General features: G+C 41.1%; 1 protein-coding gene across 1 annotated transcript; it reads left to right on the forward strand.

The window, feature by feature from the left end:
* Positions 1-21,761: 21,761 nt before the first annotated feature.
* LOC131951404 (uncharacterized) lies at positions 21,762-47,306 on the forward strand (the record flags this gene model as incomplete). The annotated part of the gene is made up of 4 exons (XM_059313807.1): positions 21,762-22,068; positions 24,616-24,838; positions 45,224-45,351; positions 47,169-47,306. Coding segments are annotated over exons 1-4 (694 nt in total), but the record flags the coding sequence as incomplete, so codon positions are not given.
* Between the last annotated feature and the right edge of the window lie 10,320 nt (positions 47,307-57,626).

The following is a 57,626-nucleotide window of genomic DNA, read 5'->3' on the forward strand; positions in this document are numbered from 1 at the left end:
CGCCATCTTGCTAGGTTCGATTGTTTTCAAACTCCCCGTATGTCAACACTACGCCATTAGTCCGCACAACATAAGGAATTTAAATCTTATTTGATCAGGTCGTTCTGTCAACATTGTTTTGTTGCTTCTCAAGTAGACGTGTATCAGTTACGTTTTTTTAAAAACCACCCGGAAGTGGGCGTCACCAGAGACCGGAAGTTTTCGTTTTACGCCCAGACAGGAAGCTAAAATATGGATTTGGGAAGATTGCAATCCAATGAAGAAGCTACATAACAAATAACAGTGATAAAAACAAAACACAAATGTTTAAAATCTGGTCTTTCCATCACGCGATATTTAAATAACAACAACAGGGGTCATTCGGCTAGGTGGCGCTTTGAAGTGGGTGTGGGGGTGTGAGAGGGTATGTGTGAACAGGTTCTCGGCATAGTTCAACATGAACCAATAAAAATGTGAATTTCGTACACATTAAAAATGTGAAATAGCTTTTCATAGGATGAAAATAGGTTGAAAGTTGCTATATGTTGTATGAATGATATTATGTATAAGGGGCTCAATCTTGTATGAATGATTAATTTGTGGGAATATGTTACATGTATACTTAATGAATTGGGTTTACAGCGCTGAGTATTATATGTGCTACGTTTTGAATATGCTAAAGTTTGTACGGGGTAAATATCGTATGTGCTTAATGTTGTATGTGCTAAACGTATTTGTTAAATGTATGAATGGTACATTAGCTTGAAAGTGTTAAAAGTTACGTGACAAAGGTTGTACGTGCTAAATATAAAGTTGTATGGGCTAAATATTGTATGGGCTAAATATAGTATGGGATAAAGGTTGTATTATCTAAAAGTTGTATGATGACGATGCGAGAAAACATCAACTGACGCACACAGTTCGCTGCCTAAAGCTAGAGAAGACTGCGTAGAAAAAATCTGATGTAATTTTGGAGTAATTGACTTGTTAATTTGGGAGGGCAGAAGTCAGATTATGGGAGGACTTGAAAGAGTGGAGGGCAGAAATTGGTGGCACAGGTTGGGTTGGGGTAGGGGGCAGATAACTCCTTTTACTTTATCCGTGCTTTGATTTCCAAAATATAATTAGAAGAAAAGTTAGCGGGTTGGGCCGTTGTAGATCTTGAGGCTTCCTCTTCCCTTTCATCAGTTGAGTATAAAAAAAGCGTTGAAAAATGTTTCACTTTGTATGCACAAAAAGTGTGAGCTTTTTTTTTTACCGTATTGATTGAGAAAATAAAGTCTAACCTTTTGGTTGGTCTTAAAAAGTACAGTACCTCAAGCCAAGGACGTTCAAATGTAGGTCGGCTAAAGTTACCTTGACCCCTCAGTCGTAGGTCAGCTAAAGTTACTTGACCCCCTCTGTTGTAGGTCAGCTAAAGTTACTTGACCCCCACTGTTGTAGGTCAGCTAAAGTTACTTGACCCCCACTGTTGTAGGTCGGCTAAAGTTACTTGACCCCCACTGGTGTAGGTCGGCTAAAGTTACTTGACCCCCACTGTTGTAGGTCGGCTAAAGTTACTTGACCCCCACTGTTGTAGGTCGGCTAAAGTTACTTGACCCCCTCTGTTGTAGGTCGGCTAAAGTTACTTGACCCCCTCTGTTGTAGGTCAGTTATAGCTACCTTGACCCTCATTCATAGGTCAGTTATAGCTACCTTGATCCCTCATTCATAGGTCAGTTATAGCTACCTTGATCCCTCATTCATAGTTCAGTTATATTTACCTTGACCCTCAGGTGTAGGTCAGCTCTAGTAGCCTTGACCCCTCACAAGAAAGCCAGGTTTAATTTCCACGACCCCTTACCCGTAGGTTAGGTAAAGCTTTTCTTGACCCCTCACCCCCATAATCTCAAAACTAAATTTTTTCATCTTTCAATAACCATTTCTAGTATTTTTAATTACAGCTAAATTTGGCGATGTCTGCCTTCATACATACACGAGCGGTACTCACAGTCTATGAAGACAAAACAAAGTATTTTATCAATCCGACCATCTCACTTAATTACTTACATCAGCTTTACCTTAACATACACGTAACATACATTCCAGAAATGTCTGTCTAATCGTAACAACTCCGCGAAGATTGCCCAGAAATGTAAACATAAGATCAGCCCTGCTCCACGGTGTTAAAAAGACATTTCTCTTCCCTTCCGACAATCTGGAATCCCCCCCCCCCCCCCGGAATTATTTTCTTGGCGATTTCTTCCAATCGTCACCTCTGGCAGACGATAAATAAGTCTTGTCACACAGACCGTTCCCGCGTAAACGGGTGAGCTTTGGTGGCCCAGGCAGCGTTTGTCAGCACGGCCATTTGGTGGCCCAGGCAACGTTTGTTAGCACGGACATTTGGTGGCCCAGGCAACGTTTGTTAGCACGGCCATTGGCCCAGGATGATCCACGGCCATTTGGTGGCCCAGGGTGATCCATGGCCATTTGGTGGCCCAGGGTGATCCACGGCCATTTGGTGGCCCAGGCAACGTTTGGCAGCACGGCCATTTGGTGGCCCAGGGTGATCCACGGCCATTTGGTGGCACAGGGTGATCCACGGCCATTTGGTGGCACAGGGTGATCCACGGCCATTTGGTGGCCCAGGGTGATCCACGGCCATTTGGTGGCACAGGGTGATCCACGGCCATTTGGTGGCCCATGGTGATCCACGGCCATTTGGTGGCCCAAGCAACGTTTGGCAGATCACCAAGTGATCCTCGGCCATTTGAAAAATCGATGGAAAAAAATTAGTGAACAGTGAATTGACAGATTAGATTGAGCCGACAGTTGAGCTAAGGGCAATATGTAGGCTGGGGTGGGGGTGTGGGGTGGGGAAGGTGTTGGGGTGTGGGGAGGTGGTCAGTTGGTAATGAGGTTTGGAGCGTTTAGTTGGTGGACTAATTAAGGGACTGTAGTTGCGGTCAGTAAGTGGTCAATATAATTGGTGGAGGTGATGTGACAGAAGATGGCTATAGTAATTGAAAACGGGCGGGGGGGGGGGGGGGGGGGGGCTAACAGTCTAGGATTGGGGAGGGAGGCTGCTTAGCTATGGAGGCTGCTTAGCTCTGTGTATAAAATAATTCAAACTTTCGTAGGGCCAACAAAACCTTTAAATATTTTGGTTCTTGAGTTGTTTGTGAAAAAATATATATTAAATATTATATTAAAAAGTTAATTTTAACAATTAAAATGACAAGACAACTCATTTTATCGTCGCCTCACTGCACACACGAGCTTCGTCCAACTACACACTTAAGAGCCGTTACACACCTTAGCGGCGTGTAGCTACACACCTTAGCGGCGTGTCACTACACACCTAACTGGCGGGGTGTCATATGACTGCCCAACCAGCACACCTTGACGTAAGTTAACACACGGATCTACCTTGTGTACGGCGTAAGCTCTGGTAATCGAACCCGTAGATCGGCGTCACGGTTGATTAACTCAGGTGTGCCAATGAAAGGCAATTACCTGTGTGTAAATGTAAACTTACCTGGACAAACACCGCTGAGGAGTTGTTTTAAGTAAACCGTTTAGTACAATTTTTTCTTTGAGCAGTTTTAAGTAAACCGTTTAGTACACGGATATTTTCTTTGAGCAGTTTTAACGTCCCGGAGCTGCGTGGATTTGATCCTGTGATTACACGTCTGATACAAAGGTATTTCAATTAATTTCATCTCTTAATTTTTTTTGGACGTTTAACCTTGTGTTAAGTGAAACGTGGACTCGATTTGTTTACCGCTGTTATAAAGTGAACGGCTGTACATGTTTAACATCAGCAGAATGTTAACCAAAAATCACATCAACAGTTCATGGCAAATATCTTGATTGTAACACCTGTCGGATCAAATCGATTATAGGCTACACATGACCATAACAACATCATCACAACATCACCACATCATTAACACATCAACAACACATCATGAGCACTTCAGCCATCGGGCTGATTAAACATGCGTTTAACGTTAATCCGTCTGAAAAGTGTTGCCCATAGAGTGTAGTAATGTCGTCAACATAGGTACAAGTTTGGAGAGTATGGGAAAAATGTTGCCTTAGGCATATCATCATGGGAGATAACTCTCTATGTTAGGGGCAAACACAAGATAAGCTGTGATAAAAAAAATCGAGGGCTGTCATACAAGTCTATAATATATATATATATATATATATATATATATATATATATATATATATATATATATATATATATATATATATATATATTACATATACATACATACATACATACACACTTAAAATACATTCATCTGTGTCCTACGTTGGTCTAGTTTGTAAGTTTAAGACGGAATTTAATTACTTACTACTCACAACAAGCAGAATCAAAATGATTTTTTTTAAATGAGAGAAACAATTAATTTTTTTCAGATAAGCAGCGGGTGGGCTCTTGCACTTGAAACTTGATATAATGTTGATGTGTTATGTATGTCTGATATAATGTTGATGTGTTATGTCTGATATAATGTTGATGTGTTATGTATGTCTGATATAATGTTGATGTGTTATGTATGTCTGATATAATGTTGATGTGTTATGTCTGATATAATGTTGATGTGTTATGTATGTCTGATATAATGTTGATGTGTTATGTATGTCTGATATAATGTTGATGTGTTATGTATGTCTGATATAATGTTGATGTGTTATGTATGTCTGATATAATGTTGATGTGTTATGTATGTCTGATATAATGTTGATGTGTTATGTCTGATATAATGTTGATGTGTTATGTCTTATTTAATGTTGATGTGTTATATCTGATATAATGTTGATGTGTTATGTCTTATTTAATGTTGATGTGTTATGTCTGATATAATGTTGATGTGTTATGTCTGATATAATGTTGATGTGTTATGTATGTCTGATATAATGTTGATGTGTTATGTCTGATATAATGTTGATGTGTTATGTCTGATATAATGTTGATGTGTTATGTCTGATATAATGTTGATGTGTTATGTCTGATATAATGTTGATGTGTTATGTCTGATATAATGTTGATGTGTTATGTCTGATATAATGTTGATGTGTTATGTCTGATATAATGTTGATGTGTTATGTCTGATATAATGTTGATGTGTTATGTCTGATATAATGTTGATGTGTTATGTCTGATATAATGTTGATGTGTTATGTCTGATATAATGTTGATGTGTTATGTCTTATTTAATGTTAATGTGTTATGTCTGATATAATGTTGATGTGTTATGTCTGATATAATGTTGATGTGTTGTGTCTTATTTAATGTTGATGTGTTGTGTCTGATATAATGTTGATGTGTTATGTCTGATATAATGTTGATGTGTTATGTTTGATATAATGTTGATGTGTTATGTCTGATATAATGTTGATGTGTTATGTCTGATATAATGTTGATGTGTTATGTCTGATATAATGTTGATGTGTTATGTCTGATATAATGTTGATGTGTTATGTCTGATATAATGTTGATGTGTTATGTCTTATATAATGTTGATGTGTTGTGTCTTATTTAATGTTGATGTGTTGTGTCTGATATAATGTTGATGTGTTATGTTTGATATAATGTTGATGTGTTATGTCTGATATAATGTTGATGTGTTATGTCTGATATAATGTTGATGTGTTATGTCTTATATAATGTTGATGTGTTATGTCTGATATAATGTTGATGTGTTATGTCTGATATAATGTTGATGTGTTATGTTTGATATAATGTTGATGTGTTATGTCTGATATAATGTTGATGTGTTATGTCTGATATAATGTTGATGTGTTATGTCTGATATAATGATGATGTGTTATGTCTTATATAATGTTGATGTGTTATGTCTGATATAATGTTGATGTGTTATGTCTGATATAATGTTGATGTGTTATGTCTGATATAATGTTGATGTGTTGTGTCTTATTTAATGTTGATGTGTTGTGTCTGATATAATGTTGATGTGTTATGTTTGATATAATGTTGATGTGTTATGTCTGATATAATGTTGATGTGTTATGTCTGATATAATGTTGATGTGTTATGTCTGATATAATGTTGATGTGTTATATCTGATATAATGTTGATGTGTTATGTCTGATATAATGTTGATGTGTTATGTCTGATATAATGTTGATGTGTTATGTCTTTAATGAATAACTGTCGCTATGTCTTAATTAAGATGCGTAAACAGACTTTCAATTTAGCATCCACTTAAAAAGTATTTAATGGATCTATGTAAAACAAGAACTCCAACGCGAACATTTTCATATAAAAAAATCAAGTTGAATTCACCCTCTCAATTTTTATTTGAAAATGTATAAAACAAAAGGTTAACGAAAAAATACGAAAATCTTAAGTTTACCGCCATACTCTAATCTAGACATACAATACTAAATTGTTTCATTGCCACAAATACCGCCAGCCCACACTAACCTTGCCACAAATACCATCAGCCCACACTAACCTTGACACAAATACCACCAGCCCACACTAACCTTGCCACAAATACCATCAGCCCACACTAACCTTGACACAAATACCACCAGCCCACACTAACCTTGCCACAAATACCACCAGCCCACACTAACCTTGACACAAATACCACCAGCCCACACTAACCTTGACACAAATACCACCAGCCCACACTAACCTTGACACAAATACCACCAGCCCACACTAACCTTGACACAAATACCACCAGCCCACACTAACCTTGACACAAATACCACCAAACCTACCATTCAGCCCCCCCCCCCCCTTCTTTGGTCGCTAGATAAAACAAGTCTTCCAGCCACTAAAGTTAAAGAACCCGGCCTTTTGGTTTTCATCTGGTCTTTGACTACTCACACTGGCGCGTGTTAAATCAGCTCACTCGCTACTCTCTAGCCTGTGTGTGTGTGGGGGGGGGGGGAAGGGCGATTGCCCATGAGACGGGCCTACATTAGTCCTGAAATTCTGAAGGATAGGATTAAAGTTAAATGCATGTTCCGTTGACGGGTATTTTGGCGAGAAGTTTAAAACATTTTCACCGGTGTTGCTGTAAGGTCTTTACTTGAAACTAAAAGGTCTTTACTTGAAACTAAAAGGTCTTTACTTGATACTAAAAGGTCTTTACTTGATACCATAAGTTCTTTATGTTACCATTACGTCGTTACCTAGACTATGATGTCTTGACTAGTTACTGAACGTCGATGCGTTACCATGCGGTAGGATTAAATTGTTACTCTAAAGTGTTGGCGGACTTCCACGGGGTCGTTTAAGTGAGTGCAATAGACTATGAAATGAATACGTTGGGGTATTATAATCGTTTACTAAGTTGAATCAGGCGGGTCCGCCAGCGCCCCGGCAGGGTGCGATATGGCGTCCCGGGCTATACTGTGAGCACTATGCGTTTATGTTTGTGTTTAATTTTGCATTATTTTCTGAGTTATATAAGTGTGCGTTTACGTTTGCGTTTGTATTTGCGTTTGTATTTGCGTTTGTATTTGCGTTTGTATTTGCGTTTGTATTTGCGTTTGTATTTGTATTTGTGGTTGTGTTTGCGCTTATGTTTGTATATAATATATATATATATATATATATATATATATATATATATATATATATATATATATATATATATATATATATATATATATATATATATATATATACGGTCCTTGAGTATTTTTAGATCGACTGATCTTGTCCGCATTGACCCAATCATGGCTGTGTGAGATTGACGTAAATGCTGGTACATGTTAAACAAATGACCAGCAAATGTCAGACAAATGACACCTCTGTCACAACAACGGTTCTACTTATGTCTGGTTATTGGTTACACTCTCAGACATCTCCAGCACCTGTCTCACCTGTCTGACCTGAAATTACGTCTAACTGTCTCACCTGTCTGACCTGAAATTACGTCTAACTGTCTCACCTGTCTGACCTGAAATTACGTCTACCTGTCTCACCTGTCTGAGACAGAGAGGGCTTCATGTGTTCCAACTCCTCTGACATGCACCCCCCCCCTCCCACACACTTTCTCACCACCCCCTCCCCTTCTTAATCTGTCATGGGCTTAAAGATAAATTTTCATTGGCTATTCCAAGAAATTCTTGCGCAATCACAGACATCTTCGTTTGTCTCTACAAGTTTAAAACTTTAAAAACAGGTCATGTTTTTATTTTCTTTCAAGACGTACGTTTGTTAAGAAACCACTTTCTGTTCTATTTTTAGCCCAGCTATTACCTGTTCCCATAATTGGTTAATCTAAACAATAATACGGCAACCACGTGACTCTATTCAATTGTTCCTTCCCTCTTTGTCACATCACAACACATTAGCTTCTTCATTGCGCAGCAAATTGCGTAATGATAATTGAACAACCTTTCTAGAGAAGTCGTCTGCGTGTAATAATTCTCGCTTCACCTTTCGAGACGCGACAGCACTGGCAATAATCACGAATGGACCCGTTTGTTTCTAGTCAATGTTTTTAACTTTTTTTTTGACTGCTCGGACTGACGTAAAGCAGAACTGACAAAAGTAACAAACAAGGGAACATAACTCCCGCAGACCAGGACTAATGTACTGTGACCTTTTATTTGTGTAATGGCGGTGCCAGTTCACACTGTCTGATTGGTTAGATGGACTCAAAGAAGAATCTATATATATATATATATATATATATATATATATATATATATATATATATATATATATATATATATATATATATATATATGTATGTATGCTTATATGTGATTGATGAAGTCTATGTTGGTAATCATGCATTAACATATGACCGTACAAGAGATTATTGTGACCGTTAAATGAGATTTTAAAAACGAGCACGGTCGGTTCAACGCCCCTGGTGTTTATATGTCTGTGTGTGTATGGTCGGGTTTGGGGGGGGGGGGGGTGTTCAGGAGACATGGAACCCCCAGCTAGATAAAAAACTAATGCACTGCTCACATGATCTTGCCCAGTCTGATTAATTACGTCGACTAGGACGGTAATCACATGGTCTTTGTCAGTCATTGATTAGGATGTCCTACACAGTGACATATTTTCGATCACTGCTAGTCCGCGTATAATTGTCAGACCAACAGCCCCCCCCCCCTCGCCTCCCCCCCCCCCCCCCGCCAAATAATGTCTCTGTCCGTACAATTGCACTCACTTATGCCCCCCCCCCCGCCCCCATTGACATTGCCCATACTTCTACTTCTCAATTGTATGTATGTCCGACCTACACCCACACAAACATGACCCACAGTCTCCTGCCTACCCGACCCACACAAACCCGACCCACACAAACCTGACCCACACAAACCCGACCCACACAAACCTGACCCACACAAACCTGACCCACAGTCTCTTGCCTACCCGACCCACACAAACCTGACCCACAGTCTCCTGCCTACCCGACCCACACAAACCTGACCCAGTCTCCTGCCTACCCGACCCACACAAACCTGACCCACACAAACCTGACCCACAGTCTCCTGCCTACCCGACCCACACAAACCTGACCCACAGTCTCCTGTCTACCCGACCCACACAAACCTGACCCACACAAACCCGACCCACACAAACCTGACCCACAGTCTCCTGCCTACCCGATCCACACAAACCTGACCCACACAAACCTGACCCACACAAACCTGACCCACAGTCTCCTGCCTACCCGACCCACACAAACCTGACCCACAGTCTCCTGCCTACCCGACCCACACAAACCTGACCCACACAAACCTGACCCACACAAACCTGACCCACAGTCTCCTGCCTACCCGACCCACACAAACCTGACCCAGTCTCCTGCCTACCCGACCCACACAAACCTGACCCACACAAACCCGACCCACACAAACCTGACCCACACAAACCCGACCCACACAAACCTGACCCACAGTCTCCTGCCTACCCGACCCACACAAACCTGACCCACACAAACCTGACCCACACAAACCTGACCCACACAAACCTGACCCACACAAACCCGACCCACACAAACCTCACCCACAGTCTCCTGCCTACCCGACCCACACAAACCCGACCCACACAAACCTGACCCACAGTCTCCTGCCTACCCGACCCACACAAACCTGACCCACACAAACCTGACCCGCACAAACCTGACCCACACAAACCCGACCCACACAAACCTGACCCACAGTCTCCTGCCTACCCGACCCACACAAACCTCACCCACAGTCTCCTGCCTACCCGACCCACACAAACCTGACCCACACAAACCTGACCCACAGTCTCCTGCCTACCCGACCCACACAAACCTGACCCACAGTCTCCTGCCTACCCGACCCACACAAACCTGACCCACAGTCTCCTGCCTACCCGACCCACACAAACCTGACCCACACAAACCCGACCCACACAAACCTGACCCACAGTCTCCTGCCTACCCGACCCACACAAACCTGACCCACAGTCTCCTGCCTACCCGACCCACACAAACCTGACCCACACAAACCCGACCCACACAAACCTGACCCACAGTCTCCTGCCTACCCGACCCACACAAACCTGACCCAGTCTCCTGCCTACCCGACCCACACAAACCTGACCCACACAAACCCGACCCACACAAACCTGACCCACAGTCTCCTGCCTACCCGACCCACACAAACCTGACCCACACAAACCCGACCCACACAAACCTGACCCACAGTCTCCTTCCTACCCGACCCACACAAACCTGACCCAGTCTCCTGCCTACCCGACCCACACAAACCTGACCCACACAAACCCGACCCACACAAACCTGACCCACAGTCTCCTGCCTACCCGACCCACACAAACCTGACCCACACAAACCTGACCCACACAAACCTGACCCACACTAACCCGACCCACACAAACCTGACCCACAGTCTCCTGCCTACCCGACCCACACAAACCTGACCCACACAAACCCGACCCACACAAACCTGACCCACAGTCTCCTGCCTACCCGACCCACACAAACCTGACCCACACAAACCTGACCCACACAAACCTGACCCACACTAACCCGACCCACACAAACCTGACCCACAGTCTCCTGCCTACCCGACCCACACAAACCTGACCCACAGTCTCCTGCCTACCCGACCCACACAAACCTGACCCACACAAACCTGACCCACACAAACCTGACCCACACTAACCCGACCCACACAAACCTGACCCACACTAACCCGACCCACACAAACCTGACCCACACAAACCTGACCCACACAAACCTGACCCACACAAACCTGACCCACACAAACCTGACCCACAGTCTCCTGCCTACCCGACCCACACAAACCTGACCCACAGTCTCCTGCCTACCCGACCCACACAAACCTGACCCACAGTCTCCTGCCTACCCGACCCACACAAACCTAACCCACACAAACCCGACCCACACAAACCTGACCCACAGTCTCCTGCCTACCCGACCCACACAAACCTGACCCACAGTCTCCTGCCTACCCGACCCACACAAACCTGACCCACACAAACCCGACCCACACAAACCTGACCCACAGTCTCCTGCCTACCCGACCCACACAAACCTGACCCACACAAACCTGACCCACACAAACCTGACCCACACTAACCCGACCCACACAAACCTGACCCACAGTCTCCTGCCTACCCGACCCACACAAACCTGACCCACACAAACCTGACCCACACAAACCTGACCCACACTAACCCGACCCACACAAACCTGACCCACACTAACCCGACCCACACAAACCTGACCCACACAAACCTGACCCACACAAACCTGACCCACACAAACCCGACCCACACAAACCTGACCCACACAAACCTGACCCACAGTCTCCTGCCTACCCAACCCACACAAAACTGGCCTACACCCCAACCCACCCCCATGCCGGCCCGACCCATAGAGACCCGACCCACAGTCTCCTGCCTACCCGACCCACACAAACCTGACCCACAGTCTCCTGCCTACCCGACCCACACAAACCTGACCCACACAAACCTGACCCACAGTCTCCTTCCTACCCGACCCACACAAACCTGACCCAGTCTCCTGCCTACCCGACCCACACAAACCTGACCCACACAAACCCGACCCACACAAACCTGACCCACACAAACCTGACCCACAGTCTCCTGCCTACCCGACCCACACAAAACTGGCTTACACCCCAACCCACTCCCATGCCGGCCCGACCCCTAGAGACCCGACCCACAGGAAACCCAGCTGATGAATGTGCTCCAGTAATAAAACCATTCATTTGTTTAGGGACCAGACCACGAACCCGCGCCGTGAACAGAATACATTTCTCGTTGTCATCTCGCTCTGCTCTCGTCCAGTTCTCGCTGCCTTCTGGAGAGGCCCCCTCTTGTCGGGGAATTTGTTGATCTAGGGGTCGTGGAGTGGGATGGGGTGGGGGTGAGAGGGTGGGGGTGAGTAGGAGATGAATACGTGAAGATGTCAAGGCTAGTCATGCGGGCGTCTACCCTAGTGAGCTGTCTCTAACCTGGACAGTCAGACATGCTAGAACAGTTCAAATTTTAATCCACGCTTTTAACGCCATTTACTGCGCTTTTAACGCTATTTACTGCGCTTTTAACGCTATTTACCGAGTTGATACAAATTACACCATTAATTATTTGACACAAAATTCAAAAAAAATGTTTTCTACAAATAATAATAAATCAAAAAGTAAAAAAAATAAAATAAATTAACACAATTTAATTAAAAGCTTTATCAAGAAAACAAAATGGGTGAGGTATTTTTTTTTTATAAAAGGTGTATAGGATTGTTTCTTTCAAGGAGAAAAGAAAAAAACGAATGAAAAATTTCTTCTAACCGATTTTTACTTTCACAAGCTCATGGCTTCACAATGCCCGCCATTGCTCACATCTGTACTGGCTTCCCATAATTCTGGTAGACTGAACATATTTCCGGTTCCCTCATTGTTTCACTTTCGTTTATCTCGTACAGTCTATTTTTACAACTTTTTTTTTCTGTTTCATCTGCAGTGAAGTTTTTCAAGGAACTTTTAATCAGCGTAGGCCTATGTTCCAGACATTTTGGGAGGTTGGAGGGGCACTTGAAACTTACGGAGCGGGTGGGGAGGGGGGGGGGGGGGAGTCGCACTTAGCTTTCTGAGGGGGTGGGGTGGTCAATAGTTACTATAAAAAAAGTTTTATATATATGTTTAAAAAAATTCTTTCCGGAATGGATTTCGGCGTTATCCGGGGGTCAGTGCCCCCTTCCCCGCCCCCCCCCACACACACAGTAAATATCTGAAAGAAACTCTGCTTTTTCTTCTTCTTCGTTCTTAATTTTTAGTGTTGGAAAGTATCGAGCCTTATCTGCCAGAGGGTTCGAACTCGAGACCACTCTGCTTCTGATATGCAGCTTTTAATAATGAGCCTTTCATTATGGGGGGGGGGGGGGGGGCTTTGAATGGCACTATCATTAATGTGACTGCCATAAAGCAAACTTCAGAAAGATTGAAATACCCGAAACAAGATATCAGGGTATGCAGACAATAATCCAGATTTACTTTTTGTCAAACATACAATGTGCAGATAATAACCCAGATTTACATTTTTGTCAAACATACAATGTGCTGACAATAATCCAGATTTACTTTTGTAAAACATACAATGTGCAGATAATAACCCAGATTTACATTTTTGTCAAACATACAATATGCAGACAATAATCCAGATTTACTTTTTTGTCAAACATAGAATGTCAATGAAACAGTTGGTCGAGTGCAGGATGAGTATAGAAAGAGCCGAGTCAAAGCCAGTTTACTGGATGATAACTAACATCAAATCGTGTTTAGAGATTAAGATGATATAGCACTTACTCTTAGGCCGCGCAGGGAGAGGCTAGTTAAAACCAATAGTAACCAATAAGTTACAACTTACATTGTTTGCGTTGGAAACATTGAAACTTGAATCATTTAGCCAAATGCCACTTAAAAAAAAAACGTAGTTTATTTAAAAAAGGCTAGAAATATATTACCTAAGGTACCCGTGGAGATGGATCCACTAAATATACGGTGCTGTGGGCAGATAACTCCCGACATGAAGTAGTGCAAGGCACATAAACAATCAGTTACTTTTTTTTTCTGCCTTTAACGTTTTTGTTAACTAACCGAATTAAAGCGCGCTAATTTTATCTGTCCATCTGTTACTTTCTTCCATTCCTTGAGGTCTTTGATCCTGTCGTGACGTCACTCTACACGAGCAGAAACAGGTGGGGGTAACTTCTGGCGGTAATGTTCACTTGTTACCGCGTGGCAGCCACCTTTTGTTTACTTCATAGTGTATCGGAGTTAGTTACTTTTTGTTTACTTCATAGTGTATCGGAGTTAGTTACTTTTTGTTTACCTCAGATTCACTTTTTGCCTTCTCGTGTACCGAGTACAGTGTAAAAAAAAATCTAAATAGAGATTTTGTCAAATCTTGACGCGTTACAATTTCCTGTCTGTATATTTGTCCGTATGTGTGAACATGATACATTTCAGATATAAATATATCTATATACGCAGGTCTCTATCTATTTTAAGATATTCCCGGTAACCGAAAGTGGTCTTCTATTTCCGAATAAACACGATAACTTTAAGGGGCGATAATTACATACACGTATTCGATCATATACATAGGTGTTTTTTACTTAAGAAAAATCCTAGATAATCCGTAGTGCTATTTTATGTACGGTTTCTAAAAAATCTTTAAAATTTGATATCTTAAAACCATAGCTACATAAGGCAGAATTTTTTTTTTTCGCTTCTCGAAAAAAAAACCCTGTTTTCTTACAAACGTACGTAAGTTACCATTTCATTTATTTGTTTATTCTGTGTTGGTAAAATTCAATTTTTCAATTCAATTGTTTACTCTATCTTGGCAATATTCTCTTTTTGTTTACCTTTTGGCTGTAAAGTTCACTTGCTTACCTTTCACTGCGTTCACCTCTCTAACATCTGATAACTCTTACAGGGAAACAACTTCCAAAAACTTACAGGGGAAGCAACTCATTAAATTATTAAAATCTGCAGATGTGGCTCATATTTCTTTTTCTTTTAGATAAATTAGATCTTCCTGTGATCTGAGCTTACATAATACACAAACAATTACATATGGGTCGTATTATATTTTCTAAACCTGTACAAGTTATGTAAAAATAAATCGCAGGCAAGTATATGGTATACATTCGATGAATATGCATAACCCATTTCTTGTAATCATAATTTATATTGATAACACTTTCCTCACCCTTGCACTTTTATCGTGCTGCGCCTACACGCATTTGCAAACTATTATTAGAAAGAGATATAAATAATTTCAGAAATTTCCGATCCTAAATTAGATTTATTATATTATCCAGGGCTCGTATCGACAAAAATAAAACTGATTGGTTTAGTGGATTGGGCCCGGCATTCCAAATGTATACTGTGGCTTGCCAGATAAGCTTGTGGTATTTGATATCAGTTTTAAAATCTTTTTGGTCTAGCTAGCTAGGGTGAGTTGCCAGATAAACTTGTGGTATTGTGGTCAGTTTTTTTGGTCTAGGTAATCCAGTATGTTGCCAGATAAAGTTGTGGTATTGTTGTCTTCTTCTTCGTTCTTAATTATTAGTGTTGAAGGGGATCGAGATTTATATGCCAGTGCGTTTGAACTCGAGACTTTGTTCGAATTTATCAACCATGAGCTTTTTGCCGACTCGACCACGCCTTCAACACAATTAAGCGTTACGTGTCATCTGGTTATGCGCCATTGAGGCCATTGACTCCGATTTCAGCCTGCTTTTCATTTTAACACGTTTTTATTAACTCAGCTTCGCGTGTGTTTATTTGTTGTTAAAATTGACATCGAAAATTAGCCCACTTCTGATTGCTCTATAGATCTGAAATTTTGCATGCAGGCTACTTTTGCCTAACAATTACAGATGCAATCATAAAAACTAGCAATTAGAGACCGTAATTAGCTTAATTTAATTACGCCCTAAGGACCATAAAATTGAGGACATGATTTCTAAAGATACCGACAAGACTGGAGGCCTATTGACACAGTTACTTCGGCCCCAATCGATGTGAGCGCGCTGGCCGTGATCGTATAGTGGTTAGTACTTCGCGTTGTGGCCGCGACAACCCAGGTTCGAATCCTGGTCGCACAAGATTTTTAGTCCGTGTATTTATAAACACTTAGTCAAGTCATACTTAATCAAGTCATTAGATAAAGTAGAAAATAAACTATATAAAAAACTTTTTAAAAAACCACGTTTTTCATGTGTAGCAACGGACTAAAAAGGAGAAAATAAAATACTTAAAAAAAACTTTTAAAAAAAAACCACGTTTTTCTTGTGGACTAAAAAGTAGAAAATAACTATTTACATACATTTGATGACAAAAAACGTGGGTCGGGCAGATGGGTCCGGAAATTTGATGGTGAACGTACCCACGTTTTTTGTCATCAAATGTATGTAAATAGTTATTTTCTACTTTTTAGTCCACAAGAAAAACGTGGTTTTTTAAAAAGTTTTTTTTAAGTATTTTATTGGATTTGCTTCCATAGCCTTTGTCCAACCAAGAACAAACTACAAGGCAGCAGTTGTTTAATTTTGGAGTTGTCTCTCCTAGAAGAGTGGCTGTCCCCAGCGAGGGTCCCCGAGGGTTCGAACTCGAGACTTTTCGGTTTAGCAACCATGAGCTTTACCGACTCGACCACGCCGAGTGAACTTTTTCTTACTGTAATTAGTGACAGCTCCCCCCCTTCCCCTCAGAAATCTAAGTGCGACCGCCCCCCCTCCACCCGCCCCGTAAGTTTCAGTTTTGATTTTTTTTGGTCCAGAAAATCCAGCGTGTTGCCAGATAAACTTGTGGTATTTGATTCAAGTTTCAATAGTTTTTGTTCTCTTCTTCCAGCTAAATTGAGTTGTATTTGGTGTCGGATCCTAAATATTTTGTAGCCCTGTAAAATCCACAATAAGTAACCGGCCAAGCACTTAAGTGGTTTATGTCATTACTTAAGTACCTTTTTCTCATTAATGTACTGTATGCCATCTGTAAAGTGCTCTATGCCATTATTAAATTACTTGTTTTCTTAAAGTATTTTATTCAATTATTAAAGTAATTTATGCCATTATTAAAATATTTTATGCCATTATTAAAGCTCTTTTTTTTCATTATTAAACAGTCACTAAGATAGAGAAGAGTGAGTTATGTGTGTGATTGGTTATTGATGACATCCTTAGATATAGGAGAAAGAGTTTGTAACGGAAATGTGTTGTAATGTTCTTACTGGGGATAGGTTGCCTTGTGTATCACGTGACAGCTGATTTGTACTGACCGTCAAATATGGTCAATAAATTGTTATTAGATTGTCCAATATGGTCAATGAATTGTTCTGTCTTAGATTGTCAAGTATGGTCAATGAATTGTTCTGTCTTAGATTGTCAAGTATGGTCAATGAATTGTTCTGTCTTAGATTGTCAAGTATGGTCAATGAATTGTTCTGTCTTAGATTGTCAAATATGGTCAATGAATTGTTCTTAGATTGTCAAATATGGTCAATCGATTGTTTTTAGATTGTCAAATGTGGTTATACTATTGTGAAAGATTGTCATATGATTGTAATTTGGTGATTGGATTCTAAAATTGGGTTTACAAAGTGTTTTTATACGTATAATAATGTGGACTCATGATATTTATATTGGTGATAGACTTCATGATATTTATATTAGTGATAGACTTCATGATATTTATATTGGTGATAGACTTCATGATATTTATATTAGTGATAGACTTGTCTCGACAAGGAAGTCTAAAGGAGAGATATATATGTATGGTTTCTCCACATATGTCTAGGAGTCTATGATATTGATGGACGCGTCTAGAACTTGTAATTTACAACGATCCACTTAGAATGAGGGTATGGGGGGAGGGGTGGAACTGTATTGAGTAACATTGTAAACAGTGTACCAAGAGTAGTGTTACAAATCTTGTAGGTTTAAAGAAGGCTACTGTAAGGTGTCGTTAGAAGTAGCAGTTTAAAGTAGGCTACTGTAAAGTGGCGTTAGAAGTAGCAGTTTAAAGTAGGCTGCTATAAGCTGATGTGAGAAGTAGCCGTTTAAAGTAGGCTACTATTAGCTAATGTCAGGAGTTTAATGTAGGCAACTGCAAGCTAGTCTTCCACATCCTACCCTGTCAATTACCGTCGTGTCTCCCCTCTAGGCAGACTGTTTAATATAATTTGGATAGTTCGTGTGATAGTTGTCTACCATCAAATGCCAGCCATCCCACCAGAGTTGTGTAACCCTACCAACCGCGGCGGTCATTATCAGAGACATTAATTCCTCATTATGTAAAACATAATGGATAGAAGTGGGGAAGCAGTAGGTCACAATTGATACTGGATTACTTTTTTCTTGCCTACTAGGCGGTTGGTGGAGTTTTGTATGCATTTATTCTTGGGGTACTACTTAGTGCCAGTGTTTCTTTCAGAGTTTTTTTTTTCTACGGGTGTGGGAATGGGACGTGAAACTTTGGGGTAGGGGGGGGGGGGGGTCGGCGGACACTGGTAAAAGTATATATTAATATATTTTCTTGATAAATTCTATTTCGTTCTTACGTGAGCTTCGGTGGGGGGGGGGGGGGGGGGGGGAGAGGGGGAGGGTGTATGTCAAATATGTCTGAAAGAAACTCCGGTTAGTGCTGTTTTAGCTGTTTGACTTGGTGCTGTTTTAGCTGTTTTACGTGGTGCTGTTTTAGATGTTTTACTTGGTGCTGTTTTAGCTGTTTTACTTAGTGCTGTTTTAGCTGTTTTACTTGGTGCTGTTTAAGCTGTTTTACTTGGTGCTGCTTCCCCTTCCTTGTATCCCATGTTGCCCAACCAACCGCCCCAAAACAAAACCAAACTAAACGATCTCCGTTTTGTTTTTGTCCCCTGCACTTTGATGGCACGGCCACGTGTAATTACGTGGCTCATTAGGGTTGTGACCTCTCATTAGGGTTGTGACCTCTATTTAAAGACGCTCTCGTTTAGCCCTGATTTAAGGCAAGGGGTTAGGCATTGGGTGGGATTTAATGCCGTGTCTAAGGCAAGGCGTTAGGCATTTATATGATTTTAGTTCAAAGTGTCGGCGTGGTCGAGTCGGTAAAGCTCATGGTTGCTAAACCGAAAAGCCACGAGTTCGAACCCTCGGGCAGATGAGGCTCGTTAGCTGGGGACGGCCACTCTTCTAGGAGAGACAACTCCAAAATTAAACAACTGCTGCCTTGTAGTTTGTTCTTGGTTGGACAAAGGCTATGGAAGCAAATCCAAAAAGAAAAGCAGGCTGAAATCGGAGTCAATGGCCTCAAAGGCGCATAACCAATTGACACGTAACGCTTAATTGTGTTGGAGACGTGGTCGAGTCGGCAAAAAAGCTCATGGTTGATAAATTCGAACAAAGTCTCAAGTTCAAACCCACTGGCAGATAAATCTCGATCCCCTTTAACACTAATAATTAAGAACGAAGAAGAAGAAGAAAGAAGAAGTTCAAAGTGTGAGGAGATGGAGGTTTGAGTTAGCACAATATATAACGACCCAAATGTGTAGAATTGTATGCGGCCCGCAAAGTACTCTCATCCGGCCCGCGGGGATCTTTTTGTCCAAGGAAAAATAGTTTGATGATGATGGCTGAAGAACTTTGCGCAGAAAAAAATCAAAGACATGCTTGGAAGAAACTGGCCCCCCAACTGAAATTCGATAGTTTATGCGGCCCTCGGACTGAAAAGTTTGGAGACCCCTGGTCTATACCAACCCCAGCTCCTCGTGTGAAATACGAATGTAAAATAACAATGTCCTGTCCGTTAGGTGAAATGCAATGTCCTACTCATATATAAAATACAAAGTCCTGCTTGGTAAGTAAAATACAAAGTTCTGCCCGTTAGGTGAGATGGACGTATTGTTAATTGTATGAAGCACCAGTCCCCGCTAATTAATTGTACTTGCAGACATCGATTGCTTCAGCGAGCAGTTGGTAGCAGGACATGCCAGTGTGAGCCGCCGTCGCGAAAGGGGGGGGGGGCGGGACGGGACGGGGTGGTGTCTAGTCCTGCGCGAGACAGCTCACCGCGTGAGTACCGTCTGTCGTCACTCGACGTGCTCACCTGGCACCTGGCGGAAGGTGCATCTGACATGTGGCACTGACACCAGTGGCATTTCGATGTCATTGATGACATGGGTGAGATGTAGTTCGTGCCATGGATGGCATGTGGTTCGTGATATAGATGTCTTGTAGTTCGTGTTATCTCATGTCGTTCATGATATAGATGTCATGTAGTTCGTGATACGGGTGAGAAGTAGTTCTTGATATAGATTTCACATAGTTCGTGATATAGATGTCATGTAGTTCATGATATAGATGTCTTGTAGTTCGTGATATAGATGTCTTGTAGTTCGTGATATAGATGTCATATAGTTCGTGATATAAATGTCATGTAGTTCCTGGTACGGGTGAGGAGTGATAATGTTGATGATATCTTGTTGTGTTATAAGAAGATAAAATTATAGATTTTATGGACTAATTAATGGATAATTATTTAAAATCAGTTTTATCCAGTAATTAATAGTTATAGCATATTACTTTACGGCAAAACTTATCGGGTGTTACAACGCACACTTCAATTGTGTAAGACTTTGCAAGTTTTAATATCACCTACTGTATATTTTTTTCTTACAGAAGTTGGAATAATTTAATCAATGTTATAAAATAACTATTTATTTACTGATCCTTAATTACAAGTCGTACTACCTAGCTACACACATTTAAACACTAATTGGTCGTTAGGGAAGATATGTTTAGGTAGTCTTGCTAGTTACTTCAAACTAAACTTATATGTAAGAGTATTGACATTTCTTCGCTCTAGACAATCTTGGTTCTTTGATTAGGGCTAGTTTGTCTTGAATTATTTCATAATGAGATGTTTTTTTCTTATGGTATTTTCTAGGATCTTGAATGTATCTCTAATACAATTTTTTTAAACTATTATTTTTTAAACTATTTTTCTTTTAAATATTTATCTATACCTTTTTTTATTACGTAATATGTGTAAAAAAATTAAATGTTGAAATACCGTCTTTAAATCTAACATAGACTAATATCTTTTAGTTGTATCTGTTCTTTGTTTTACCTTTCAGATGTTGTGTCTTTGAGATGGTGAATGTTATTTATTTTATCAATAAAATGTTGTCTTTGAGATGTGTATCTGTTATTTATTTGATCAAAAAGATGTTGTGTCTTTGAGATGGTGAATCTGTTATTTATTTGATCAGTCAAATGTTGTGTCTTTAAGATGTGTATCTTTTAGTCAAGTCTACATTTCTATACTGTTGTTCCGCGTTAACACACCTGTTCTATGTTAACATATCTGTTCTATGTTAACACACCTATTCTATGTTAGCACACCTGTCATATGTTAACACACCCGTTCTACGTTAACACACCTGTCAAATGTTAACACACCTGTTTGTTTCCATATTTCCAGGTACACAAGCTATGCCTGCACTATACCACAAGAATGTGAGCATTTCACATCCACTCAAGGTTCAACTCTAGCGGTCAAAACATCTCATACACCTGTAGCAGTTAGTGTGTGAAGATATTGTGTAGGAGTCAGTTTTTGGAGATATTGTGTAGGGGTCAGTGTTTGAAAATATTGCGCAGGAGTCAGTGTTTGGAGATATTGTGCTCTCACAATAGGCGTCTGACCAAAGCGGTATTTGTGACCACCTGGATATTATGTGATTACTTGAATACTTACGATCACGTTGCAATCATGCTCACGAATGCACAGCATGACCAAGTGGATGTAATATGATCACGTGGATATAGCGTGACCCCGGCCACCGTGACACCATGACCCCTAACCCTGGAACATTGCTGCACTTCCTCCTGTGTCTCACCTGCTGGCACCGGGCCGCCGCCCAGGTCTTTGACTTTGAATCAGCGTCGGACGAAAGATGGACGACGGTCAACCGGACGTTCTATCGTGCTGAAGCCGGAAGTCAGAGTCACGTGCCAGGCATTCCTAAATTAGACACCACCAACCGCTCATTGCCAGGTAAATTAGACACCACCAACCACTCATTGCCAGGTAAAACAAAACCACTTTTATATTTTGTTTCGTGAACCCATTTTACATGTTCTCAATTAAACTTTTCATTTGATCACATCAAGTTCTATATTTATAGTTGAATGGTTAAAACAAATCGATTTGCCAGTGAACGTAAACATAATGAAATTTAACGCTGTGAAATTAAAACATTTGAAAATAAATAAACATAATGAAATTGAACGCTATGAAATTAAAACATCTTAAATTAATTAAAATTCGTGAAATGAAAGACTATAAAATTAAACATCATAAAATAAATAAACATAATGAAATTAAACATCATGAAATAAATAAACATACTGAAATTTAACGCTATGAAATTAAATTAAAATAACTAAACTTATGAAATAAAAGACTATAAAATTAACCATCATAAAATAAATAAACATAATGAAATTAAACATCACAAAATAAATAAACATAATGAAATTAAACATTATAAAATAATTGAACATAGTGAAATTAAACATTATGAAATTAAACATCATAAACTAAACAAACATGATGAAATTAAATTAACTTTGTGAAGTTAAAACATCTTAAAATAATTAAACATCATGAGATTAAACACTATGAAATTAAGAAATCATAAAATAATTAAACACCTTGAACTTAATCATGAAATTTAACATTAAGAAATTAAACACCATGGAATTAAATATCAAAGCAAAATATTTTTCTAAACCCCCATAAAAAAACTTTCAAAAATTGAAATATTAGAACCCAATCCGACAAAACAAAACAAGATGAATTATATTTTTAGACAATGGAAAAATACATAACAAAAAAGAATAAAAGTTGTTTCCGTTAATCAAAATATGAACAAGATTTTTGGAATCAGATAACAATAAAAAAAAGGCAATCAATAATTATAACAATGCATCCACGCTTTCGTTTGAAATATGTATAAACTATTGATACTGCATCATTTCGCAGTCGTCAAAAAAAGGTGAAAGGGATTAATATTTTTATCGATTAGTCTTATTGATTTCACCTGATCAATCACCCCATCTCGTCGATACAACTTGATTCAAAAGATTTGTTTTGGACGGCGTATCCTTGGTTGAGTTTTGTGGGACTGGGGGTTTTCTGTACAGCAGACGCCACTGGCGTTACTATGGTGGGGCGGTCTGCCCCGGGCGGTACTCTTTCTTCTATATAAATGTATATTTAATGACAATCTACGAGATTGTGTGGTGACGCCCCTGGTCAGGAGACAAAAGATCGTGTTGTACATTATAGTCAGCCACCGTGCACCAGAGGAACTTGAGATATTATCTAAGGGAATTTTTTTTTTGTTTCGTTATTTCTGTTTCCATGTTTTGATGTTTTTAATGATAAGAAGCCGGCAAATTTTTGGCTTAAGAACAAAATTAACGAATTTTTTTTTCTTGTAGCTATAATTAAAAATATCTTTAAAATCCAGATTGGGTTTAAAAATATTATTGGATACAGAATAAAAAAAAGTTGTTGAGCGTCTGAGATAATTTTTGTTGGATTTTAATCACTTATTTACTTGATACGATTTTTGTTGGACATTTAAATACCAACATTTGAAGAGAAAAACGTACGACTAACCTTAGTCTTAGCCTATCTGATGCGGTAGGGTTGTGTTGATTAGTGGGATTAGGCTTTAATTTAGTCAATTTGTAAACGATAGGAGAGTTCAGTCCTTTGAGTCTTTAGGCGGGGGTTGTATACAGAGAGTAGCTACATGGGATAACTGACAGGGGGTAATTGACAGGGGGTAAATGACAGGGGGTAGCTGACAACTGACCGAGGGCATTACTGATTGGGGGAGATGTGTGCGAAATAACCGTGGTTAATAATCCTGCTCCCGGATACTTAAACAAAATCAGGAATCATAGGACAAACTATTAATAGACTACACGCATATATATATATATATATATATATATATATATATATATATATATATATATATATATATATATATATATATATATATATACATATATATATATATATATATATATATATATATATATATATATATATATATATATATATATATATATTTATATATATTTATATATATTTATATATATTTATATATATTTATATATATTTATATATATTTATATATATTTATATATATTTATATATATTTATAAATATAAATAAATTAATTAATTAATTAAAATACATATATATATATATATATATATATATATATATATATATATATATATATATATATATATATATATATATATATATATATATTATATATATTTATATATATTTATATATATTTATATATATTTATATATATTTATATATATTTATATATATTTATATATATTTATATATATTTATATATATTTATATATATTTATATATATATTTATATATATTTATAAATATAAATTAATTAATTAATTAATTAATTAATATATATATATATATATATATATATATATATATATATATATATATATATATATATATATATATATATATATCTTGCAGGTCACTATGGTCTGGCTCTGTACGAGCCACGCAAGGAACAGGTCTACCTGGTGAGTCAGTGTCTGGAGCCCACGGGACCCGACTGTCGTATAGAGTTCAAGGCCATGTTCAAGATCAGTGGCCAGGTCTCCGTGCTGACCATGCAACAGTGCAACTGCAAGAGAGACGTGCACCCCAGGACAATGTTCAAGGCCAGGGCGTCACCCACACACGCAGGGGAGGGGTGAGTATTGGACCTCCTGGGGGGGGGGGGATAATCAGTGGTGCCCAACTTTGGTGGGGAGATAATTAATGCTTTTAAAATTTGTTGGGGAGATAATTCAATTATCCCACATAGTTATCTTCAATACTCTATCTATCTATTATACTACTAAAAGTCAAGTTTGTTTACATGTTTGAATATTTATTTGTTTTTTGTTTGTTTTTTTGTTTGTTTGTTTATTTGGCTGATTGACTATCTCGCATGGTTGCACTCATCGTGGAGAGCTGTAAAATAGTATGTAGGTAGAGAATAATTTTTTAATGCAGACAGACTGTTAATCACAAATTTATTTAAAGACGTTAATTAATTTATTGATTTATTCATACGTAGAGTAACCCATTTTTTTTTAATGTTAAAACTTTGACTAAACTTTGTGGGAATAGTGACGTCACAGGTTTTTGTTTACTCTTTAGTACAATAAAATGGCGGCGTCTATCGAAGAAAATTGTGTTCCGATTCAAAAGTTTAACGCGTTCTAAATCTAATTTTCTGTCGGTCATAACTTTAACAATACGTCCGTTTGCTGTATTTATTACGTTCCAACACTTATATCAATTTTAAACTGTCTTTTTTCATTTAGTTTTACAATAAATTTCTCTAGATCTAAAGATCAGCTGTCGAAGGAAAGTTATGAATCTAGCCTAGATCTAGGTCACTAGACTCAATGTAAATTCTAGATCTAGACTTGATGTAAATTCTACATCTAGAATCTATTTCAGGCCTTAATACATCTAGAATCTATTTCAGGCCTTAATTATTTTATATAAATCTTTGTTTGGCTAATTTAAGATAAAATTTAATTTGAAAGTTACTACTACTAGACTTAGATCTAGATCTATGCGCGTAAATAAAGTTGCATAAGTATAGTATAAAAATTCACTTGTGACGCCACGAGTAAATAGCTATGTTGGTAGAGTAGCCGTCTCTCATGCAAGTGGCACGGGTTCTAGACCAATGTCAATGATATTTTTGTTTTCATTTTTTTTTTTAGATGTGAATGATAAAGTTGCCTATCTGAACTTGGCAGGATACAGGGCAGGTGAAGTAGAGTTCATCTGTTTCTTTGTCCTAAGCATATGAAAGGATAGTGTGGTCAGAGACATGCTCGGCTGGAATCATTTTTTAAACGATAAAAACATGTTGTCTGAGACTTGGCGGGACACTGGGCAGGTGAAGTAGAGTTGAGTAGGTCACATGTGACGTCAGTATAGGAAGGGATAGTCCGAAATCGGTGTTTTCGGTGTTTTTAAAAGATAAGAAACATATTTTTGAATGTGGGGTCTGTTTTTTGTGACGATAAGTGACACTGCAGTAGCATAGCGAGGAGGGGGGGGGGGCGGGAGGGGAGGAGGGGAGGTGGGGGGGGGCGGGGCGCCAAAATGGTTTGGAAAAATAAATTGAAAGGTTGAGGGGGGTTCAAATCGAAAGTTTGAGTGGGGGGGGGGGGGGTGCACATCAAAAGTTTGAGGGAGAGGGGGGTTGAAAATCGAAATCTTGGGGGGGGGGGGTTAAAATCGAAAAGTTTGTCCCCGGGCGCCGGGAAGGGTCGCTATGCCTCTGAGTGACAGACGTGATGTTTTTTGATGGATGACCCCCGAAACCCACAGTTATCCAACGGATGACGGGTATTCTAGTTCTATTTAAAGTTTTCTATCATCTAGTTCACCGCAGGTCTTATCTACACCACTTTCCCGGGAGTTTATTTCGGGAGTTTATTTCGGGAGTTTAGGCGGGAGTTTAGGTCGGGAATTTATGTCGGGAGTTTATGTTGGGAGTTTATGTCAGGAGTATGTCGGGAGTTTATGTCGGGAGTTTATGTCGGGAGTTTATGTCGGGAGTTTATGTCGGGAGTTTATGTAGGGAGTTTATGTCGGGAGTTTATGTCGGGAGTTTATGTCGGGAGCTTATGTCAGGAGTTTGTGTCGGGAGTTTATGTCGGGAGTTTATGTCGGGAGTTTATGTCGGGAGTTTATGTCGGGAGTTTATGTCGGGAGGTTATTTCGGGAGTTTATGTCGGGAGTTTATGTCGGGAGCTTATGTCGGGAGTTTATGTCGGGAGTTTATGTCGAGAGTTAGTGTCCAGCGAGTTGAATATAAGATCGGCCTACTTCCTTACATCGCCATTTAAGCCATTAATTCTTACGCGTGCATACAATCAGCAAAATACAAATCTTAATTGTCCGGATTTTTCTCGGCGGAAATGGCGTTTTTTCAACTCAGAATATTCCACTAAAGATATCTCCCGATCTGGACAGAGCTATCAACCCACCTTCCCCTCTCGAATAGATCCGCTGATGATTAGCGCCGACGCTGTATCCTCTGTTCTTGCAATGAATCGATGTTCTACTCGTGAGTTCTTACAGTGAGGCGATGTTCGGTTTGTAAGTTCGTACAATGAGGCAACATTCGACTCTTGAGTTCGTAAAGCGAGGCGGTATTCAACTCGTGACTTCTTACAGTGAGGCGATGTTCGAGAGTTCTTACAGTGAGGCGATGTTCGGTTTGTGAGTTAGTACAGTGAGGAGATGTTTGATTTGTGAGTTCGTACAATGAGGCGGTATTCGACTTGTGAGTTCATACAGTGAGGCGATGTTCGACTCGTGAGTTCTCACAACAAGGCTACATGGTGTAGTCACGAGTAATATTATGCAACCTGATTTCACCTGATCTATAGATCTGAGCACCAATATCGACAAGGGTGGGGGTAAAGAGGGGGAGGGGGGCTCGTTTAATCCACAAACTGGGGTTGGGACGGTGGGGAGGACGAAAGCAATTAAGGCACTAATTGAAAAAGAAAGAAACCCGACCATTAAGAAAGAAACCCCAACATTTGCAGTGGTGAAAAAATAATTCTCGTGGTGTACACGAGTTGTCCATTACGTGTTGGTGTACACACATTGGTCGGCTTTTGTTGTATGTCGCCCCACGTGACCCGAGGGTGTCAAGAAATGCTAATAGTCCCGGGGCGGGGAAAAAATTACTACTTTTTACCTTATTCATTTCAACGATTTTCCTCTCTCTTTTAAATGATTTCTATAGGGTATAAAGATTTTTTTGCAAACATTCTTAATTGTCCATTCTAGTTAGAATATTTTTTAAAAAATGTTACTTTAAAAAACAAAACAAAAATTGTTGACGATACATCAGTTACATAAAGGTAAAAATGTATGAAAACAAAATCTACATTTGAAGTGAGGAATTTGACCGTCTTAAACGTATCAGTTGACGTGTGAAATCCATTTGTGACAGGAAAAAGCTGAAAGCTTTTTTAAACCTATAATTGAAACAAAACAATTATTTTTTTAGTACACAGGATGGGTCCCTTTAAAATCCTAGAAGTTATTAAAAGTCATTTCCGATTTTTTGGGGGTATAGATCGAGATATGAATATTTCAGACATTTTCTTTCGTCAAATTATCTCCCTTTACAAAATATTCAAACCAACTCGCATTTTTCGTGTCTCGCTTGTCATAGAGAATAATGCATCAGGATGAAGCCCCTTTGTAACTTCACACGGGTATTTTTTACGTAAAAAAAAAAAGATGATAACTCATAAGCAAACATAAAAGAGCTTCATTCAGAAACTAAAAATAAAAAAAAGGGAAGTACCACTGGGGGGTCGTCAGGGACTTGAAATTTGTTGCCGTGTCTATAGAGCTTTTGTTGGTGATCACAAAAATCAGGGGCGGTAACTCTCAGTCTGTGGCCGTGTGGTTTCATCTAGTTTATGGATGACTTTTTTTTTTGGCTATACATTTCTTTAAAATAAAAATAAGTGTGGGCCAAAAGAGGATTGTTTGCTTTAAAGAGAAGGAAACACGTTAAGCGGATATACTTATCACGGTTTTATCTTGTTTTATTCGGCTTGTCTACCTTTTACACTGTACTACAACAAATCAGTGGGCTTTTTTTACTTTTTTTTTACATTTTGATATTTTCGAGGAGGGGGGGGGGGGAGTAGGTGAGGCGAACTAAATTTTCCGGTGGGGGCGGACAATGGTAAGTAGGGGCCTATATATTCTCTAAATAAATTCCATTCATTGGAAGGAGTGGGTGGGTGGGTGGGGGGGGGGGGGGTGAAGGTAGACTTTCATCGGGGGGGGGGGGAGGGGGGAATAAACTACAAGAAATTATGTTTAACAAACTGATAATATAGCACCTTTATACGATTCTATTTAATATTAAAGTGCCAGACCAATCTTCTTGAGTAAGACAATCAGAAACTGTACAAGAAGTTTATCATCTAGAGATCATCTCGCCAGTTCTCGCGAGAGAGTATTTTTGTTTGTCTTAGCTCCGTTGGTATTATGGGGCGGGGTTGATGACATTTGATTGGACAGGATCGACTTCCGGTGAGGAGTTTTGAGAGGCTGACGGTCTGAACTTTTGGTAAACATTGTTTACAGGAGAAATTAACGATCTCGCGAGATGGTAGGCTCGCGCGTGAAATCTCGAGAATATCACGAGACAAACAAATGCGCTAAGTGACGGGGGAGGGGGGGGTGGTGGTAGGGGAGGGGCTCGTCGTTCAGTTATCGACGATCAAATCGTGACGTGATCTCACAGCTGACATCAATGTCTGCTTCACAACACGAATTCCGTTGTTTAAGTCGGAGCTGCAAACCTATAATTGTTGCGATCTATACTTACTGTATACACTATTACATTTCTCAACACATTTTTAAATGCACCTTATTTCAACTACTCAAGCTAAAAAAAAACAACAGCTAAATTGTTGCTTTTTATTTTTTAAAAAATACAACGATTATCTACCCTGTTGCTCTTTGATTCTAATCATCTACCCTGTTTGTTTGTTTTTGTAAAAAAAAAAGCCAGGATTATCTACCCTGTTGCTCTTTATTTCAACAACTCGATTATCTACCCTGTGGTGTGTTTGTTTCCAAATATCTACCCTGCTTATCTTTGTATTTAAAAAAAACCTCGATTATCTATCCTGTTCCCATTTGTATCAACAGCCTAGTTATCCTCGCTGTTTCTTTTTTTTCAACAGTCCAATTATCTACCCTGTTACCCTTTGTTTCAACAATATAATTAGAGAAACGGAAAGTATGTTTCCGAGTGAAGACGGCCAGTACTTGGTCTGCGCGCCAATAATTCACATAATTTTCTAAAATTGTTCTGGCCACACCCGGAAGTAGACATCACCATGGTGATAGATTAGCCTTTCAGACAGTTCCGCGATTGGTGGATGTAAAAGTCTGGGACCTCTGAGTTAATTCTAGCCGGTGTACAGGGAACTAACTCTCAACGAAAGATTTTAAAATCTAAGATTAGTGACATTATTGTTTATTTTCTCTATAAGGAAATTTATTGAACTTTAACATAATTTTAAAATATTCAAGTCAAATATTTCCTCTTCGCTTTTCACCATTTCGCAATTTTTTTTTCTGGCCACTTCTTATTATGTATGCAACATATTGGCTAAGTTCCAGCTAAGCGTGTAATAACGGCGCCGTCAAGAGATAGGGTGCGTTCAACTAAACATAATTGTCGTGATCGGGTGGGAAAGCTGAAACGTCAAAAGGAATTTTCCGCCTGTTTTGCACGGGAGATGTAACTATGTATAAATCTTGCAGGTTTATGAAGGAGAAAATCGCGCAGTTTCTGGAATCATGGAATTTGATGCTTTCTCTAGTTTCAGCGTATCCGTTGGGCGATTGAATCGGTTTATTGTGTTTTCATGCAAATGACGGATATCTGTTTAAAGTGTTCTTCTAAAGATCAATAAAAATGTGGAGGATATACACGTTTTATGTAAAAATTGATAACATACATTAGGAGAGAGGAGTCACGAGCAATGTATTGCAGGGCTGCCTGATCTAGTAAATCTGATTGGTGTTCTACCCGTTGTGTTCACAGGATAGCGGGCAGATAGAGATCTACATTAACCTTTGACCCTGCCTAAAAATTGAGTTGATATGTGAACAGATACCCACATGCAAGGATCACAAGACATCGCAGATAGCATACGGTCAAAAGACAGTGTACTGAACATATTAGATTTATGAGATATTAAAATACCTAATATCCACTCTGCCACCCAACCCACCCCCAAACCTGCCACCCAACCTATCAACTAACTTACCACCCAACCTACCACCCAACATACTACCTAATCTGCCACCCAACCTACCACCCAACCTCCCACACAGCCTACCACACAACCCACCAACCAACCTATTAACCAACTTACCACCCAACCTACCACCCAACCTACCACCCAACCTCCCATCCATGTTGACAACTTTCATGCGTTACTTAAGGATTTGATTTGAAGCAGACATCAAATCGAACACAAACCTTGACATCGACCACATGAACATTTGCAGATCGTCCCTTGACAAATTATTGACTCGCTGGAGATAACGTGAACAAAAAAAACGTAAGAGAAAAGATCAAAATCAGACATCCTGAGGGGAACAGAATTATACACCCCCCCTACCCATATGAGGATATCTGATTACATATCAACTCAATATTTAGGCAGGGTTAAAAGGCTAATGTAGCGGCCTTACTCATGCACATCTATATGATGCTAATGTAGGTCGGTGGAATACTAGAGCTAGCAAATGTGGAACCTATTTCTCAGACAATGACGTGCCCCCCAATTTGTGACATGATGCTAACATACTCGAACCTAAACAAAGTCAACAAAAATGACATCACAAATCTAGGGTGGGCCTGGTAGGTGGGCTTCATTGGCTTCATGTGGAAAGTGGGGTTTTGACCTTGGGCTAGGTAAGGGGGGGGGGTGTTTATGGGGAGGTGGAGGGGGCGTTACAAATGTAGCAGCATATATAAGAGCAAACGTGAGTTTGAATTCTTGAAATCACTGGACACTGGCTAGCCGATAACTAACGAGGGAACAAGATGGACGATGCATCAGGCGGATGTAACATGTCCACAAAATGGCGCCAGATCCTTCAGCGATAAATCTTCATTCACCGATGTCTAGGCTGAGCAAACTTTTACCTCTTGGACAGGCTCTCGTGGGAGAGTAATAGAGAGTTTATTTCCCGCCATCATTACAGAAAACTTATCCTCATTTCCGACAACACATCCCAACTTATATATATATATATATATATATATATATATATATATATATATATATATATATATGAGTTATTTGAAAATTTGCATGTATCTATAGACACTTTTTTTTAATTTGCCTCTGTAATTTTGTCGAATAATTTACAGCGTCAGTTTGCCTTGCATGTTCGCTTTAGTATTACAGTTTTCATCATCGGCTTGTGAGGACTGATACAGATTTACAATAGTGATATTTCTTTCTTACATGTAGCATACTTTCATTCACTTAACGATGGTTTACTTATACATAGATCTAATACAAAACGTTTAATTACATTTTTAAAAAAAACAATTTCACTTCTAAATCTAGTTTAAACCAACTTTTACTGTTAGTTATGTGATGCACACGTTTGTTTTTTTTTAAATTGCAGAATCTTTGTGAATAAAGTTCCTTTTATGGTATATATTTTATTCATGCCTTCAGAAAAGATCAGTATGTATTAATTCCAAGTAACGCATGCTTAAGATCTTACTTTCTCTCTCAACATTCCATCATTCAGTGATCAAACGAGGGACGGTCCTAGAGTACAAACTGCTCAGCTGTGTTTCAGTTTAAAACGGTAGTTACCCCCCTTGTGAAGTAGCCGCCAATCCTTGCTGATCTCCCTTTACTGCTCACTCCACTGAAGAGTGCCTGATGTGTCTCTTCGCTTGACTGATTTCACTGGTCGACTGGTTTCTACGGCTGATTTCTTCGGTTGATTTATCTTGCTAATTTTGTTGAGTGTTTCTTAGTCTCGCTTCATGAAATGCATCTCAGTAATTAGGCCAGAGGAGAAAATCTTTAATTAGTACGTCATAGCGGGTCAAGTAACTATGGCTGTAATGGCTGCACTCTATGGGTTGGCTCAAGTAACATGGTTGGCTGCACTCTATGGGTTGGCCCAAGTAACATGGTTGGCTGCACTCTATGGGTTGGCCCAAGTAACATGGTTGGCTGCACTCTATGGGTTGGCCCAAGTAACATGGTTGGCTGCACTGTATGGGTTGGCCCAAGTAACATGGTTGGCTGCACTGTATGGGTTGGCTCAAGTAACATGGTTGGCAGCACGGAATGGGTTGGTCCAAGTAACGTGGTTGGCTGCACTGTGTGGGTTGGCCCAAGTAACATGGTTGGTTGCACTGTATGGGTTGGCCCAAGTAACATGGTTGGCTGCACTGTATGGGTTGGCTCAAGTAACACGGTTGGCTGCACGGAATGGGTTGGCCCAAGTAACACGGTTGGCAGCACGGAATGGGTTGGTCCAAGTAACGTGGTTGGCTGCACTGTATGGGTTGGCCCAAGTAACATGGTTGGTTGCACTGTATGGGTTGGCCAAAGTAACATGGTTGGCTGCACGAAATGGGTTGGCCCAAGTAACACGGTTGGCAGCACGGAATGGGTTGGTCCAAGTAACGTGGTTGGCTGCACTGTATGGGTTGGCCCAAGTAACATGGTTGGATGCACGAAATGGGTTGGTTTGTCTGAAATGGTTGGCCGTTGGATGGGTTGGCCCAAGTAACATGGTTGGCTGCATGAATGGGTTGGTTCGTTTGACATGGTTGGCCATACAAAACGGGTTGGTCCCAAGGGGCTCACGAGAGAAACCAGGCCTCTGGTTAATACCATCGATATCAAACCCACCCCTTCATTCACGTACATAGAGCAGATTAATTTGACATTAATTTTTAGTCACCTGGAACGTGTACCAGCACACCTGGCTATGGTAAAATACCTCGCCCCACCAGCCACATCATGTCAGTCCACCTATGGCGGCGTGGAGACTGACGGCGTACCACGACTGTCTAGACCGACGGCGTACCACGACCGTCTAGACTGACGGTGAACCACGACCCTCTAGACTGACGGCGAACCACGATCGTCTAGACTGGTGTTTGTTTACTTCACAGTTACCTAACTTGATGACATGTTTTTATTTGATTATTATCATCATCTACCTGTAAATATCAAATCTAGGTCAGTGTCACGACATCGGCTGGTAAATTATATACCACCGTTGTGTACGTCTAAATATGGGCATGTGCACCTTTGGGCTGAAGATCAAGTGGTTGTGGTGGTGGTTGGTGTGGTGGTGGTTAGTGTGGTGGTGAAAAAAAAACAATGGATACATTAAATATTACTACACATTACACACACACTCCCTCACACCTCCCCTCACATCCTCACTCATACTCTCACTCACCCCCACCAGACTAGACCGGCTTGTGTTAACTACCAATGCGATATTTCACAATGACGCAACATTTCCGGAAGTCGGGCTGCAGGAAGTGGAAATAATTCTCTATTTCATCATCAGAGTTTTGTGGTGACAGCTGCTTCAGCTGATCACATGATCTGGGCGTCAGCTTTAAATTGAAGATTTTGTTACACTACAACATACTCTAAGATGCGTTGGTATAACCACTGCTCTTACCGATAGCCCCACCCCCAGTCTCACCACTAGTCCCACCCCCAGTCTCACCACTAGCACCACCCCCAGTCTCACCACTAGCACCACCCCCAGTCTCACAACTAGTCCCACCCCCAGTCTCACAACTAGTCCCACCCCCAGTCTCACCACTAGCACCACCCCCAGTCTCACCACTAGCACCACCCCCAGTCTCACCACTAGCACCACCCCCAGTCTCACCACTAGTCCCACCCCCAGTCTCACCACTAGCACCACCCCCAGTCTCACCACTAGCACCACCCCCAGTCTCACCACTAGCACCACCCCCAGTCTCACCACTAGTCCCACCCCCAGTCTCACCACTAGCACCACCCCCAGTCTCACCACTAGCACCACCCCCAGTCTCACCACTAGCACCACCCCCAGTCTCACCACTAGTCCCACCCCCAGTCTCACCACTAGCACCACCCCCAGTCTCACCACTAGCACCACCCCCAGTCTCACCACTAGCACCACCCCCAGTCTCACCACTAGTCCCACCCCCAGTCTCACCACTAGCACCACCCCCAGTCTCACCACTAGTCCCACCCCCAGTCTTACCACTAGCCCCACCCCAGTCTCACCACTAGTCCCACCCCCAGTCTCACCACTAGCACCACCCCCAGTCTCACCACTAGTCCCACCCCCAGTCTCACCACTAGCACCACCCCCAGTCTCACCACTAGTCCCACCCCCAGTCTCACCACTAGCACCACCCCCAGTCTCACCACTAGTCCCACCCCCAGTCTTACCACTAGCCCCACCCCAGTCTCACCACTAGTCCCACCCCCAGTCTCACCACTAGCACCACCCCCAGTCTCACCACTAGCCCCACCCCCAGTCTCACCACTAGCACCACCCCCAGTCTCACCACTAGCCCCACCCCCAGCTAAATGAGGGGAGGGGTGAATAAGGAGAGGAGCCTTGTCTATTATGATCTAACGATTTGTCCTACCTAACGCAGAATATGCCAGCAGAAAGAAATAATAGCTGTAATCCAACAAAGGATTTCTCAAGTATTAATGTTCAAACTTTGAATCAAATATTGATAAAGTTTCTTGATAAATGTCAGTCAACATAGGACTGAGCCAGTGGCGATGTTAATTTGTGAATAGATTATTGATAGTTGTGTCCCTGTTTTAAGTTTTTCACATTGTCTCCCTTGTCTTGACGCATCTATGCATTTCCACTTAGATGCCACGCGATTAGTCTGTTACTGTCAGTGGAAAAGTAGGTCTTTGTCATTCTAATTAGGGCTAATTAGAATTGAAACTTTATAATGTAGGCCTGGTATTATGATGTTAGACGTCCAAGAAACGCCTACGCACACCTAGATAAATTGTTATCACTTGTCGTGTTCTGGTCTTACAAACATTTTAGAAAAAAAAGAATAGTTACACTTGGTCTATGACAAGTTTGTTACTGGACGCGACAAGTTTGTTAATGGACGTGACAAGTTTGTTACTGGACGTAGTACCAGAAAATTTACCATGCCATAGTTTTGTGCTAATCAGAGACATGCAGCACGTTAAGGCAAACAGTTGAAATTATTTTTTTGCTAGCATTTTCCTGTAAAAGGTAAATCCCTATTTAAGTTCTCAAACAAAGGGAAGTAATGAGCGGGGGCCCAGCTTCAGACAATTTACGGGCATAAAGACGCCCTAGTTAACAGGACACAAGACATGCCGATTTGATGTCACACAAAGCGAGGAAATTAACATTTTTATTCAAGTCATTTCAGATGTAAACTAATTTCCCAAGAACTGCAACAAAGGCCAAGTCGCCTGTGAAGCTTTGTGTAGTCTATAAAGAGAAATTAATGTCTCTTATACTTTATATTGACGTGTGGTGTGGTAAAAAAATAGGTAAACGGAAAAAAAGTCACAGGAAAAAAAAACACAGAAAAAAAGTCACAGTTTTTGCTAGGAAAAAAAGTCACAGAAAAAAAGTCACAGTGGAAAAATTTTATCGGAAAAAAAGTCACAGAAATAAAGTCACAGAAAAAAAGTCACAAAAATCTTTTTAGAAATATTTTTATTAATTTGTTAAGAATTGTAAAACTTTGTGTGTTTATTGTTGTGGGTTGTATTTTTTGATAGCATAAATTATTTATAGACGTTAAAAGCATTATGATTTATAACAATTGTAAGTAAAAATACTCTAAGATAATTAACACAACAATCTCAACTTTTGTTACATATTTAGTTAAATACGCGGTAGAAATGTTAATTATAAAAGAAATTTAGGCACATTTTGCCGTAGGCTATTCTCTGGTCGGCCTCTCCTCGGTAGTCATTGTCCGAACATATTTTGTGTTGTTGACGTTATGCGTCAATGACAGCCTTTGAACCTTGTCGGCTTTCTTTTTTGATCCTAAGTTTTGTTATGTAATGAGCGTGATAAATGTGGGCAGTAAAGGTGGTTGAACTAAATATAGCTATTGTTGCCATGAGTTGAAGGCAGCAAGTCAGATGAACTTACCATTTCACGGTAATTTAATATTGGTATTAAAAAAAAACACGATGAAAAACGTGGACTTTGGGGCATTCTATTAAATGCTACTAATCTTAAGTTTAAAATAATTACAATCTACATACTTCATAATAACTATTTTCAGGTGAATTATAAAAATTCCTATGTGTATACAGCCTACACACATTACATTACATTTAATTAATCCTAAGTTAATTTGCACTCTCTCAATATTTAATACATAAAAGTATTAACAAATATCATGCAAATATATATTTGTGACTTTTTTTCCTGTGACTTTTTTTCCTGTGACTTTTTTTCCTGTGACTTTTTTTCTGTGTTTTTTTTCCTGTGTTTTTTTTTCCTGTGACTTTTTTTCCTACAATCAAAAAATACTGGCGTTTGAACTCAAAGATGGGATTTTATAAATCGTAATGGACGATCTAATTTGTTATATTGACATAATACTTAGCTTTCAACGTCGTTATTTCTTACACGTTTTTATATTTGAAAAATTAAGAGTTACTTCCCATACTTGAGGGTCGCACGTAAACTTTCCTTGGGTGGGGGCGAACAATGGATTTAATATACATTTTGTTATAAATTATGTTTTTTCTCTGGGGGTGGGGGACTGTGGACTCATTACGGATCGGGTGTAGGAGGAGTAGGCACAAAGAGATACATAAATGAAACTCTGTTCTATAAAAATCATGCATCTTTTAATTCTAAATGATTCATTGTGTGGGCTAATATATAAAAGACCATGTGCGCACTTGTCTCTCTATCTCTCTCTCTCTCCCTATCTCTTTCTCTCTCTCTCTCTCTCTCTCTCTCTCTCTCCCTCTCTGTCCGCAGGCAATGAGATCAGTATGTTAAGCAATATACGGAGAACTTTAAGATACGGACTTGTGTTGAAAGTTATATGTTGGATGATTTTAATGTATAAACTAATGTATAAACTACATTCTATTTAAACAAAGAAAATACAATTAATGGAATATTCGAATGCAGAAACACATTTTTAATATGCAACCGGAAAAATATTTATGGTTGTGACAAGAACGAAAAAAAACACCAATGACGTCATACGTCACCTGTTTAAACCACGGAAAATAAACAACAATAATGGCGTCATCTTCCAATTTTATGTAACTGGGGTAGGCCTAACTACCAGTTACAAATGATAACGAACGAGAAGCCGAGACACAGTGTTGGTCTGATGCAACCGATAACAGGTGGCTTATTGGGTCGGGCTGATAACAACCTCAAAGCCGGCGCGTGCTATTTTGGGAAACGGTATTCAGACGGCCTGTCGGCTTTGATGGATAGGACGCAGATGTTATTTTACGGTCTGTACGTTTGAACTACGCAACTGGTGATCGGAGATCGAGTACAAGTATCGATTACGGAGGGATACAAGTACGGAGACGAGTACGGATACAAGGCATAAATAGGAGGGCACGGCAGGACTCGTTCTCTCTCTCTCTTCCCGTTTCAGCGAGCTCTCTTCCATCTTCATCGCTCGCTTAGATCAGTCAGTCTGTGTGACTATGTCAAGTCGGTTATAGAACGGGTTAGCCGTATTGTGTTAAGGAGGATTATAGACATGTGGATTCAGTTATATAAAGCCTAGTGAAGGACTGTTAGGGGTCAGTTGATTCAGACTATTATTGAGAAGCATTCCTGTTGATTTATTGTGTTATTATGAAGCATTTCTTGATTCATGTAATAAAGGATCAATAGCGAACCTGCATCTTGAGTATCTATACTGTGGTCAATGTTGTCTAGAATGAGTGGTTAAACTCGTTAACACGTGGCACTACAGGCAATTAGGTCTCATTACATGTGGCGTTGCGAGCATGGTAACTGTTGGCTCGTTACAATTGGCGTTGTCGGCAGGATAAATGTTCGCTCGTCACAATTGGCGCTGCGAGCAGGGTCACATTTGGCGCTGCGAGTAGCCTAGGTCACATTTGGCGTCGTCGGACAGGATGAATTCAACTAGACTTGCCGTTTAAGGCACCTATAGTCAACCTTGTGCATAACTGTGTTTAGTGTGTGTGTGAATTCGGACATTCAGGAACTGTGAAAATTGAGGAACGAGGAAAAATTTTTCATACACACACGGTAAGAAAGAACTCTTTTTTTTTAGTACTTAAGGAAGAAAATGTCTACTCTGGACGAGAAGCAGACCCATATAGTGGTCCTACCCAGAGAGTCCCATATTAACAAATTTTACGGGGACGGAGATCCAACTTTAACCAACAGGTTCAGTGAAGAGGTCAAAGCGGCCTGGGCCTCGAGACATATGTCACCAGAGGAAAGATTAAGACTGCTGATGGGCAGTATAGGTGAAACGGTTAGGGCAGAGGTTAAGTGCCACGATAGGACCGTCCAATCAGATCCAGATAAGGTGCTGGATCTGATTATGGAGACCTTTGGGGAGCGACGGTCGGGAGTGCAACTGCTATCGGGATTCGTGGGCTTAAAGCAGAGAATGGCGGAGAGTGTGATGGAGTACTCACACAGGATGAACAGGGCCTTTGATTTGGTAAAGGGCAAATCACCGGACATTGATGTACGCCTACTGAGGGACCATTTCATCGAGGGGCTAGCAACCCCGATCTTAAGGAGAGAGTTGAAAGAGGAGGTCCACAGAGACCAGCAGTTGACCTTCCTTCAGGTCAGGAACTCAGCGATCCGCAGGTCCGAGGATGAGGACCAATCGAACTGTTCGGTGGACAAAGTCTCTGTGCCTGAACAGAGACAATCCCCACCCACAGGGGCCGACACGATGGAGACCATGATGGCTCAACTGTTGGCCCACCTAGAGAAGGTTGACCAACGCTTGAAGTGGTTGGAAAGCAGGTCAACAGCTGAGAATCAGGAAAAGAACGGTACAAAACAGGGACGGGTTGGACGGCCGCGTCCTGCCAAGCCATCACTCCAATGGACGGCAGACGGTCGACCAATTTGTTTGTCTTGTTCACAACCCGGACATATGGCACGGTACTGCCAGGGAAACGGTCGTCCTCTGTAAGGCAGGGCCAGGCTACAGAGGGGCGAGGTTATGGCCCAAGAAGCAAAATGATGGGAGTCTGTCCCGAAATGGTGATTACGATTGGGGACATCGCGGTGAAGGCAATTGTGGATACAGGCTCCCAGGTGACGACAATTACGGAAAATTTTTACACCAAATGGATGAAAGGAAAAGACCATAGGTTGAGGTCTGACACAGGCATGCGCCTAACGGCAGCTAATGGACTAACCATTCCATACTGTGGTTATTTTCTGGCGGATGTCGTGGTGGCAGGACATAGGTTGAAGCAGGTTGGGGTGTTCGTTACGAAACACAACCTAGAGACAAATGTGTCAAATATACCTTGCCTGTTGGGCATGAATATTCTTGGCCAGTTGCCAGAATTTCTTACAAATATTGTCGGATCGACCACACCAGGTCGGGGATCCAAGTTGGCCAGGTTTGCCAAGACCAGAGGAAGGATATCAGTCCCGGCAAACACGGTCAAGGCAATCACATTAAAAATTGGTGATAGAAGCGTGAATGGTGATGTGATGATAGAACCATGTGGCGCCGCACTGAGGGCAGGCGTCGTGTTACTGCGGACATACACATCAGCGGAAAACGGACTAGTTCAAGGGTTGGTAGCAAATGTTTTGGATGAAGAAATTTTTATACCGCCTAACACTCTGGTAGGAGTACCACAGAACGTCGAGGTACAACGGTCGGCACAGTGCATCGAACTGATCAATACCAGTAGTAATGAAGTAACAATTAGGTCGGTCAATGTGACGGCCGAGGTGAAGAAAGAAGATGGCCGATCATATACATTCCCGGAAACTGAGGACCCAAAACTAAATGAATTGCTGAAGAAATACAGTGATATATTTGCCTCGTATGAGGGTGATTTGGGGTACACGGAAGTAATAAAACACCAGATACCCTTACTACAAGACAAGCCGGTGGCGCAACCTTATCGAAGATTGCCACCAAGTCACTACTCTGCGGTGAAAGCACACCTGAACGATCTACTAAAAAAGGGAATTATTACAACCAGTACGAGCCCATATGCGGCACCGATTGTAGTGGTAAAAAAGAAGTCAGGGGAGATAAGACTGTGTTGTGATTACCGGAAATTGAACAATATCACAAGAAGGGATGCATTCCCCTTGCCTCGTATTGATGAATGTCTTGATGCGTTGGGGGGAGCAAGATTTTTTTCTACCTTGGATTTGGCCAGTGGCTACCACCAAGTGGCCATGCACCCCAACGATCAACATAAAACTGCATTTATTTCTCCACTGGGACTGTACGAGTGGACCCGTATGCCGTTTGGTCTAACTAATGCACCTGCTACATTCCAGCGAGTAATGCAGAGTGCTATGAGTGACTTTCTATTTCAAATAATGTTGGTGTATTTGGATGATATACTAGTTTATTCAAAACTTGGGAGGACCATCTAGAAAGATTAGAACAAGTGTTTCTCCGTCTTAGGGAGATAGGAGTAAAGCTGAACCCAGACAAATGCTGCTTCGGTCTGAAATCGGTACATTTTTTGGGTTACGTGATTTCGTCGGATGGCATCGCCACTGACCCAGATAAAATTGCAGCTGTTAAAGAATGGAAACAACCAACAACTACGGTAGAGGTCAGGTCATTCTTGGGCTTTGCTTCCTATTATAGAAAATTTGTGCCGGGTTTTGCAAAAATTGCCGCACCATTGCATGACTTGGTAAACAAAATGACAAAGAAACACAGTAAGGAGAAAAAGAAAGGTAAAACACACCTGATAGGTGAATTATGGACTGATGAATGCCTGAACTCGTTTAAACTCTTGAAAAAGGCCTTGACAGAGGCACCGATATTGGGATACGCGGACTTTGACAAACCATTTCGGTTAGAAATTGACGCCAGCTCGAAAGGTCTGGGAGCTGTGCTATCACAACAACAAAAGCAAGGTTTCAGGGTTATTGCTTATGCAAGTCGAGCTCTGAAGGAATCAGAGAAGAACATGACAAATTACAGCGCCATGAAACTAGAACTTTTGACATTAAAATGGGCTGTGACGGAAAAATTCAGGGACTATTTTTTAGGTGCTAAATGTGTGGTATACACTGACAATAACCCCTTGAGTCACCTAAAGACAGCAAAGTTGGGATCCATCGAACAGCGATGGGCAGCAGAATTGGCACTCTTTGACCTAGAGATAAAGTATCGCCCGGGGCGGTCCAATGGCAATGCGGACGCCTTATCAAGGAATCCTTACGAGAGACCGGGTGATGAGGAAGAAACACTGACAGGAATATGTGAGGTCAGAGCGTCAACAGATATCCTTCATGGGGTACAAGTGATGCAAAACGGGCAGACCGGGGTGGAGCACATATCCACGGAACCCGAACATATGGACAGTAGTGATTTTAATTGCCTTAATCACCAAAAGATAAGAGATGCCCAGAGAACGGATAGTGGCTTACAACCGCTATTGAAATACGTCCAGGAACAAAAATTCCCAGGAAGAAGGGAAAGAGAACAATTTGGTCGAGAAACAAAGAAAATACTGAGTCAGTGGAACCGTCTCAGTATAAAGGATGGTGTTCTCATGCGGAGAATTCATGACCAAATTGATGGCACAATACACCAGGTGGTGGTGCCGGGACAATTACGAGGAGAAGTGCTAAGGTTGGCACATGACAGGGCAGGACACCAGGGTCAGGACAGAACCCACAAAATATTACGACGGAGGTGTTACTGGCCCAATATGGAAATGGAGGTCAAACGCCATTGTGAGGCTTGTGTGAGGTGTCAGCATGCGAAAATGCCAGTTGTCAAAATGAGACAGCCATCAGGACACCTACTGGCGACAAAACCACTAGAGATTGTGGCTATGGACTTTACGTCGTTGGAGCAATCATCGGATGGGACGGAACATGTGTTGGTAATGACTGATGTATTCACCAAATGGACGGTGGCGGTGCCCACGCGAGATCAGACTGCCAAAACAGTGGCAAATGTCTTAATAGAACATTGGTTCATCAGATATGGCATACCAAGACAATTACACTCTGACCAAGGAAGGGCTTTCGAGTCAGAAGTAATTAACCAACTGTGCAGCCACTACGGGATCAACAAATCTAGAACAACCACATTTAATCCGAAAGGAAACGGACAGTGTGAACGGTTCAACCGCAGCATGCATGATTTGCTGCGTACGCTAGAACCTGAACAGAAAAAACGTTGGCCTGATTTTCTCCCAGAGTTGGTATATCTATACAACTGCACACCACATGCCACAACCGGCTTTTCGCCATACATGTTGCTGTTCGGACGAGAGGCTCGACTCCCTCTTGATTTGTTCCTAGGAAAAAGGGAGAGTATGACTGGCTCATACACCGCACTGGAATATGTGAATGAACATATGAGAAGAATTAGAGAAATGTACAGGGTAGTACAGGAAAGACTAGAACATGAATCTCGGCGAAGGGAACCGCCGATACAGACGAAGGACCCGCCACTCAAACTGAATGACAGGGTATTACTGCGTAGCCACCCGTTAGGCAGAAACAAAATCCACGATCTCTGGGGACAGGAGATATGGCAAGTCGTGGAGATGCCTAAAGTAGCAGGTGGCCCCTTTAAGATAAGACCCATCGATCACACCAAACCGGATCGGTGGGCGAATATTGCTCAATTAAAGAAATATTGGAATAGGCAAGAAGAGCAGTTACACACAAGGAAATCCAAGACAATTAGGGAACCGGAAGTTATAACGGAAATTCACATACCCATTCCGGAACCATATCACCATCAACAGAACAACAGCGATACGCAAGGGGAGGATACCGGCAACAATGAGGATCCCGGTCCCTCCAGAAGCAGAGAGACGGTAGACCATCAGATAAGTGGTCCGCGGAGAAGTTTAAGGAACAGAAGGAATACGAAATTTTTTGTCAGCAACCATCAATTCTTTCATGGTCGCGCTGGTATGAAAACAGACTGTTCAAAGAGCTATAGAAGTGAACTGGTGAAGGCACCAAATGGAAAGGGTGGATGTGAATTCTAGAACTGTTTTGTGTCTCAGGAAGATGATGTAGACACAGTTGATATGTGAAATAGGTAGAACTGTCAATCGTATACGAATGGAACGTCGTGGACAGTGAGTGGAACAATAGATTTTTTTTACGACTGTGCGATTGACTTTGGAGGAGTGCACCTGCCAGGCGTTGTTTGTGGTTGAAAACACACAAAAAAAGCAGGGGTGGATGTAACTGGGGTAGGCCTAACTACCAGTTACAAATGATAACGAACGAGAAGCCGAGACACAGTGTTGGTCTGATGCAACCGATAACAGGTGGCTTATTGGGTCGGGCTGATAACAACCTCAAAGCCGGCGCGTGCTATTTTGGGAAACGGTATTCAGACGGCCTGTCGGCTTTGATGGATAGGACGCAGATGTTATTTTACGGTCTGTACGTTTGAACTACGCAACTGGTGATCGGAGATCGAGTACAAGTATCGATTACGGAGGGATACAAGTACGGAGACGAGTACGGATACAAGGCATAAATAGGAGGGCACGGCAGGACTCGTTCTCTCTCTCTCTTCCCGTTTCAGCGAGCTCTCTTCCATCTTCATCGCTCGCTTAGATCAGTCAGTCTGTGTGACTATGTCAAGTCGGTTATAGAACGGGTTAGCCGTATTGTGTTAAGGAGGATTATAGACATGTGGATTCAGTTATATAAAGCCTAGTGAAGGACTGTTAGGGGTCAGTTGATTCAGACTATTATTGAGAAGCATTCCTGTTGATTTATTGTGTTATTATGAAGCATTTCTTGATTCATGTAATAAAGGATCAATAGCGAACCTGCATCTTGAGTATCTATACTGTGGTCAATGTTGTCTAGAATGAGTGGTTAAACTCGTTAACACGTGGCACTACAGGCAATTAGGTCTCATTACATGTGGCGTTGCGAGCATGGTAACTGTTGGCTCGTTACATTTAGAATACGAAGAAATGAATTATTTCATTCACATTATTTTGATCTATAGATCTACTTATCAAGACGTACGCTATGAAATGTAGGTATGAAATGTAGTAAAGAACATTGCGTTTTGACCAATAACTATTTTATAAATTATTTTTTCCAAACAAGTATAACAATAAAAATATATAGGCCTGTAATTTACGTGAAACTGGTACCCATGGCTAGTATATTTATATATGTAATACAACCGCATCACTCATACATTTTTTTAACATCAACTTTTTGTTTGTGTAGCCATTTTTAACATCAACTTTCTGTTTGTGTTTATCAGATGGCTCCCATTCAACATAACACTGGGCAGACATGCCGTCAGTTTTGAAATCACCATAGCAACCATCTTGCTGGATCGGAACGAGTTTCTAGCGATAGACGACATTGAGCTCATTGGCTGTGACCCCGGTAAGTAAGCGCTGGCATTTCTGCCGGCTACATTTCTGCCGGCTACATTTATACAGGCTACATTTATGCCAGCTACATTACTGCCGGCTAAATTACTGCAGTCTACATTTCTGCTGGCTACATTACTGCCGGCTAAATTTTGCCGGCTGCATTTATGCCGGCTACACTTAAACCAGCTAATTTCTTTTTTTTAAACCAGCCAACCAACCAACCAACCAACCCAACCAACCCACCCACCCACCTACCCACCTACCCACCCACCCACCAACCCACCCACCTACCCACCCACCCACCCACCCACCAACCAACCCACCAACCAACCAACCAACCAACCAACCAACCAACCAACCAACCAACCAACCAACCAACCAACCAACCAACCAACCAACCCACCTACCAACCAACCAACCAACCAACCAACCAACCAACCAACCAACCAACCAACCAACCCACCAACCAACCAACCAACCAACCAACCAACCAACCAACCAACCAACCAACCCACCAACCAACCAACCAACCAACCAACCAACCAACCAACCCACCAACCAACCAACCAACCAACCAACCAACCAACCAACCAACCAACCAACCAACCAACCCACCCACCAACCAACCAACCAACCCACCAACCAACCAACCAACCAACCAACCCAACCAACCCACCCACCTACCCACCTACCCACCTACCCACCTACCCACCTACCTACCTACCCACCTACCCACCCACCCACCCAACCAACCCACCCACCTACCCACCTACCCACCTACCCACCTACCCACCTACCCACCTACCTACCTACCCACCTACCCACCCACCCACCCACCAACCAACCCACCCACCAACCAACCTACCCACCAACCAGCCAACCAACCAACCAACCATATTACCCTTATCACTCTGACATAATACAATATGCTAGACCATTCACAGATAGAATCAGCTATTCATCTAGAATATTCGAATATTGTATAAAATAAGGATAATAGTGTTGACATTGCGTTCACCTTACACCGTTCTATCATACGCCATATTGAATGTTTGCCTGTACCTAGAACAACAGACTAAGCAGGCCTACATGTAAACATAACCAATGTATGCATAGCATTCTAATATTCGTAACGTAAACTTACAAATGTACACCATAAACCTACAAATGTACACTATAAACCTACACATGTACGTCATAAACAAACGTACATCATAAACCAACACATGTACACCACAAACCTACAAATGTACACCATAAACAAATGTACACCATAAATGTACACATGTACACCATAAACCTACAAATGTACACCATAAACCTACAAATGTACACCACAAACCTACAAATGTACACCATAAACAAATGTACACCATAAATGTACACATGTACACCATAAACCTACAAATGTACACCATAAACATACACATGTACACCATAAACCTACAAATGTACAAGATAAACCTACAAATATACACCATAAACCTACAAATGTACAAGATAAACCTACAAATGTACACCATAAACCTACAAATGTACACCATAAACCTACAAATGTACGCCATAAACCTACAAATATACACCATAAACCTACACATGTACACCATAAACCTACAAATGTACACCATAAACCTACAAATGTACACCATAAACCTACACATGTACACCATAAACCTACAAATGTACGCCATAAACCTACAAATATACACCATAAACCTACACATGTACACCATAAACCTACAAATGTACACCATAAACCTACACATGTACACCATAAACCTACACATGTACACTATCTCAGTACACATTTCTTGTTGCTTGTTTCAGTGCCCAAGCCACCGCCCAACTGCCCCAGTGAGTCGCCATTTTATTGTGCCGGCAGCGGCGAGTGCCGGTCACGTGACCAGCTGTGTGACCGGAACCAGGACTGTATGTGTGGGGAGGATGAGGCGGAGGATCTGTGTGGTGAGTGTTGACATGTGGGTGTGTGGGTGTGTGTGGGGGAGGATGAAACGGAGGATCTGTGTGGTGAGTGTTTTACCTGCTGACATATGTGTGTATGTGTGGAGTGGAGCCTGTGTGGTGTTTTACCTGCTGACATATGTGTGTATGTGTGGAGTGGAGCATCTGTATGGTGAGTGTTTTATCTGCTGATGTATGTGTGTGTGTGTTGGGATTGGGGTGGGGTGGGAGTGGGGGGGGGATGAATGATTTGTGTTGTGAGTTTATTAATTCATTTTATGTTTCCCAAATATTTTAATTGACGATGATTCTTACAGCGGCAAAAAAAATGAAAATATTGCTAATAAATTATCAATTGGTCATTCTTTTCTATTTCAACTTTCTATGGATACTTCAACTCAGAAAGTCTAAAACAAAATTCTTAAACAAAAAGTCGAACACAAAAAGTCGCACCCAAAAAGTCGCACCCTAAAAGTCGCACCCAAAAAGTCGCACCCTAAAAGTCGCACCCAAAAAGTCGCGCCCAAAAAGTCGCACCCAAAAAGTCGCACCCTAAAAGTCGCGCCCAAAAAGTCGCACCCTAAAAGTCGCACCCAAAAAGTCGCGCCCAAAAAGTCGCGCCCAAAAAGACGCACCCAAAAAGTCGCACCCTAAAAGTCGCGCCCAAAAAGTCGCACCCTAAAAGTCGCACCCTAAAAGTCGCGCCCAAAAAGTCGCACCCTAAAAGTCGCACCCAAAAAGTCGCGCCCAAAAAGTCGCGCCCAAAAAGTCGCGCCCGAAAAGTCGCACACTAAAAGTCGCGCCCAAAAAGTCGCACCCTAAAAGTCGCACCCAAAAAGTCGCGCCCAAAAAGTCGCGCCCAAAAAGTCGAACACAAAAAGTCGAACACAAAAAGTCGAACACAAAAAGTCGCACCCAAAAAGTCGCACCCAAAAAGTCGAACACAAATCGTATTAACCTCTCCAGCCAAGTGTACCACACTCACAGTGTTCCCGTTAAAAATGCCGGATTGTCTTGTCCGTGACGTTTTGCCGGCTGACACCGAAACCGTTAAAGAAAGAAGCCGATATTGGATTAGGGAAGCTCCAATTGGATTAAAGAAATATTGATTGGATTAAGTCTGCATGGGTTATAGATTGGAGAAGTAAACCGGCGAGCATCCAACTTGCGTCACGTTCTAAACTAGACGAGGGATGAATGAACTTTAAACCTGTGGTTTACTGAGGGGGGGGGGGGGGATGGGGCGTGGTGGAATTTTTATGTCACGTGTCTGTTTTTCGTCAAAATTGCCTGTTTTGCATGCGATTGCTTTTTTTGAGACATATAATTTATGGCTTACATTAAGAATACGATGGTAGTTAGACGTGTGTTTCTACTGGTGAAATAAATTGTTCATTTCCATTTTATAATAGCATGCAGCTTATTAGTTTATATTGTATACAGGCTGTTGGAGGAAATATTTGAAATGCTGAGTTTTATACAGGCTGTGATTACAATTATTTGAAATCCTGATTTTTATACAGGCTGAAGCAGGAATTATTTGAAATGCTGAGTTTTATACAGGCTGTCATTGCAATTATTTGAAAAGCTGAGTTTTATACAGGCTGTAGCAGGAATTATTTGAAATGCTGAGTTTTATACAGGCTGTAGCAGGAATTATTTGAAATGCTGAGTTTTATACAGGCTGTCATTGCAATTATTTGAAAAGCTGAGTTTTATACAGGCTGTAGCAGGAATTATTTGAAATGCTGAGATTTACCCACGAGAGATAGGGGCTGTACCAGCAATGACTTTAAAAAACTGGATGATGTAGAAGCTCTTCTTGCAATCACCACTGATGCACCACGGTCGTATACACTCGGTCTGGGTTGGCGATAAAGACGATTAGAGAGTCAACCTAGGTCAAGGTTGGCTAAATATAAAACAAATGTGTCATGTGACCACGGCGGAAGTTTTTTGTGACGTTTTCTGAAGAACTCGTCGTTTTATGTCTGAACGGCTGGTGTCTTGTAGTAGTGGGATGTGAAGGGGGGGGGGGGGGGGAGAAGAAATGGCACAATTGGGCAGGGGGGGGGGGACGGCACTGATGGAATGGCACTGTGGAGGAGTGGCTCTCTAGGGCAGGGGCTCTAATGGGGAGACAATCCCAGGGTTCTGCTTGATGGGATATGGTGTCCTTCCGGTCTGTCTTTATGACAGGCATTTCGAAACTCTAAAGGGCAGATAACTCAGTCTAATAAAGAATTCTCCCCCTGTTGAATGGGCAGATAACTCGGTCATTCAAAGATGTTCTCCCTTTGTTGAGTAGGAAGATAACACCGCAAAGTTGACTGTGCTTACAAATGACAGCATCAATGTTATTGTTCTTACAAAGTCAACTGTTTTTACCTCACTATCTTTAACCTCATTATGTCTTTTCATTAACCTCACTAACTCTTTTCATTAACCTCACTAAATCTTTTCATTAATCTCACTATCTATACCAAATCAGGCTTACATCAACTATTGTTATATTATCAAGGCATTTTTCTATTCTTTTATAAAAATCAAATAGCGATTTGCCAATATTTTAACGACAGAAACCTCTAAACACCAAGAGATACCTACCCTGTATCCCCCCTCCCCATAAACACCAAAAGTTACCTACCCTGTATCCCCCCTCCCCTAAACACCAACATATACCTACCCTGTATCCCCCCTCCCCTAAACACCAACAGATACCTACCCTGTAACCCCCCTCCCCTAAACACCAACAGATACCTACCTTGTACCCCCACCCCAAACACAGTTTCCTACCCTGGAATCCACCCCCTAAACACCAACAGTTACCTACCCTGAAACGCCCCCCCCCCCCTTATCACGACCAACACAGTGAGTTATCTACCCTACCACTGAACGTGTAGATAACCTGAGTTACTTTAGTGGCCAGATTTATCAAACTCTGCCCCCCCCCCCCTCCTAATGGCCACACCTGTAAACAAACACCGCCATCTTTCCGCCATCGCTCTGTTTTATCTAATGTCTCTTCTCGGAAAAAAAATTCCTCTGATCATAGACATCTAAGACGAGAGAGTCTCATCTACTTCCTGTTGGACGAGGCCGATAACGAGGGTAATGTTGACGGTACCAGACCCCGACACTGTGCCATCCTCTCAGATCACGTGTCTGGCTTAGATCAGGGCATCTGTTTACCATTTGTCGGATCTTTTGATTACCTTTAGTCCATTCTTTATGAATACCTTTTGTCGGACGTTTTGAAGTTAATCTGCCTACAGTTTACAGTCTCTTACTTCATCCCGTATCACATAGGCAAGTATTAATTACACCGGGCAATAATTAAGTCCCACATTAACTAACCTGCGTATTATTAAACCCAATATTACTTGAACCCAGTATTAGTTAAACTTCGAATTGTTTATAACCAGTATTAATTAAACAAAAAATTAATTAGACCCAGTATTAATTAAACCCAGTATTAATTAAACCCAGTATTAATTAAATCCTGTATTAATTAAACCAATAATTAATTAAACCCAGTAATAATTGAACCAATAATTAATGAAACCTAGTATTAATTAAACCAAATATTAATTTAACCCAGTATTAATTAAACCAATAATTAATTAAACCAAGAATTAATTAAACCAATAATTAATTAAACCTAGTATTATTTTTACCCAGTAATAATCAAACCCATTAATTAATTAAACCCAGTATTAATTAAACCAATAATTGATTAAACCAAGTATTAATTAAATCAATGATTAATTAAACCCAGTATTAATTAGACAAGCAGAACAATGAACAGTTTTTTCCCCCCAGAAGAATGTCAACACACCCCCTCCTTTCGGGATGAAATAGAAAAATTGTATAGGCCTAATACTTAAAGAAAATATTTGTTAACAAGTGCCCCCCCCCCCCCCCCCCCGGTGGGAAAAATCTGTCTGGGGAAGAAAAAACCACTGGCAACATATACATTTATTCTCAGTCGCTGTAGTCAAATTGATTTCAGTAGAGTCACGCAATACCACATTCATGTCAACAGCAACTTCATCTTCATCTCATATAATTAGACTTCTCTTCCTTCCATTGTTCACATTACAGTATTCATTCTTAGATAACATTAGAATCATCAGCTTTTTATCTAATCCAGTCTATGAGTGATGTCTAACTAAATATACATTTTCTTTAAATATGTAGGCAGACATAGGAATGATGGCTAACTAAATATACATTTTCTTTAAATATGTAGGCAGACAAAGGAATTATGGGTAACTAAATATACATTTTCTTTAAATATGTAGGCAGACAAAGGAATTATGGGTAACTAAATATACATTTTCTTTAAATATGTAGGCAGATAAAAGAATGATGGGTAACTAAATATACATTTTCTTTAAATATGTAGACAGACAAAAGAATGATGGGTAACTAAATATACATTTTCTTTAAATATGTAGACAGACAAAGAAAAAAAAACCCATTGTGACCTTATGTTGCAAGTACGAAGTTAATGCTCAATCTGAGTCCATTTGTCTCTTGCCTGATAAGCGTGTCTGGAAAACCTACCCGGCAACATCCCGATTACCTGGCCAAACGTACAGCGGAAGATAATGCCTCAGCTTGCAGTGGTCAAAATATCCTTTTGTTCATGCCTTGAAGATTTGAGCGTTTGTTTGTATTGTAAGCCGCGAGCTTATGCCAGATAAAAATGTCGAGAGCGAGACAAAACATGAGGGATTTGGTTTTGTGTGGGATACCTCGGTAGTCATACTGTAATGAGTATTTCTTTACAATTTCAACTTAATTTTGTAGAGTAGGTTGTCACACCCCATCCAATGCGGCTCACCCGAGAGAGAGACAGAGGCAAGGCGCGTTTTAGAACTCGCATGTTTTATGTGTGTGATACGTCACCAAACCTTGTGTGTTGTGTGATACGTCATCAAATCTTGTGTATGTGTGTGATATGTCACCAAACCTTGTGTATGTGTGTGGCACGTCACCAAATCTTTTTTCATGTGTGTGATACGTCACCAAACATTGTAAGAGTGTGTGTTTGTGTGTGTGTGTTTGAAACGTCACCAAATCGTGTTTGTGTGATACCTCACCAAAACGTGTGTGTGTGAAACGTCACCAAACATTTGTGTGTGTGTGATACGTCACCAACCTTGTAAGTTTGTGTGTGTGTTTGTGTGTGTTTGAAACGTCACCAAACCGTGTGCGTGTATGTGTGATGTCACCAAACCTTTTTGTGTGTGATTGTGTGTGATACATAAAAAAATCGTGTGTGTGATACGTCACCAAACCGTGTGTGTGTGATACGTCACCGATGCTTGTGTGTGTTCCACATCTAACAGCTTGTGTGTGTTTCACATCTAACAGCATGTGTGTGTATAATTTGTTTTTCCTGCCGTCTGCCGGTTCCTCTCATCTCTCCATAATTGACACCGTCAGGTAAAATAAAACGGGTGTAAATTATTGGATTCCCAATGAAAAACGAATTGATCCATTCCAATATAAAAAACTTTGTGTTGGTTAAAAGAGAGGGAAAAAGATCGTTTTGTTTTGTGAGTTGTCGGTTTTTAAATCTGTCCTCAATGCGGACTTTCACAGTTTTGTTCTGCTCACTAATTTATGAGACGGGGATAGGACTTTTTTACATCGAATGTTTTCACACTATTCATTTCAGTATGCATAGGTTGAAACGGCATCGAAAATAAAAATCTAAAACTGTTTTTAAGACTTAATTTTTAATGTAGGTAAACTTATGTTTTTTTTTTTTAAATCAAGAATGATTCAATTTTTTTCTTTTCTTTTACATTTACTGCCCACAACAGAAACTTTAATTTTTTTTTGCTATCTCATATATGAAGTATAGAGGAAATATTGCAATCGTGCAAAAAAAAAAAAAAATTACACCTACCTGAGTCGGAAAAACATAGTTTTTTAATTTTGTCCGTATGTCCGTGTATATATGTATGTGTGTGTGTGTGTGTCTGAACACGATAACTTGAGTACCGTTACAGCTAGGTTGATGAAATTTCATGTTTAAGTATTAAATCAAATTTGTAGTTCTGTATCACCTTTTCAGCGATTTCCGATAAACGAAAGTGGAACTTATTCTACTTTTAATTTTTCAAAAGCCTATAACTTGAGTACTGTTTCTGATAGATGAATGAAATTTCACGTGTAAGTTAAACATCTAATTCTCTGCCTTCTTTCAAATTTTGAGTAATTTCCGTTAAACGGAAGTAGTAATATTCCGCACTTTTTACACATATTGTTTGCCGTTCACAAGGTGTGCAATTCTTTTTTTCTACGCGATTCAATTCTTTTTTAAAAAGTTTAAGTAATTAAAAAGGGATTAAAAATATTGTCTATATTCCGAGTCGCCATCCTCCGTAGTGTTATATAAGAATATTCATTAAAGTTTACGGAAGATCACTCCCGGTTTATTATTTTTGGTTTAGCTTTCTTATTCACAAACTACGCCATAAAGAGCTTTATTCGTGCAAAAACTCAAACAAAGGCTCAGTTAAAAAAAAAGAATCTGATTTATAAAGGACTTTACTGCATTTCTACGCCTTATTGACTAAACAAAAGAAACCCGTAAAAAGCTGAGAAAAATATTTTCCAAAAGCGATGACAGTTTTTGTGAGAGTTTCACTTGTTGTTGTTGAAATGTGAGTAAAAAATTGGGAGTTATTTCCCTTGGTTCCAGCAGGATTCCATTGTTGACTTGCGCTTGGCTGAACATTGCACTGTTACAAGCTGGTGTTTATGGGTGGTTGGTGGTTCGGCTGTGGTCTGGCTCAGTAACAATTAATTAGGGAAACATAATTACCACCCACACAAGGTTCGGTCAGATATAGGTCCTAAAATGTTGTTTTACATAAATACAACCTGTCCATAAATATCACACACATATAATTAAAACCCTACACTGAACATTATCATCCTCACATAAGTACGACCCACACACCGCTTGCTCCCACACACAGCTTCCTCCCACACACTTCTACACACCGCTTCCTCGCACACATACTTCTTCCCCACACACACCGCTTCCTCCCACACTCCACTTCCACCCACAACCCACTTCCTCCCACACCACACACCCCACTTCCTCCCACACCACACACCCCACTTCCTCCCACACCACACACCCCACTTCCTCCCACACCACACACCCCACTTCCTCCCACACCACACACCCCACTTCCTCCCACACCACACACCCCACTTCCTCCCACACCACACACCCCACTTCCTCCCACACCACACACCCCACTTCCTCCCACACCACACACCCCACTTCCTCCTACACCCCACACCCCACTTCCTACCACACCCCACTTCCTTCCACACACCTCTTCCATCCCCACATCCCACTAGACATAACAAAGCACATAGTTAACATCAGCGACCAACTCCCCAACACGTCTTGTCACCAACTGATCAGACCAAGTCCTGAGAGATTTACCTCCTTTCACCCTCCCCCCCTCCCCCACCGTCCATTTAATCCCCCGGAGAGCCCCAACCTAGACAATCAAGAGTAAAATAACTTAGCTGATCGCAAGCGGGGTACTTGGCGATACTGAGCAAGTATTGGTGCCATCAGCAATCAGATCGGAAGTCTGGAGTGGGTGTTGGGATTTTGGAGGTCGGTTATGTGGGGGTGTGTGGGGCGTAGGTTGGTTATGTGTGGGTGTGTGGGAATGTGTGGAGGTGTGTGTGGGTGGTAGGTTGGTTATGTGGGTGGGTGTAGGGGTGGTAGGTTGGTTGTGTGTGGGTGTAGGGGTGGTAGGTTGGTTGTGTGGGTGTGTGTGGGGGTGGTAGGTTGGTTATGTGGGTGGGTGTAGGGGTGGTAGGTTGGTTGTGTGTGGGTGTGTGGGGGTAGGTCGGTTGGTTATGTGGGGGGTGTGTGGGGGTGGTAGGGTGGTTATGTGTGGGTGTGTGGGGGTGGTAGGTTGGTTATGTGGGTGTTTGTGGGGGGGTCGGTTATGTGTAGGGTGTAGGTCGATCATGTTGTGGGGGTGGCAGGTAGGTTATGTGAGGGTGTGTGGGGGTGGTAGGTCGGTTATTTGTGGGTTGTGTGATGCTTCCGTTAAGTGTGGTGGTTGATCTATTACTCCTGACAATGTGTGTGTGTGAGGATGATTGTGTGGGTCCAATGTGAATAGGCTGTGAGAGCTACAACTCAGTCGACTGGTATTGTGCGGGTTTGTGTGTGTGTGTGGGGGGGGGGTTGGAACGTTGGAACGACGCTTCTAGGTAGCTTGAGTATATGATGGAGTGTGTATGTAGGTGTGTGGTTTTGTGTGGGTACTTTGAGTGTGTGAGTGGGCGGGTAACGAGACCGATGCTACTGGTGTGGGTGTGAGTGGGAGTGTGTTTGTGGCTGGAACCACACAACTGGTTTCCCTCAATGGCCACTTTACCTATCACTTGGCATGCAAATTTCATTTGGCCTGGAATTTGGAGCAATGAAAGAATCCCAGCCCACGCCGAACCACGCGAGATTCGTAACGTCGTCTCGCCAGTTTTTCTACAACCGCCCAGCCCGAACCACGCGAGATTCGTAACGTCGTCTCGCCAGTTTTTCTACAACCGCCCAGCCCGAACCACGCGAGATTCGTAACGTCGTCTCGCCAGTTTTTCTACAACTGCCCAGGCCTTTATTGATCCGGTCTTTAAACTCAAGTTTGCTTAAATTAAAATATTTGGTCGGGAATATTCTAGACTCAACGTGCCTGTCTAAGATTTATTTCAGTTAGGGTTAGTGACGTGGAGAGGTGAGCCTAAACTCAAGGTTATAGAGTAGTTGTTTACTTGCATTCAAAGTCATTCAGAAATGTGTATATAACATTGAGGTCATTTAGAAATGTGAAGCTTACATTGAGGTCATATGTTTATCGTTTAGAAAACATAGAACTTAATAGCTAACATTCAGGAATGGTGACAGGAATATAACCACATTCTCTAGGCTTACATTGATGTAAGCTAGACTATCAGAATGTTACATTCTCTAGGCTTACATTGATGTAAGGGGACACTATCAGAATGTTACATTCTCTAGACTTACATTCATGTAAGGAGAGACTATCAGAATGTTACATTCTCTAGACTTACATTGATGTAAGGGAGACTATCAGAATGTTACATTCTCTAGGCTTACATTGATGTAAGGGTAGACTATCAGAATGTTACATTCTCTAGACTTACATTGATGTAAGGAGAGACTATCAGAATGTTACATTCTGTAGAGTTACATTGATGTAAGCTAGACTATCAGAATGTTACATTCTCTAGGCTTACATTGATGTAAGAGGAGACTATCAGAATGTTCTCCCCGGGCTATCTAAGAAACCTAATTAAAGTAAGGACGGTGGGGGGGGGGGGGGGGCAAGGGGGGGGGGGGGGGAGCATGCTATTTGCTTCTTTGTCGTTTTTTGTTTCGTTGTGTAATTTGGTCTTTGTTGTGTAATTTGGTCTTTGTTGTGTTTTTATTTGTGCTGTTGCCTGTATCAGCTAATATGGATTTTTGTTGAAGTTTATTTCAAGTTAGGCTGCTTTTAACCGTAGATAAAGTTGTTGACGGTTTTAAGTGCGTTTTTCATTATTATTAGTGTTGCAATGTTAATTAAAATATATCAACAACATATTTTAAAAGTATGGTTATATTACTTATCGAATAGCTACAATATAAAATAAACAGCTTCAAAACAAATCATCCCGCAAAACATGCCCATCAATACCATCCCCGCATCAAACAGCTATAATAAGTACCATCCCCATCAAAATTCTCCACCATCCCCGCATCAAACAGCTATAATAAGTACCATCTCTATCAGATTTATCCACCATTCCCCCCCCCCCCCCGCATCAAACAACTATAACAAGTACCATCCCCATCAGAATTCTCCACCATCCCCCGCATCAAACAGCTAAAATAAGTACCATCCCCATCAGAATTCTCCACCATCCCCCCATCAAACTACTCCTGTCTCAGTACCATTCAGGATTATCTGGTAGATTAGGATGCAGCGTTTCCACTAATGAGGTATTAGAATTTCTGGGACGGCTAAATTAATCGCGTCTTAATCTAAAACACAAAAAATTGAATTCCATCGGCTTAAAGATTTAATCTCCCCCAAAATGTGCGGCTCACAACACGAAATGTGCGGCTCACAACACGAAATGCCGGCCCTGCTGATGAAGCTCAGAAGATCTGCGTTTTTTTTTTATTTCTTCAGGTCCATCGATAGCTCTTGGGAGCACTTCATCTCCAGGTTCTTAAGGGGGTGGGGGGGGGGGGGGGCG

The sequence above is a fragment of the Physella acuta genome, unplaced genomic scaffold (assembly GCF_028476545.2).
Source record: "Physella acuta isolate Inbredline_101_S28 unplaced genomic scaffold, ASM2847654v3 ptg000811l, whole genome shotgun sequence".
Classification (NCBI taxonomy): Eukaryota; Metazoa; Mollusca; class Gastropoda; family Physidae; genus Physella; species Physella acuta.